General features: G+C 28.9%; 2 protein-coding genes across 2 annotated transcripts; one reads left to right on the plus strand and one right to left on the minus strand.

Moving 5' to 3' along the window:
- Positions 1-18,652: 18,652 nt before the first annotated feature.
- Positions 18,653-22,694, minus strand: LOC112289639 (uncharacterized). The gene is made up of 9 exons (XM_090254657.1): positions 22,393-22,694; positions 21,547-21,743; positions 21,061-21,326; positions 20,634-20,818; positions 20,293-20,338; positions 20,040-20,123; positions 19,745-19,911; positions 19,359-19,461; positions 18,653-19,206 (listed from the first exon to the last, which is right to left on the minus strand). Exons 1-9 carry the CDS (start codon positions 22,630-22,632, stop codon positions 19,103-19,105), a joined length of 1,392 nt encoding a protein of 463 aa, XP_090110783.1. The 5' UTR covers positions 22,633-22,694; the 3' UTR covers positions 18,653-19,102.
- Positions 22,695-22,879: 185 nt separating this feature from the next.
- Positions 22,880-28,037, plus strand: LOC112289638 (citrate synthase 3, peroxisomal). The gene is made up of 15 exons (XM_024535011.3): positions 22,880-23,319; positions 23,477-23,745; positions 23,912-24,092; positions 24,250-24,335; positions 24,642-24,746; positions 25,088-25,150; positions 25,261-25,370; positions 25,700-25,819; positions 25,936-26,011; positions 26,289-26,362; positions 26,647-26,707; positions 26,995-27,054; positions 27,250-27,347; positions 27,478-27,601; positions 27,771-28,037. Exons 2-15 carry the CDS (start codon positions 23,479-23,481, stop codon positions 27,903-27,905), a joined length of 1,560 nt encoding a protein of 519 aa, XP_024390779.1. The 5' UTR covers positions 22,880-23,319; positions 23,477-23,478; the 3' UTR covers positions 27,906-28,037.
- The last annotated feature ends 44,052 nt before the right edge of the window (positions 28,038-72,089 follow it).

The following is a 72,089-nucleotide window of genomic DNA, read 5'->3' on the forward strand; positions in this document are numbered from 1 at the left end:
AAAGTTATTCCGCTCTTGAAGCCACAAGTGATGGTGAAGGAAGAAGATGAAGAATTATTCTACCTTTGAAGTGACAAGTGATGGTGAGGAAAGAAGATAGAGAATTACTTTGCTCTTGAAGCCACAAGTGATGGTGAGGGAAGAAGATAGAGAATCACTTTGCTCTTGAAGCCACAAGTGATGGTGAGGGAAGAAGATGGAGAGCTATTCTACTCTTCAACCATTACTCCCACGACAACAAATCAAGTTGTTTTTCTAGAGAATCTCTTTCAAAGATTAATATGTCTAGATTACTTAATTTTTTTGGAGATGTTTTGGCTAATTAAGTTATTAGGGATTAAAAATCTATGATGATTTTTCATCACCTTATGGCAAATGGATGCCAACTATTGGTCCTTTCTATAAAAGACATTGATTGGAGATTATGGAGGATGTAGGTTGACTTCTTAATGACAAGTTATACTACTTGCATGGATTAGCTAGTAAGAAGGCTCTTAAATTAGTTTTTACTTATAAGGTATCAACAATGGTAATTACCAATAAATGGCTTGAGAGCTTGGGTATATAAGGCCCTCTCAAACCCTTGTTTTCTCTCTCTTATCTTTCATTTGAGTCCTTGGTAAGAGTGGCCCATTGAGGCACCAAAGAGTTGTACTATTTTTATTTGTTATAAACTTATGTTATAAATTATTTGTTTCATACTCTTGCTGGTCTTCTTAGAGATCACTATTAGTGGGATTATTTTCTTATTTAGACATGTCCATTATGTAGGAGAGAGAGAATCAGTAAGGTTAGATAAAAGACTCATCAAATTTGGAATTAAAATAAAAAAGTATGAGGGTTTGAATTTGGGAGGTTTTTTTTGTTATTACTATTGCTCTATCCTGGTGGTGGCTCCTGTTGCTACTGTATCCCTACATTGTTTTCATCTAACTATGCCTATTTTCATCCAATTATATGATTTCTATCCAAAAATATTATTTTCATCCAATTGAGCTATTTCTATTTCAACTGAGCCTATTTTCATCCAATTATGTTGTTTTCTTCCAATTATACCTGTTTTTATCTAACAATACTATTTTCGTCCATTAGTACCTATTTTCATCCAATTACTTATTTTATCCATTTTTTTCATCTAATTACTTATATTTGCTAGTACTTTCTATTTTTTTTTATTTTATTTTTTATCACTTATTTTAAATTAAATGGTAACCATTGCTTAAAAGGCATTATTTATATAATTATAAATTGATTGATTAACTAACCAATCATTACAATAATCTCATAATTAATCTCTACTACCTTTCAAACTTATTGTGAAGTTATTTTTCCTCTTAAAATAAAGTAGAGAGGATTTATAGCTTACAATCTCATATGGACTACCAACCTAACTTTAATTCGAGAAACTTCTAAAAACTTCTTCAAAACGGCTCCAACTACCTATTTCTATGCATCAACAATATAAATACCTCATTACAATGGATTTGGATATTCCAACACTTCAAACTTATTAATGTCTATCATTTTTTTTTCAACTTCTTTATTATTTTGCTATACCTTTATTTCTTGGTCTATAAATACTTCAAGCAAATGCCTTATTAGTTTCCAGAGCATTCTCTTTTTTTTTAGATAAGGAATTTTTCAAACTTCATAAAATTCTTATAGTACAGAAGTCAAAACATGCAAACATAGAATTAAAAAATAATCAATTTTTATCTTTAGATAATATTATTTATGAAATAATATTACTAAAAATATTATTTGAGGTCCATAATAGTAAAATAATATATAATATCATTAGAATCTTATCTAATCCTATTATTTTAGGATATTCATGGTTAAAAAGGTGAAATCTATCTATAAATTGGAGATTTTATAAGATTAAATTTTCTATAGAATTTCTTTGAAAAAATCTATTAAGAAGTTTAAAACAACAAAGTCGTTATTTCTTAGAACCATGGCTTTTACAAAGATAACTCAGAAAGAAATGCCATTTGTTATTTATGCAATTCTAGCTTGTAAAGAAACAAGCTTGTTAATAGCTATCTCAAAGCAATATAATGAGTTTTAAGTTGTTTTTAAAAAGAAGAATATTGACATATTGCTTAAGCATTGATTGTATGATTGTACCATCAATCTTCAAGAGAGGACGTAACTATCATTTTTCCCAATCTACAATCTATCACAAAATGAGGTTTTAGCATTCAAAGATTATATTGACAAAAATCTTGCAAAGAAATTAATTTGGAATTTTAAATTTCCAATACGAGCGTCAATTTTTTTTTGTAAAAAAAAAAAAAAATCTTTGCAAATATGTGTTGACTATTGTGGTTTCAATAAAATAATTATGAAGAATCTTTATTTATTATTTTTGATATTAGGGCTTTTGAAGCAACTCGATCAAGTCAAGATTTACACCAAAATAGATATTTGTAGAATGTACAATTTGGTACATGTTAAAAAAAGAGATGAATGGAAGACAATATTTTGGATAAGGTATAAATATTTTGAATATAATATCATGCCTTTTGGATTGACAAATGTTCCATCTATATTTTAGGATTTGATAAATGATGTTATTTTAAGAATTCCTAAACAAGTTTATTGTTTGCTATCTTGATGATATCTTAATCTATTCCAACTTTTCTAAAGAATATAAAGAACATATCAAATTAGTTTTACAAAAGTTATGAAATATAAGATTATATATCAAATTAGAGAAATATATATTCCATCAACCAAAAGTGGAGTTTTTTAGATATATTATATCTAATAAAGACATATTGATGGATCCAATAAAAATTCAAGTTATTATAGAATAGGCAACTTCAAAGAAAATTTATGATGTATAATATTTTTTAAATTTTCTACTTTTTATTAAATATTTATCAAGAATTATTCCTAAATTATTACTCCTTTCATTTAGTTGACATCCAAAGATAAATTGGAATGAGAATCTCAAGCACAAAGGACTTTTCAAGATTTGAAGGTAATTTTTAATATAGCTCTAATCATAATATATCTAGATTTTACAAAGGCCTATTATTTGAAAAGTAATTAAGAGTTGTACTATTGTGAGCTTTCAATTATGCTTCATTTTTATTTATTTATTTATTTATTTATTATTATTATTATTATTTTTTATTTTCTTATTTTATAATAATTGATCTTATTAGATTAAGATTTATATAAGTAGAATTTAGTTTTATAGAATTTTTAGGATTGTAACTTTTAATGGTATAAAATGTAGACTAATTTCTTAAATAAGGTAAATTAGGAGCAAAGTGATAAGAATTAGAAAATTAAAATAATAACTTAGTTAATTTTAATAATTTAGAGATTGTTAGTTAATACTATGAGAGTTGACTATGAGCTTATGAATTTACCTACAATCATCTCTTATGATTTAGAATGAATTAGAATTATTTTTTTTAAAAGATCTAATGAAGTTTAGTAATGATAATTTTGAGATTTCTTCCAAATTCAAGAAATCCAAGTAGCATGGTGGTTCCTGTAGTTAATGGAAGCCTTTCAAATGCAATAGTGGCACCTAATTCATCATGTGGAGTGAAGAAAATAAGATCAGCACCCTCTCCTTCAAAATATAAGTGGAGCAATGAAATTTCATTTTGAAGAATTTTACAAAAATTGCTAAAATCATTATAGGTAAAATATTTCATAAAAATTTCAAATGAATATGGATTGAGGCATGTGAATAGTCGATTTTAGCATAGAAAGGTATTTTGAACACAATGGTGACGTTAGATTCACCAAAAGTGATTTCTTTAACCACTTACAAGAGCCATCAGCCGTGGTAACGAAATTAGCTCTATGGATGAATGAAGACCATAGGTCTACATTAGGAATCTTAGAGATCAAGTGTGGAGATGTGGCCGCCCTCCCACAAGCCACTACTCAATTATAGAAGAGTGGCTTGGTTCTCCAAGCCCTCTCTCTCTTTCTTTTAATGAAGGACAAAGCCATGCAAAATTTTGGCCTTAAACTCTAATCTTAATTTTACTTTTCATTTTAAATCTCATTGTAAACTTTGTGGATAAATGTGCATGGATTTTAAGTAGTAAATGATGGTCGTTGGATTTTAAAAAATACTACATTGTGGTAGATAGCTTCCTCGGCCTTCCAAGTATTCCAAGGGTTCTAAGAGTCTCGAATTTTCCTCAATCACTCATTCATTTTTTTTAGTTTTAATATTATTATTATTTTTTTATTATAGATTTTGGTATCAGCTTTCCAAAAAATTAAGACTTTCTTGATTCGGAGTAAGGGAAAATTTTTGGAGAAATTTTGAGTGACAAAGATGGCTGCCTTGATAATTTAGATCAACCACCTTTGAAAAGACATTTCTCAGTGCCTCCAAATAAGATTATTGTGAATTTTTGGGAATAAGTGCATCTTTAAGTTGAACCTCTAATAGCAAAAACTTCACTAAATTTAAAGATGAATTGAATTTTTGATGAATTTTCAAGTGGAAGGAGGTTTCTTGCCATAGGAGTCTTGGTCACTCAACTTCGAAGGAGCATTTCTCACGGTTTAGATACTGGATTGAATTGAAAATTATTGGAGCACAAGTGCCTTTATGTTAACCTTGCAAAATCTAAAAATCATTCACTTTGGAGCTAATTACAATTTTTGACAAACTTTGGAGTAGAAGGAGATTTGTTGCCTTCAATTCTTGAGCATTATCAAGGTACCTTTGTTTTTATCTCTTTTCATTTATTTTTAATTTTTACCTTTAACTATTAATTTTAACTTTTAATTTTAACTTATCTTTTAATGTTTTTATTTTTATAATAGACTAATGGTAATAACTTGATCAGTTATTTTTTCCATTAGTTATTTAAAGAATATTAATTTATAAGTATTAATTAATTAATTATTTATTCCAATAAATTATAATTTTATAATTACATAAAATTTAGTAATTATGTAAGGACCATATAAATGATCTTGAACAAACTATTGAAATTTAAATAGAGATCATGCAAGTAGCCTTCAAAGACCATAGTAAATTTTATTAATTTTTTTTATTAATATTGGTAATCATTACTTGGAAGCCTTAAAGTTAATTGAATTGCAAACAACAAGATTTAAATTAACTTAAAAACTATACAATTGGAAGTTCTTCTATTTTATCTCCCAAACTTGTTGTGTAGCATCAATTTCATTGAATGGTGAAATTTAGACTTATAACTATTCTAAATAGGAAATAATAAAAAACTCCATCTAATTGCATTCTATTTTAGAAATTTTTAACTACAAAAATCAATTATAAGATTCACAATAAAGAGCTTTTTGCAATTATAGATTCTTTTTAAGAGTTGCATTACTTGTTGAAAGGTATTATACATTTTGTGATTATGTATACAGATCACATAAACTTTGAATATTTCATATCGATTTGGATTTTAAATCACCACTAAGCTTGTTAAAATATGTCATTATTTCATATTAATTTTGTAATTATATATTAATTAGAGAAGAAGCATAGACTATTCATTACTTCATTTAAAAGTTCATATCTTGCTTCAAAGGCTAAAAAAAATTTGATCAATAATATATTACTCTTTTAAAGATAGAATAATTTTATTTTTATACTATTTCTATGGTTATACCTATTGATTTAAGTTATGAGAAAGAACATAAAAGAATTTTATAGCCATTGCCAATTTCAAATCAACAATGGTCTTCAATATCAATAGATTTTATTACTAATTTGTTTCCATCAGCTTCATTTGATGCCATCTATGTTGTTGTAGATTGACTTGCAAAGATGGTACATTTTGTCCCATATAAGAAGATAATTTTTGGAGAAGAAATAACAAGGATATTTTTTGACAATACATATTAATATTATGGCTTACTTGATGATATCATTTTTAATTGAGGACCTTATTTTATATCAAAGTTCTAAAAATCTCTTTTTTGAAATATTGAAGGTTGATATCAAACTTTCTTGTACCTTCCACCTTTAAATCAATGGCCAAAAAAAATGAGTCAATTAAATTTTGGAGAAATATTTAAGAGGTACTATCAACTATTAGAAATATAATTGGACCTTGTATATACTTTTAGCAAAGTTTGTTATAGTAATATTCTTCATGCTTAAATTCAATAAATACTATTTTTTACCAATTATAGTTAAAATTCAAAGCTTGATTTATTAATTTCATCAAAGAATAAAAATCAATATCTGGAGAGCTTGCAAAAAAATTGTCACAACTCTAAAAAACTTTGAAGTTCTATTTATAAAGAGCTCAATATTCTTACAAAGCATCTTTCGAAAAATTTTTAAAAAAATTCTTTGCTTTTCAAGTTGGATATAAAATATGACTTCTTTGATAAAATATTAAGATCAATTAATCTTACATAAAGTTGAACTATTAAAAATTAAAACCATTTTATATTCAAAAGCAAATCAATCAAATGGCTTATTGGTTGGAACTACCTTTATTTTTGAAAGTATGTCAAATCTTTCATGTTTCTCTCTCAAAGGCTTATTCAAAATCAACTATTCTAGAAAGAATACAATCATCACCGCTATACATTGAAATAGATAATCATGTAGAATATGAGGTGGAAAAGGTCCTTGATTTTTGGCAAAGAAGAGGTAAGAGGGAGTATTTTATTCATTATTATATCTTAGAATTTAGTATTTCTAATTTATGATCTAATATGTCAAATTAGAGAGTATTTAGAGAGTCTTTATATCATAAATTTTAAAGTAGAATTGGAATTGGAGTTTTTTATAATATCACTACCAGATCAACTATTCGAACTCTTGCAACCTTTTCAAGATCATTCTTGAGATGAAGCTAGATCTTCTTGAATGAAAAAACATCTACACCACAATCAACTCAAACAATAAAAATTTAAATATGATGCTCGAGCTTTAGTCATTTTATTGCAAATATAAAATCAATGCTTCTCATAGAACTTAGAGTTAAAAAAAAAGTGATGTTATAGATATCCAACTAGAAGATTCTAAAAAATTCTAAAAATATTTTAATAGGAGATTCTAGAAGATTTTAAAAATATTTAAATAGATTCTAAAAATTTCTAAGAGGATTAAAGAAGTTATTTAAGAAGCTTCTTAGATTTTATTTATTTATTTATTTTTATATCTTTAAGTAATATAAAAACTTCTTGAAAAGTTGTCAAAGACAAGAACACAATAAAGACAAATAAATGAGGGAGACTTCTCTCAAAGAAAGATGACAAAATAGAAATAATTTGATATATATATATATATTAAGAAAGAAACTGGAATGGCTATTGCCAAAAAGCCAAAAAAACTAGAGACCCTTGAAACTAGACTGGAAGCAAAAAAGGAGTTGACAAGAGTGAAGAAGGCTTTACTCTTGTCTCTATATATACTATCTAACTAGGGACTACATGGCGATGTTCTATAGGACCTCCAATATGTGTTGACTTTGTAGGTCACATGCCTTGACTTACAAGGCAAGTTTTTCTACGTGTGGGCCACATAATTAGCTTGGTCTTCAAGCTAACAACATGTGTGGGACATGGCCAACTTGTTGACCACGTTACTAATCCAAAAAGTCAATTAAAGACACTTATAAAGTCAAAGCAGTGTCTATGAAGCTTCTAGGAATCTTTCATATCAAATACTATAGAATTAACTTACTTTTATCTATTTTTACTTACTTCTATCTATTTATACATATAATTATTGGCTTACATGTATATATCCATGACATTACCCCTCCTTCTAGGGATGAGTTCTACGAGGAGCGGTAATCATATGTTGAGGAAATCTATGATGGGACGAATTGTATTCGCCACATACTCTGATCTTTGTTCTCTTCGAAGATGATTGATAGGGCCTCTCAACCATCGGTAGTGTTCTATACCAGGGCACAAAGACCACCCAATTATTTGATCATTGTTGAGGCCTTCATAACTTCCTTCGAATAAAATATTTGGAACACCATCAGGAGTTGTTCTTACTTCTAGTAAAATCACCAAACATCGAGAGTCCCTTCCAAGGTCGTGATACCAAATGCATTGTATCTCACCATCTATTCGAAGAAAAACATGTCATTCTTGAAGATCTTCATCTCAATTGCGTCGTCTTGAAGGTTGTGACAATCATAATGTCTTATCCAGCAAGTCAGCAAATGAAGGCTCTTGAGTCAAATCCGCTGGTTGTTGGTTCTCCATCTCTTGAGCATCTCAACTACAAAGAAGCTACAAACAAGGATTGAAAATAGAATGTTATCTTGCTTAGATCTTATTTTTTTTATAAGGAAGATTTTCATCTTGATTTTGATGGATGTTGTCGATGAAAAGCCTCAACCGCCTTTGCTGCATTTGTAAGATTTTTTACTAGTTCCCATGTGCATTCACTAATATCATATCCATGCCAATGGACAAGATATTCCAATTTATTTTAGTACCGCCTTAAATCTAAGACTTCTTCTACTTCAAACTCTTTATTATTATCTATTTCTATAGGAGGAGGTGGAGCTTGTCTTCTTCTTGGTATGTCCACTGTCTTGTATGGTTCAAGAAGAGATACGTGGAATACTGGATGGATTTTCATTGACTTTGTTAGATGTAAACGATATGCAATTGGATTGATTTGAGCAGAAATAGAAAATAGTCCAAGCCTTTAATAGTCCAACTTCTCACAAGGATGAGTGGTCTTGATATTACGACGAAGTAACCATACCTTATCATCCATGTGGAATGGTGGTTGTTCCTTTTGATAGGCATCCACATTGACCTTTTGTTATTCTTGAGCTTCTTTTAATTGCGCCTTCATCGTTGCATGTAGCTCTGACAAATGAATTGTCAAATCTTTCGCAGCAGGATTATCAACTTTTGAAAAATCAAAAGTATCAAGTCATGGATGATAACCATAATTAGCAAAGAAAAGTGTTTATTTTGTAGAAGAATGTACCGTGTTATTATAAGCAAACTCTGCCAATGGCAAAAGAGTTATACAATCGTCTTGTTGGTAGTTAATGGTACATCTTAAATATTGCTCTAAAACTTGATTAACACGCTCCGTTTGTCCATCAGTTTGAGAATGGAATGCCGAAGATAGTTTTATATCTACTTTTAGAATCTTGAAAAGAGTCCGCCAAAATCTTGATACAAATTGAGTTCTTCTATCTGATATAATATCCTTGGATAATCCATGATAGCAATAGATATTGTCAAGAAAGAGCTTAGTTGTTTCTTCACCTGTGATAGATTTTGTACATAGTACAAAATGTGCCATCTTGGTAAAACAATCTACTATCACAAATATAAAGTCATAAGAACCTCAGATTGGAAGATCCGTGATAAAACCCATAGAAATAGAAGACCATGGTTGTTCTAGAATGAGTAATGGCTAAAGAAGTCTATAAGGTCGATGACGAGGAGTTTTTGATCTTGAGCAAACATCACAAGATTGTATAAAATCTTTGACTGCTTTCCACATTTGTGGCCACCAAAAGTCCCTAGATATTAGTTCCAAAGTTTTATTGTATCCAAAATGTCATGCTGCTGGAAAGTCATGACGAGCTTGAAGAACGTGTAATCGAGCTTCATTTTCTAGAACATATAGGCATCTTTCAAAATAGAGTAGATTGTTCTTGAATTCAAACTTAGAAGTATTATGAGAATTTGAAGGATTTTTCTTAATATCACGAATAAGAGGATCAAAAGACATACTTGACTGAACTTGCTTAATAAAAGTTGAATCAACAGTTAGTATTGATTTCATTGCTCAAAGATGAAGATGCTCTGGCTTCAAGAGAATTGTCTATTGTTGATCAAAAGCAGCATCTCCTTCCTTTGGTGCAAGTTAAGATCATTTAGAGAGTGCATCTGACAAACCTTGTTATTTTCCTGATCGATAAGTGATCTTGAATTCGAATCTTAACAAAGATATATTCCAATGGGCTTGGCAAGGATACAAAATATGTGTTGACATAAAATATTCAAGGTTCTTGTAATCCATATACATTGTGATTGGGCTAGAAGCACCTTCTAGATAATGGCACCATTCTTGAAATGAATCCATGATTGCAAGAAGTTCTTTACGGTGGATCTCGTAGTTGATCTCGATTGCTAAAAATTTTTTGAAATGAAAAGCTATTGGATGAAGTTTATCATCTGTTCCCATTTGTGATAATATGACATCCAAAGCAAAGTTTGATGCGTCTGTTTTCGTAAACAATGGCTTAGAAAAATTGATGCGATATAAGATTGGTGCAAAAATAAATGCTGTCTTCAAAGCTTCAAATGCTACTTCTGCTTCTTGATTCCATTGAAATTTGTCTTTGCAAGTCAAATGTGTAAATGAAGCTGCAACTTGAAAGAAGTCTTTGATGAAGATCCAATAGTAATTGGCAAATTCCAAAAAGCATTGGACATCTCTTATCATTTTTGGAATCTTCCAATCCATAATAGTTTGAACTTTCTTAGGATCCATCATAAGTCCATCATTTGAAATGATGTATCCTAAGAAGTCGACTTGAGTAGTGTGAAATATACACTTTTCTATCTTGGCATAGAGTCCTCTATCTTTTAGTTTTTGTAATACTTAGCAAATATGAAGTTCATGTTCTTCTGGATTCTTAGAATAGATTAAGATGTCGTCTAGATAACAGACAACAAAATCATCTAAAAACTCCCAAAAGACATCATTCATTAGATGTTGGAATACTATTGGTATATTTGTAAGTCCAAAAGGCATGACATTATATTCAAAATGTCCATACCTTGTTCGAAACACAGTCTTCCATTCATCTCCTTCTTTGATGCGTACCTAATTATATGCTTCCCATAGATCTATTTTTATATAGATCTTAGCTTGATTTAATTGATCAAGAAGTCCAGATATCAAAGGTAGCGGGTATCTATTTTTGATAATGATTTTTTTGAGTCTTCAATAATCAACACACATCCGCAATGATCCATCTTTTTTCTTCACAAATAAAATTAGAACTCTTGTTGGAGATTTGAAATAGCATATGAAGTTCTTGGCCAAATTCTCTTCAATATACTCCTTGAGTTCAGCCAACCCATTTTGAGATAAATTGTAGATTGATCCAAATGGTGGTTGTTTACATTTTTGAAGGTCAATTGAGCAGTTATAGGAATGACGTTTTGAAAGAATATCTACATTCTTTTTCTCAAATACATCTTAAAAATCTTGATATTTGCTTGGAATGCCACTTGAAGTCTTTCCTCCATTAGAAACAAGTGTGGCATAAATGACACAAGGTGATCCTTCTTTTGCAGCATGCAAGAAAGTATTTGCACCTACAAATATAGGTTTAATTATACTAGACTTATGACTTTCTACTTGATTAACTACACTCTTAGTTATACTTTTAGAAAAGTCAAGACTACGAGAAGTCCAATCTATTTTAGGATTATATTTCACTAGCCATGATAAACCTAAAATCACTAGATTAGAAGGAGATCTAATGATATTAAATATTATAAAACTACTATGACCATTAGTTGTTATTTCTATAGGAAAGGTTTTATGAGTAACATCTCCTGAAGATAACAGACGACCATCTATGTCTTCTATTTGAACAGGTTTAGTTTTCTTTACTAAAAATATGCTATGTCTTTTAGCAATTTTTTTATCTAAGAAACATGCTGAGGCTCCTGAATTTAATAAAGCAGAGGCTTTGAGATATTTAGGTCCTAGAATAATATTTATCGTAAAACATGGAGAGGATTCTGAAGAGAGGATATGACCTTTACAAGGCGTTGTACAGGTTTCCAGCTGCACGATCCCTACTTTAGCTAGACAAATTTTTTTTCCGACATGCTATCTCCTTTGATTGCTGTACCCCTCATTTTATGGTTGCATCGTTTCTTTGGGCAATGTTGAGCAGTGTGCTTAGGTTCTCCATAATATAAGCACAAACCTTCTTGACGATGACGAGTCTTTTCTTGCTCAGTAAGAGGTTTGAAACGTACTACATCAATTTACATATCCTCTACTTCCAAATGTATGTATTGAAGAAATGTTGGTATTGCTATTGAATTGTAGTTATATTGAGGTCCACTTATACGGTTCTCAGATTGGAATTCAAAAAGATGATTGTCGCACTTCACAACAAAGTCAATTGCTTGACTCAATGTTTGAGGATCAGGTAAGTTGAGCATTAATTTTTTTACCTCATATTGTAATCCATAGAGAAATTGGCTTATGAGTGCAGCATCATCCCACTTAATATCAGTTGCAAGTTGTCAAAATTGTGAAGCATATAACGTTACTGATCGATTGCCTTATCATAAAATATGGATCTTATTGGTTGCAACACAAATTACATTATGTTTTCCATACATAGATCGAAACTCTACCAAAAAAGCCTCTAGATTATTTAATATTGGATCTCGTCGTTCAAGAAAAGATGAAAATTATTATAGTACTGAACCTGAAAGAAGTATACCAATGAATCTAACTTGTAATCTTGGAGTTGGATAGCTTTGGGGTTGAAGTTCAATCATAAGTTGTACTTGATTGATAAATCCTCTAAACTTTGATCTGATGCCATCAAACTTCTCGGATAAGACAATTCTTGGTTCTCTAATATTGGAAGGGCGTTCCATCATAGGAGAAGAGACATGATTTGGTGTAGATGTTGAAGCAGCTTCGAAAGGACAATATCAGTTTAGAAGAGGGTAATCTGCAACTTCTAATATGCTTATATCTTATGAAGAAAAAGGGGTAATCCACTCTTAATCAAGATTAGACAAAGCTCTGATATTGTAAGTATATTCTTGTCAATCCATCAAAGACAAGAATATGATAAAGACAAATAAACGAGTGAGACTTCTCTAAAAGAAAGATGATAAAATAGAAATAACTTGATATATATATTAAGAAAAAAATTGGAATGGTTATTGCCAAAAAGCCAAGAAAACTAGAAACCCTTGAAACTAGACTGGAAGCAAGAAAGGAGTTGACAAGACTGAAGAAGGCTTCACTCTTGTCTCTATATATACTATCTAACTAGGGACTACGTGGCAATGTTCTATAGGACCTCCAATATGTGTTGACTTTGTATGATACATGCCTTGACTTATAAGGCAAATTTTTCTATGTTTGGGCCACATAGTTAGCTTGGTCTTCAAGCTAACAACATGTGTGGCACATGGCCAACTTGTTGACCACGTTTCTAATCCAAAAAGTCAATTAAAGGCACCTATAAAGTCAAAGTAGAATCTATGAAGCTTCTAAGAAGCTTACATATCAAATACTATAGAACTAACTTATTTTTAATTACTTTTACTTACTTCTGCCTATTTATACATGTAATTATTGGCTTACATGTGTATGTCCGTGACAAAAGCTTCTTGAGATTGTTTTGTTTTCAAGCAATATGAGAACTTTTCAGGAAACTTCTTAATATCTAATATATAATAGAGTTGAAGCTAAGAAGATTCTTAGTCTTGATAATATATCTCTTAGAGTTCTAGCTCACCTTTCTTACTATTGATTTTATACTCATTTGATTGAATTAAGATTTTACTAGGTTTCTTCTTCAAACTATTATGTTCAATTTCTTGTTTAGCCTCCTATATAGTGTATCCAAGATAATATAAAGTTTTGATTTTGTATGTAATATCAAAATTTAAAATATGTTAATTATGATTTTAAAAATTAAAATTGAATTAATAAAAAATAATACTTTCAACTAAGTCAAAATTATTTTTTATACCAACTCTATTTTTTTTAAAGATAATATATTATATTAATATTGTAATGACGTTAACAAATGTTCCAAGAAAAGTTGTGCCAATAAAAGCTATTATGATAATTAATAGTGGCACCATAGCAAAAGTAGGATATTAAGTGGTGCTTAGGAAAATTTTAGACACATATAAAGCCATGAGAGGGACTTTAAGGTCTTTCTTTGAATCAAGTGATCAATTTTTTGTATAGTCACATCTTAAGTGCCAATAGTTTTACAAAGTTCTGCAATCTTTTTGAATATATAAATGACTATAGATGAATTTTTAAGAAGAATAAAAGAGTCATTGGTTCTATTGAGATTAGTGTTAACTTAATGCCATTGTGTTTCAATAAAATATCATGCATTTATTCAAAGGTATTATATGGCTTTTTAAATATGTTAATAAACCATTGTGCCAATTTTTATTATCCATAGATGGCTTTTTTACCATTACAACCTACGAACAAAAATATCATAATCTCATACTTAATACTTCATTTGTGATAAAAATTAGTAAAATTCTAAAATAAATATGTGTACATGTATGTATATATATATATATATATATATATAAGTTGTTAAAGACACATCTCAATTTTGTTAAAGCCACACTTCCTTTCCTATTTCATGATTCATTTTACATCCCTTCTTTGTCTCCAAGCCCATTTGTAGCCTCCATCTGTCATTCTTAGTCCAATACCTATATTCACTTCACATTGTCTCTACCTCGTCCCAGCCTCCCACAGTTCCATGCCAACCTAATCTCATTCCCATTGCACTCTATCTCCTCCTCTTCATCTTTAGTTACTTTTATTTAATTAAAATAAATAATTAATTTTAATTTTGAAATTTAAATTCATATTTTTAAATATAATTAATTTTAGATATGAAATAAAAAATCTCATAATCAGGTTTAATTTTTTTGAATTTAGAATAAAAATATTTATTATCATTTGTGGTATTAAATTTTTAATAATCTAATCTTATTATTTAAATTATATTATAATTTTTTTGTAGATGAATAATATTAAAATTACATCAAAATTAAATTAAATCTTAATATTAATTTAAAATTATTAAATTTTGTGATTAATAAATATTTAAAAAATCTAATTATTTTAAAGATTGTTATTCAAATATTTATCATAAAATTCAATTATTTCTTAGCTATAATAAATATTTAAAATTTAATTTTTAAATTCTATATTTAGAAATAATTTGATTTAATGATTTTTTAAAATGATATTAACCAATGAAATGCATTAAATTGATATGTGGTTTTAGATTTGAAATAGGTTGAGTTGCAAAAATCCAAATATAATAAGAATCATAATAAAATAAATCTAATTATTTAAATAGAAGTAAGAATAATTCCAGAAATTTTATCATTATAAACAAATATGATTTATGACCAAAAATTTCTAAAATAATAATGCAAAATTATTTTATGTATTATTTATGCATGTTATTACTTTTATAATTTGTGACTTCAATGAGGTGGGGTCAGAATTGTGTGGAGATGGAATGTGGTGAAGTGGAGACGGAGTAGGATTGAGATTGCATAGGAATAAGACATGGTGGGATTAGAATAAGGTGGAAATGGGGGGAGGGGGGAGTGTTGAGCTAGGAAGGAAAGACATTGGTGGGGAATGGGATTGAGAACAAAAGACAAATACATAATAAATGATGAGGTTGGAAGGAGAGGGTGTGGCTTTAACAGAATATATATATATATATATATATATATACATACATACATATATATACATATATATATATATATATATCTATGCTAATTTATTTTATTGATCTTATTGCTTTAATTAACTAAATACTATTACAAATTGTACTATAAAATTATTTGTTAATCAAATGCACATACAAATTGGATGTAAAAGCTATTAGCGTTGAGGTCTGTAGGATGCTTCTATAAGATCTTTATATAAGCTAATATATACAGAGGCAAAACTAAGACCATTTTCCTTTTGTCAATACCTTTATTGTATTCTATTCTTAATCCCATTCTTGTTGATTTGTTATTTTAAATAAATTTTATTTAAGTTTTTATTAAAGATTTTTTATTCTTAAAGTTAAATTAATAATTTTAATAATTTAATTAACTTTGATTTCACAAATAATCTTTTTAATATAAAGTATGAATATATATATTTAATTAAAATAATTAAATATAATTATTTTCTTGTTAAATACAACATGACTTCTAAAAAAATATTTTGGATATAAAAAAATAGACTGAAATTTTTGATATTTTTTTTTAATATAATATCAATTTTGTAAAATTATTCAACTATTTTAATACTCTTTTGATATCTACTCTTAAGCATAGAACCTATATCATCAACTATATAAATTTTTTTTTACCTTTGTCTACTTTCCAATAATTGTGGTTATTATTTTTTGTATAGTTAATGATAAACAATTTAATCTAAAATTTTAAAATTATATTAATTGATATTGGTTTTTCTAACCAAAATAATATAATTTTTATTATATAAAATACTAATTTTAATAAAAACTACTAACATATATATATATATATATATATATTAATTTATTTAAATTATCAACATTTGATTGATAAATTTTTAACTAAAAATCTTTATTTATATAAAGATTTTTTAAAAAAACTCTTTAATTTATTAGTAGAAAGTATTAAATATTTTAGATTTTTATCCTTCAACAAATAATCAAATCAAAATTTCAAACTACTATTGGAAAGAATAATTTTTGTACAATTATTTATTTTCTAGAATATTTATAATTTGAGAACTTAAATTTTTTAATATTGGAAAATTTGATATCATTAAATTTAAAAATCTAGTAATAATCTTACCTTCTTCAATTGTTTATTTCTTTTATATTTCTTTTGCTTTCCATGTTTTTCTTGCTTTGTTGTGTATGCTCCATCTTATTTATTTAAGTCAATATTATTAATCAATGATTTTACAATCATAGAATAAATTTTATTTAAATATATTTCTAAGTATTTTTAAGCAATTTTTATACTTGGATTTTTTTATAAAATAAAATTTTATGATATTCTTAATTTGAAATAATATTAACATATAAGGATTATTTTCTAAAATATCTAAAACTATATATAATTTGCATCCTTTGTATCAAATTTAGTCTTCATTCAATTTGGTGCTTCTATATTTGCAATGCATTAAAAAGTCTTCAAAATTAAAAGATATGGATATTTTTACTACTTTAAATTTTTTAAAGACTTATTTATACAAAGATATCTATATTTTGCAGATCCACCATTTATTACTGCTTATGATCAAAACTCATACATTAGACATAAACATTTAATATATGCCTGGCTATCCTCACATAAAAAACCATTAGCATACTTTATAATTCCATTTTTTAAAAAATAAAGCACATACTATATGAATTTGACTTATTACACCTTTATTATTTTTAAGAAACATCAAATTATTTGGACATAGATTCACTTCTATTGTCATAGTGCAACATATTAATTTTATATTCTATTTATTTTTCTAAAAATCCCTTAAAATTTTGAAACTTTGTAAAACATGATGTCTTTTATTTGTTTAATATTTAAATATATATATATATATATATATATATATATATATATAGTTTTATTGGTCTACAAACATCATAATGTATAATCTTTGATAATTTGGTTGCAATTATTACTCCACTATTTGAAAATCCTTTTATGCATCCTATATAAAAATACTATTGTATTTAGGTTTAGGTCTTAATTGCTGATATTACTTAAAAGCTTCTTAATGCTCTTTATATTAAGTGGACTAGTATAATAGTGAAAAATTTAAAATTTTTCTTCATTAGATAAAAATTTATAAATTTTTCCTATAAGTGATGTATATAATTAAGTCTTCACCTTTTATCTTGTATGCAAAGAATTTGCAATGTATAAAAATGATATTTGAGATATTGTTGGTTTCATAAATGCTTCAAAGTATCTTTTATGCTTTCATTTGCATATTGCATAGAATTGCATGTGTAAAATTAATATTGTCTAATTTAAAAGAAATCCTAATAATAATATATCTAGAATCTAATGGTTTTTAACTATTATTTTAAGATTTTTATTTGTAGCTAGAAGATCTCTGAAATCATTCACAATGTCCTAAAAGTTTTATACCTCAACAATTCTATATCTATATTTTAGTAATAGAAATTATTACTACAAATTTTTTTTATAATTTTATAATTTTTTTCTATTAAAAATTATTTTTTTCTTAAAAATTTAAGTAAAGATGGTATTGGTTTAAAACAAAATAGTCAAAACCTCCATATCTACCAATATATATAGTTTTAGAACAATTCAATGACATGTTAAGAATAGAGAAACCAGAAATGGATTCAAATGTGTTTTCAGAACTGTACAAAATCTTTTTACAAAAAAAATCAGAACTCTAAAATCCAAGTCAAAGTTGCTATATCTTAAAAATTATTTTCTTCTCATCTTTTTAAAGTTTTTTTTACTTTAGCTCTTAAAAAGATGGGAAGTACCTAAACATTTGTTACAATAAAAGTTGGCGGTTTAACAAGAAATTACTAATGCTCCTCAGTAATTCAACTTTCTTGTGCAACACTAATCCAATTGAGAAAAATTAGAATAATCTAGGAAGATTGATTTTGAAAGACCAATCCAATTGGTGGAAAATAGAACCCTCTGGGAAGATTGCAATGTTAATTACTGTAGGGCTATGCAAGGATGCCTTGCTTGGATTTGTAGGAAAGAACTACATACGTGTTTGTGGTTTGACTACACAAGTATGAAGAAGAAACTAGGTCAATGCTCGCTAAAACTCGTGCCTAGCATTGCAGAAGCCTGACAGACGGAGCGGCGGCATTCTCGTCAAGGTCAACAGATGCTACTCTTGCAGTCAAGTTCCAAAGTTTGTTTAGAAGAAGCTGATTGTACCATACGTTGAGCACTCAGGTCTGGTTTACATGGCAAGCAGCTCATAATGATGTTTCCTTTCCTTTCCCAACGATACAAAACTAGTTCTTCCAAAAAAAACATTGCACCAATCATGTATATCTAGCACATGCCAAGTGAGAAAAACAACTGCTGCAGTTCAACGCATCTATGGCAGACTGCTCATCTATGACGAAAGCACAAAAAATATGCGTTTCTTTACATATTTCTCAGTAATCGCGACCTTGAACACTCTCGACGTGATACAACACTGCTTACAATCACTTCTATACGTGGTCAACACCTAACCAGAGTGGTTGATGATTGCACATATATGGACAACTGTAAGCTGCAATGTCCTTTTGTTGTCCCTTAAAGAGAACATGGGGTGGAGGATGCCGCTGAAAAAGCCATGTTACATCCGGAAAAACCTGTCAGTTTGATACGACTTCAGCACCTCTTCTTCCAGATACAATGTTGCTGCCTTGATGTCATCTCCAATCCTCTCCACCAATGCATCTGGAATGGGTTACGGTATCAAATAATCAATTATTCTGAACCAAAATCAGGATAACCTTTGAAGGAAGAAACAAACAATAAGAGAATTACCATAGAAACACAAGAAGAAGGCAAGCCCATGGCAGGAAGAGGAGAACAGAAGAAATCACAACCTAAGGAACTGAACTTCATTTCAGGTCGAATGAAACCCAGCACTGCAATGCCTACATCCTGGCCATAGAAGTCAATTTTATAGTCGTGTAGAATATGCACTTCCTGCAAGAGACCAAGCAGAGCAGTCTCAGACAATTTCCAAGCTCAAAATAACAAGCAAGGATTTTGTTCGCCTTATTTAGCCTAGAACATCGATGCCCATTAGTTTACGGAAGGGAGCCAGCATTTATACGAGATTCTACCGAATGAGAGTCTGTAGGCACAATTTCGATGACATATCTGCAACAATGAGACCAGAAAATATAGTCAATCCGGCTACAACTCAAGATGCGAAATAAAGGGGATTGCTTCCTTATAAACGCTTGCCAGGAAATTATCCACTTACAATGGTAACTGCATCACTGTCAGCGAAAGTGGGGCGATTCCCAACGTTCATAACCATCTTCTGAACTCCAGCGTCTAAGCCTTCTCCCTTCACTTGCACCCATCCGAAGTAGACGCCCTTGGGGAGGTCTAATATTTCCTTTGGCAGTTCTTCGGGGTTGAGGTTTGCTGGCTCAAGAAGCCACGTATGTGAGTCTTAGAGCACAGAGTAATACTGTTGACGTTCAAATGCAGAACTTCAATACATTGCAAACACCAAATCCCAAAAAAAAAGAGGCCAGCAATATTGTGCACACCTGTGGGAATGCCCATTTGCTTGCTTCCACGACCGAACCCATGCACCACCTTGGCTGAGGCATACAGCGGAAAGTCGCTAATATCTGCACTTGTAAGGGCGGGTTACAACTAAAACCAAGCAGGCATGCTGAAAGTTCACTAACTATCCTACAAGCCGCTTGTTATAGCCACTCGCCTTTCATCAAAGTTGGGTAGAGATGTCAAAGCCCTTGTGACTTAATTTGAACAGATGATGTGACAAATTGGAAGTACCTTTGTTGTCGATGTCTTTTTCTGTTTTGTTGGGCGATTCGTTGACCTGTGAGGAAGACGATTGTCACTACTTACGTTGGAAACATACATGGACAGCACACTCAGTACGCACCTCTATTAATTAGGAAAACATCTAATTAAGAAGAAAAATAAATAAATAAAACAGTATTCTGAGAGTCCTAGAGTGAAAAAATTATCAGTAACACTGTCCTTCACTTCAGCGGTAATCAAGTTCACTCTACGTTTTGAGAAGAGCCCCTTACTACATAACCAAGTAGTAAGATACACTAAGAACAGCCAAACAGTGACAACTGCAAAACAGCAGATTGAGGAACAATTACCTCAAGAGCAACCAAATACGCCGAAGAATCACTTTGGAAGCTAACGAATTCCAGTGGTAAACCATTTATCATGCTTTGCAGCTCCTCGGGTTCAGGAAGATCACGCAGGAGAATATGCGGGTACATTTCTCTGTATGGTGCTAAGAAGCTTTTCCCACAACTTTGATTTATCACCACCCTTGCTCCTGCAGAACTTGTAGACGTGATTCCTTTAAGGAGATTTCAGAACTCAACTGGGTTTACATTACAGAGAACCTGGTCCTCCGTCTAACAAAGGTGCATGAGTGAAATTTTCTCCCATACCCATGTAGAAGAGACTATACAGTGTAAATGTAAAGTGAATAGATGCTAAATCAATGCATACTCTTGTAACTTGATCGAAAAAGCAGTTCGAAGTGTGAACTTGACATATGAAAGTGTAACTTACCCGTGCGACAGCGGCTGATGACAGACTCGAATAACGTGGAAGCTGAGAAGGCCATTGCAGGTGAGTGTCCAAGAAACACAGCATCGAATGGGCCCCATGAGTGAGGTAGCTTCTCGACGTTCCCGTGCCAGCAGCGAATTTCATCGTCAACTGCCTTGACGCTTGCCAACTCTAGTAAAGACCAGTGTGCCACCACAGTGTTCACCTCTAAACTCCTCAAGAGTGGTACCAGTGATATACTTCCTGGCCCCACCAAAACACTGGATCTGAGAGGGGATTATACTCACATCCTTGCGAAAAGACATCAAACATCCGAACAGAAAATACATTCCAAAAATTGTATATTGAATTATTCCTAGAGGACTTTAAAGTGACATTGTATATAATACTGTTGAGGATAAGCGTGTTGAGATCATAGATAGTGATGAAATAAATTCAGGGGCAGGATTGAGTTGAATTGGACTAGAAAAAAAGTCGTCAGTTTACCCTTTCTCTACTAAGCCTGCTGCGACGACCTTTTTGATCCACTCAGGTTGCTCGTTCTTAGTTTCAAAAAACTCTCCAGTATCGTCAAAAAAACTCTCCAGAGTCTGGCTATGCTCTAGCTGGCCTGCTTCTGAGGCCGCAGATACGGAAGCTGAGAAGCTACGGACAACCACAAGCTTCAGTCTCTTAGTTCGCTTCTGAAAATACATAGTGCGTGCAACAGGAGGACAGATCAGCATCTAAAAAGATCACATCTCTAGAAAAAAAAATAAAATGAAAGTAGGAAATGGTCGGAAATGCCAAAACGAATGCAAATACTATGACAAATCTGATACGGGAGGACGAACTAAGACGAAGTACAAGATAGAAAAAGGTGATTGCCTCTTTTGTTAAATTTTAACCTAATTTTAATCTTCAACACGCTTTGTCTTGTATGTAAATGCGTATGTTCCTTTTGAAAAATTTCTGCAGAGTTTGCTGTTTCATTACGAGTCAAATCCTGGTTATTAGTTGCTTAGCTATCCTTTGATATGGCACTCACAGCACCTTAGGGTCTCAAATTTTCATACCTAAGAGAATTGAACTGCAGGATCCCACAATTTCTGTGATATTAGCTACTTGTAAGAATTTTATTTGCGTCCAATTCATTTCAGCTCTTCTTAAACAGAAATAATTATCAGGAAGACTTGGCATTCGCAGATGATGTGATTTTCTACAATACCCAGAGATAATTTTCCAAGTACTATCACACCCTTGAGAACAAAGAGACCCCAAATTTCTTTGAAATGTTACTCCAAACCTAAGAAACGAACTCCCACAAGTTCAATTCTCCCTTGAAACCCAAACCTCTTGCTCTTGTGACAGAGCGCTTCCACTCGCTGAAGACACCCACCCATCAGACGCACGCTCCCTAGGCCCGCGCAACCTCACGCCACAATCGCTCCACCATCTCCCTCTTCGCAGCTTCACAAGCGAAGCTTTCGACACCCGTTTCTGACTGAGACGAGGCCTGCTATCCACGTTGACACTCAAAGATGTTGAAGGCGAAGATGGCGTAAGAAGCATCATTCTGGAAGCCATTGCCATGAACACACCCTCATCAGAATGGAAGTAAATGCGTGTTGGGCATTGAAGCTCGCAAGCTCTGTGAAGAAGGATGGTGGCCAGTTCGAAAGACTGGTCTGCCCTTCACCTCCATCATAGCTTTTTTCCTTTGCCTTTTTCACGACCCCTTCATCTTTTTCTCCGCTCTCATATGGATTGTGACTATTTTATTACCTTCTTTTGATCTTGTTATCGCGGGCACGGCAAATATAGTTTGTTAAATAAAAAATGATGCGGAAGTGATGGTGAGGTGCCACATCTTGGTTTTTCGTGTAGATTGGAAAGCATCGCAATGTCGTCATATTCTCTACCTTCTGTGTGATTCTAGAAACATGTATATTGTATGCCGTGTGTGGATCAAGTCTGATTTTGATCGAAGAAAAATTGATATTCCAATTTAATCGGAAGTTCCGCTGAAAACGTTGTTAGGAGATTAGTCTAGGTTCAGTTGGCTAACTGTGATAGTACTTTTTAGTTGCTTGACGTCATTGGAAGTACGAAAACGACGCCATAGGTTTTCGTGAAGACCTTGCAGTTTGGATGCAGGCAAATCGCATATCATCGAGGTACAAGCAACCGGCTTGTAGGTGTGACAGTAATTTGTCTGCAATCGATCTGCTTGTGCCGCGAATTTGAAGGTTTCCAGCTTCGTCCTCTTTCGATTTACAGGTGATTAATCGATTGGCCGTGGCGAGGTTTGTTGTTTCCTGTTGGTGATTGTGCTCCGGGGTGATTACAGTTTGGTTATTGTGTAATTTTTTGCCCGTTGGGTACACTTTACAGGCGTTTGGAATGATAATTTGAGGGCTTGTGCTGTGAGTTGCAGCTATGGAAGCTAGATTAAGCTGCGACGAAGACATTGGTCTTCGTTTGTCAACATCGAGTTCGAGGAGGGTAGCCATTCTGCGAAATCACCTAGAATCGGGGAACACTTCTTCTTCACACTCTCTGGAAACTCTTGCTGTCTCGGCTGAGATCGCTCCAAAATTTTCAGGAGGTTCGGGAACCCTAACTGTGGTGGACAACAGGACAGGGAAAAAGTATGAGTTCGAGATCAGCGAAGGCGGGACATTGAAAGCCACGGACTTCCAGAAGGTTATATGGTGCTCTTATTGGGAATTCATTTTATTAATGAACTACATCTGTAATTGGTGATGGACGTAGCGCATGGTGTTTGCCACATTATGTTCCTTGTTTGATATTTCTATATACGTAACTCTAAACTAAACTAAAATCGAGTGGTTGTGTAAGGAAATTGCAGATAGTTGCTGGTGGAGATGGACAGGGCCTCAGAGTATTTGATCCTGGATATCTAAATACAGCTCCAGTTCGATCAACCATATCATACATTGATGGTGACAAAGGGATTTTGCGATACCGGGGTTACCCTATTGAGGAGCTTGCTGAGAAGAGCAGCTTTCTTGAGGTGGCTTACTTGTTGAGTGAGTATCTATTGAAGAACCAGATTATTTCATCTGCAAAACTTTTTATGGCCACATCACGTAGACGTTGGCTACACAAGTCTTCTGAATTTCGGAAACCTTGGTTCGATAAAGGTGGGTTTGTATACTCTCTTGGAACTAATTGTTGATTTTCCAGTGTATGGCAATCTGCCATCGAAAACCCAGTTGGTTGGATGGGAGCGTGCAGTTGCTCAACATTCGGCTGTCCCTCAAACAGTCCTGGTACGCAACAGACCAAGTTTCGTGGACGACCTACTTGCCTTTGAGTCAAATGAATACAAGGGTCTTTTTTGATTGTCTTGATTATTTTTCCGTCACAGTGTAGCTTTGTGTCCTTTGCACTCAAAGAAACTTTTAGCGCGGACTTTCCGTGATTACGATGATTTGTGTTTGCACATTCGTGCATGGCTGATTGTTTGAGGAGCTTGATACATTGTCTCCATGATCAATGTAGTAAAAACAATCCTGGGTTAAGTAGCCAAGGTTTCAAAAGTATTGACTTTCGATTAAATTGTGGATGTGAACCAGTCGGTTATTGCTGCGCTTCCTCATGATGCCCATCCGATGGGCACATTAGTTGCATCCATCTGCGCTCTTTCTTCTTGCCATCCAGATGCCAATCCTGCTCTACAGGTGCTGAATTTTACCATGTATTCCTTTGAAAGCTGTCGCTGATTTTTGTGTGGCATTTTATGTTCTTCATGCGTTCAGTACCAAATGTTGCTATATTTTTCCTATGACACTGTCGAGACAACATGAAGAAATTGTTTTTCAGAACACCTCTTCATGTATTTTATTTTTATAAAGCGGTAAGAAACAGTATTGTAGAGGATTTAGTGGGCACCCACCAATTAAGACTCAAGTTTGTGCGTAATTCCTATTTGCACGATGATCAAATGGCGTTTATTTTCGAATTATGCGTAATCGTGTGTGGTCAGGGACGTCTTTTAACACAAGGATCTTATTTGTTTCAGGGTCAAGACTTGTACAAGTCGAAAGCCGTAAGAGACAAGCAAATTGTTCGTGTGTTAGGGAAGGTCAGTGAAATAGATATCCACTTGCTTGATTTATATATTGACTTTCCTTCCATCCACACTCTTGGGATTTTTCCCTGACGATACTCAGAGCCTCGTCTATTTTGTATCAGGTACCGACCTTAGCCGCAGCTGCATATCTGCGAATGGCTGGAAGACCACCAGTGATGCCTTCCAATCAACTCTCATACTCTGAAAATTTCCTCTACATGTTGGACTCTTTGTACGTCTCGCTCACGTTGATTCTTTGTTGTCCACTTGTGTCGCACTTACAAAATGTACCAGTTGCATCGAATCGTACATGTTAAACTACCCTTTGACCTTACACAATGTGTATCAAGTACAGGAGTTATGTATCAATAATACAAGTTTACTGTAGTTTATGCAGACATTTTCTTTAGAACTTTAGGTTATACAACTTTTTAAAATATTCCAGAATTGCCTTTTTCATGTAGTTGTATGTACATCTTAACATTGCCAGTGGTTCAAAACCGTGCTCACTGCCAGTAAACTTAAAACCATAATAGGGTGCTTATGGTATTGGTTGAGCAGGGGTGACAGAAATTACAAGCCACACCCCCGGCTAGCCAGAGTGCTCGACATACTTTTCATTTTGCATGCGGAGCATGAGATGAATTGCTCTACTGCTGCTGCCCGCCACCTTGCTTCAAGGTACTGCCCGGCCAACTGTACCTTTTGGTTACATCTGTAACACCTTACAGTTACGTAAGAAATTGAATTCAGAGGCTTGAGTATTAATGATGGTTTTTGATTGTGCTGTGTTTCAGTGGTGTGGATGTGTATACGGCTTTGGCTGGAGCTACAGGAGCCCTTTATGGCCCATTGCATGGTGGTGCAAACGAGGTCTAAGTATCTCATTTCATCTAAATCAGTTTCATTTATTGTCGAACACAGCCTGTATCTAATTTCGTCTTTCCCTTTAATTACCATTTTTGTGTAGTGCTGAAAAGTGGTTCATTCGTACATTCATATGTACTAAGTACACCATTGGTCGTTTTAAGTTTTAGCGTACGGTCCCCAAGCCACGTCGCGGACCTTTTGGATTGCTTGCACAATTCTTTGTGGCAAACATAGCGAATGTTGACCGTTGTTTCTCACCACATGCTTTGTCATCATGCAGGCTGTTTTGAAGATGTTGAAAGAAATTGGCAGTGTTGAGAAGATCCCCGAGTTTTTGGAAGATGTGAAAAACAGGTCTATTTATAGAACTGGCGTTACACTCTAACGAGGATTTTAGTTTTGCTTGTATGTCTGCTTGTAGTTATCTTTGATCTTTCAATTGAGAATATGAAGAACAAGTTGACTTACCATGGGGTATGGTTATCATTGGTTATATGGTACTAGGCGTGATCAAACATTTTCATGAGCGAAATAAATTGAAACAAGAGAACTTTTCTTGCTTCATTCTTCTGCTATTTTGTGAAGAGATTTTGAGGAATACAGGATTCTATTTTTGATAATCGGTCTTCCCTGAGCAGGAAAAGGAAGATGTCTGGATTCGGCCACCGTGTTTACAAGAATTACGATCCTCGTGCTAAGGTTTTCCAATTTTCATCCTTTCAAACCACCTCGTACTGAAAGACTTTCTGTTGCAAGTCATCATTGTGTGCCACATCATAGTTATAACTTCAAGTTTACAATCTATATCAGTGTGAAAATTTGAGAAAGTACTTAGAGCAAGTTCGTACTATGTGTAACGGGTATAAAGTTTCTCCCAGCATGGCTGCAGGTTCTTGGTAGAACATTGATATTTGTGGATTGTGTTTTACATTATAGGTATACTACGTTTCTCTAAAATCGTGGTCCCTTTTCGACTGGCAAAATAGGTGGTTCGAACTCTGGCGGATGAAGTGTTCGCCATCGTAGGTCGTGACCCACTCATTGAGGTATAAGAATCCTGCAATTTATGATAAAGCTTTTTCAAGTTTATTAGGTTTATCTTGAGTCCTCATTAATTCCCAAACAGCGTAACTGCACCTCCTTTCTCACTTATTCAACCCATATGAAAGGCACCCGCCCTTGTGTCAAATTCTGATTCAAAAAAGATGTCTTAATCGCATGGGGCTTGGACTTGAGTGAAGGTAGCCGTTGCTCTGGAAAAGGCGGCCCTTTCTGATGAGTACTTCGTGAAGAGGAAACTTTATCCTAATGTTGACTTCTATTCTGGTTTAATTTACAGGTGAGCATTTCTACTCTTAGTAATTAGCATACCACATCATCCACCGCTTAGAACGTAAACATTATCCAAGTGGAAAGAAAGAAATGAGTGCATCTGTTTACTTTTCTAATTCTTATTTTTGTTACTACAGGGCAATGGGATTCCCAACAGAATTTTTCCCAGTATTGTTTGCTGTTCCACGTATGGCTGGATATCTTGCACATTGGAAGGAATCCCTTGATGACACCGACACAAAGATTATGCGCCCCCAACAGGTCAGTGATTGACGAAGAGAGGCACTTTATTATAACAAAACCAAGAAGTCGAAATTGACCCACTCATTTGAGATAAACAGGACGCCGTTTTGGACATTTCACATCAATAACTGTTTCGTATCAGTAGTTCTTGTTGCAAATTCTGAACTTGGGTGTGGATTTTACGCAGTGGTACCAAGGGGAATGGTTACGCCACTATACTCCTGAAAGTAGCCGCGGCACAGCAGGAAAGTCTGAGACCTTGGCGAACATCGCTGTCTCAAATGCATCCAAGCGCAGATTAGCTGGAGCTAGTAAAATGTAACAGTTGGACTCATTTGAACATGCCCGATTGTGTACAAGAATGTTGACCTGAGCGGGGAAACATGACATGGTCAGAAGGTTTTACCTGGACATAATCTTTTTGTGAATATATTCTTCCAATTTGAAAAACTAATAGCATCTTACTCCACATACCAGTGAACAAGAAATCTTGCTTTCTAGTTCCATGGTTCTTGACCGAAGCTTGTCGTAAAACTAAACCACAGGATACGATTCTTCTAGATACGTGCCGACGCATTTCAGAATGGTGGTCATGTTGTTGGGGCGTCCACTCGTCTCCCTTCCCATTAGAAACCTCATCTGCATTAGCAAAAGTTGCAGCTCTAATTCTTTGTCTGTAGGAATGTGCATTGCAATTCTGTCCTGAGATTGAAGTTGGTTTCATCGAACTCTCAAAGACATGTCGTTATGCCCGTAATTCTAAACAGTGACAAAATAAAAGATAAAATAAAAATTGGTAATGCAGAAACGAATATTTTTAACAGAGAAAATATTACAAGACAGTTCAAAAGAAGTACCAAACCACATTAATGTTGACACTATCAACATTTGTCATGTAAACTAAGAACTTGGCTATGTATCTACCTTACATTTATTACAACATAGTAGCTAAGTCCTCTAAGCTATCCAGTGGCTTCTATTACTCCCATCTGCTGTTGCTGCTCACCGATACAGAAGACTGTTTTTGTATTAACCTAATAGTTCAATAAAGCAGTATTTTGTGTTAAGTTCATCATGGTATCAGATCAAAATAATATTCTTGGAGAGTGAGAACGATAATGGATCATTTAGTGTAGTCAAGTGAGATATGCAAGAAAACATTGAGAGTATTCTCTCAGTCAGATCTAGAATAATGGGTACCTTAGATATTGTCAGTTTGAGGGACAAGATGCTGGCATCACTAGCAAATTACAGACTGTGCAAGACCACAATGGAGCACGTATTTGAGAAAGAAGATTTGTGGAACTGCATCAAATCCATTGATGACAAAAGAATTGAAGCAATGAGCGGTTCAACTACAACAACATGTGGATCAAGATTTGCAACAATGACAAGCAAGAGACTTGACAATCCCACACCAATACCTTAATAGTTGGATCTTTAGTGTAAAAGGAGGAAAAGAGCTTTTGATATTATGAAGCTTTCATATGCAAAAGGACCATAAGATTTTATCTTTGATTTAAAGGACCCAAGGCATCGTGGTTGAAGCTTCAAGAATTATATCAAATATATACTTTGGCGGACATTATGGTCATGCAAAACAAATGGTTAGTACCTTGTATGATAGATAATATGAATGTATAGGCATTCATGCAACTAATCTATGGGTTAGTAAAAGAACTACAAGCTATAAGCCAACAAACTGACAATGCCACAATAGTTTACAAATTTTCACTTACTTGCCATCTTGTTTCAATCAATTTGTACATATTGTTTAAAATAAGAAAGTAACTCCTATTTCTGAATTGTTTAGCAAATTACACTTAGAAGAAACTAACTTGAAACTTTGGCAAGGATTATTGCAAGAAGAAGTTCTAGTCATGAGGATTTGAATTGTCATTCAAAGTGATTAACTTTCATACTATGATTAAGGAGCAAATAGCAACTTCTAAAGAAGGGACAATTTTTTTTGTCTTGTCCTAACTACGCATAAGCAAATCAACTCACTTTTAATTAATATGGTGAACTAGGTCACTTTACAAAGATATGTACTATTTTGATATTTCTTCCATCAAATTTTCAGAAGCCATATAGATATTATACAAGGAGATCTATAGAAGTTCATATAATTGATGAGTTTTTCAAGGATAGCTCTCTGCTTCTTACTAATGAAGGCATTGAAGAAGCTCTTGTTGCTCCCTCAATAGACATCGTCTTTGATCATGACTAGGTACTTGATCCAAAGACATCTTGCCACTTTGTTAATAATTCCAACATGTTTTCTACCTTAGAATAGAATAATTCATAGGAAGTGGTGACATCAATTTTGAGATAAGACCATGTGATCAATACCAAAGGAAGTATTGAGCTCCCAATGCCAAATGGTGAAATAAAAATAATCAAAGATGGTTGTTATGTTCCATGGCTCAATAGAAATTTGATTTCCATAGGCCAAATAATCCATTCAAAAAATCTTATGTTATTTATGGAGAGTCAATATTTAGTCTTAATATTGTAGCAACCATACAAAACTATTGTAAAAGATAATAGAGATGTGAAGTCTAGTTTTTATAATTTATAATCATTGATTAGAAGCCTTGAAGCATATATTATAGAATCCTTGGTTTTTTCTTAAAAGAGATCTCTATTTGAATCCTTGATACATGTCAAAGTCAACTTTACTATCTCTAGTCTTCGAATAGCTCCAATATCTAGACTAGAACAATTTTACAAAAACAAAATCTAGGAAGACTTTAGCATGTATGATTAAGACATCTAATGCATGGTAGTCTTTTACAAGTGAGTAAACAAGCCATTGATATTTTAGAGTTGCCAGCCTTGAATAAAATTTGTAAAGTATGTCAATTAGTTAAGAATATTCAAATAATCTTCTAGAAACAAGTAGAACATTGAGCCTCAAAACTTTTGGAAATCATTTACTTTCACTTATACAATTTGCTGATTATATATTCTATTGGTGGTGCTAAGTAATTTTTAATTTTTATTAATGATTATATCTATAAAATATGGATTTAAATTTTAGACATAAAAGCCAAAGGTTTAATTTTTTTTGCATCTTTAAGAGCCATTAAGAAAATTAAATAGATTCTCAAATTTTTACTCTCAAATCTAATAGTAGTAGAGAGTATAAATCATTAGAATATTTTAGATTTTGTGATCTTCATGGTATCAACAAGTAAGTATCCATATTTCATACACCTCAACAAAATAGAGTATCAAAGTGAAAGAACAAAATAATCTTAGATAAGGTGCAAAATATGCCTTTTTGAAAAAATATTCTAATCAATCTATTGGCAGAGACAACAATGACAACAATCTATAAGCGTCATCAAATTAAATCACTAGTTATTTTAGGATAAAAAGATACATTTAGAGTGCTTAAAATTAGATCATATGGTGAATAGTGTAGAAATATTTAGACAAATAGAAAATTAGAATGTTGCTTGTAAAAATAGTCTTAGTAAGTCTTCGAGGCAATCATCTTAATTATTTTAGTATTTTTTACTAATTATTGAGTATTAAGGATTATTTATTAGGTTGAATATTTATATTAATATTCTATCTATATGTGTTATTTATAAAAAACTATAAATATTAGTTAATAATTAGAAGAAGCATGAAAAAGAACTTCATGTCTTTTTAGTTATTTATATAGAAAGTACGATTTGTAGTAGATTTAAATTATTTTTATTATTATAAAAAATCACTATGATAGGAAATTAAAGCCTTAAATTGATATTAGTATTTTAGAACTATTAAAGGAATTTTTAGAAATTATTTAGAAATATTTTTAGAATTTATTTAAAATTTATTTAAAATTTTTAAGGAATTTTCAGAGCAATTTCGAAGACTTTGATAAAAATAAGTTTTACCACTGTTGGAGCCATTATGAAAAAATGGAATAAGTTTTGAAGACCTTGCAAGGTTTCTAGCATAGTTGGATGTTTTTACATATCATCGTGAAGTCAAAAATGCAAAAATATTGGTTTTACTAGTAGAAAATAAGAAGACCAATAACTAGTTTAGTTCTTGTAAGAAAGGAGGTACATAAGTTCCGTATGGATTGTAGCACCTTGAAGGTAGTTAGGAGGATAAGTCTAATGCCTCGTGGCCTCTCTTAGACACCTTTATATACTACATGTGAGCCTTGGTGAGGTTTGAACCTTTGATTTATAAGCAAGTTATCTTTGAAGTGAAATTTTTACTTAACTTTTCATTTATTTATTTATTATTTTTAATCCTTATTACAAGAAACTCTTAATTATTACAAGTAACTCTTAATTGAGACCATCTTGAAACTTAGGTTGAAGAATGAATTTTACACTCATAGTCTACCTTCTCAACAAATCAAAAATAAGAACCAACTTGGGAGCATCACCAACTAAGGCATTTTTTCAAGTTTAGCCTAACTTATTTTATCTTTGTATGCTCAATTATCTAACTTATGTCCATCTCAAAAAACCTAATCATGTTAATCTGGAAAGTATTATAATATATAAAAATAATATAAAATATTATGAAAATTTGATTTGCAATTAAAAAAAAAAAAGGAAAAAAGAAAAAAAAATTAATTATAGATATAAGTCAAGATAAGTTGGTATAAGCTTGAAATAGAATGGAATGGTACTAAAGTAAAGAAATATAGGCTAAAGTAGAGTAATATAGGTTGGTGTTGACTTTTGGACCATTCTTCCCTTCTCTTTTGCTTGAATTCTCTCTCTTAAGAAATAACTATATATCTTCAAGGTTTTTCTGTAGAAGTTTTTTTATAGTATGTTTTGAATTTGGATTTGGAATTTTGAGAAGTTATTTTTTTCTTTATAAGCTTTTTAGGATGCTTTATTTCACTTCAAGAAGAATTAGAATGAATTTGTAGTACCTTTTTGAATAAAAAAAAAAAAACAACCATTTTTTAGGATTTTTCTTTGGAGATTTTTTTATAGTATATTTTTAATTTGAATTTGAAATTTTGAAGAGTTTTTTTTATAAGTTTATCAAAAAGCTTTCAATTGCTTCAAAAAAAGTTAGTATGAATTAGCGGTGCTTTTTTGAATAAAAAAAGAGCCATTTACTTTTTAAGATTATTTTTTGAAGGTTTTTTCATAGTGTATTTTGAATTTGGATTTAAAATTTTAAGAATTTTTTTCTTTCTTTATAAGCTTTTAAAAATGCTCTTATTTAATTCAAGAAGAAATGATATGAAATTGTGGTGCCATTTGTTTTTCATAAAAGAGACTTATTTATCTTATGTTAATATAATTTGTAACTTTATTTTCTTATAAAATATATTAAAGCTAATTTTAGGAAGTGAAATTTAGTATGTGTATATATGAAATGAGTAGCACTCCAAAAAGCCATCACATACTAAAATCTAATGAAATATAAGACTATAGTATTTATTTGAGTGAAGAAAGGTTTATGAGAAGGTCAAATGGTCAATTGATACTAAGCATGAATGGATGTTGAGAGTTGTCAACAACAAAAGACGTGGCTTTTATATATGCTGAAAAAAAGAGGTCAACTTTTGCTATATATGCCACACTTATTCTCAATAGAAAAATACTAAGATTATCAAGACTTTTTTGAAAAAAAAAAATATAAATATTCTTTTATAGCATCATCTTTATATCTTTAAAAAGCTGAACTACCATTTGGATCCATCTATAATCTATCACAACACAAATTGGATGCACTCCAAGAATAAATTGACGAGAAATTGACTAAAAACTTTATTTTTTTATTCTAAATCTTTAACAAAGGCTCCCATCTAATTTGTGAAGAAAAAAAATAGATCTTTGTAGATGTATGTGGACTATTGAGGATTCAATAAGATCATTATCAATAATAGGTATCATCTACCTTTGATTTTAGGACTAATTCAATTAAGCAAAGATCTATACAAAAATATATCTACAAAGAACATACAATCTAGTATATATTAAAAAAAGAGATAAATAAAAATATATATTACGTACAAGGTATGGTCATTTTGAATATAATACCATGCTATTCAGACTTATGAATGTACCAATTACTTTTAACATCTAATGAATGATGTCTTTTATGATTTTTTTAATGATTTTATTATGTATTATTTAGATAATATTTTAATTTATTCTAAGAACATTGAAGATTGTAAACTTTATGTTTGTTATATGTGAGTGTAAAATTCATTCCTCAACCCAAATTATACGATAGCCTCAATTAAGAGTTGCTTGTAATTGGTGGTGTGAAGTAGAAGTAGCAAGAACAAGGACGAAAGGAAAAAAATACAAAAAAAAAGTGAAATAAGTGTAATTAAGCAATTGTATACTACAAAACTAGTCATAGTTTTTTCACTGAGTTTTTATCCAATAAAAAGTAAAAAATAAAAATAAAAAATATATTTTTAGAAAGATTTTTTTTAAATCTTTTCAATGGTATATGAAACATATAAATCTGAATTACTATGAGTAAGTTATGAAGGTTTAAAAATAACAAGTAAATAAATGAAAAGTTAAGAAAATAATTTTACCTCAAGGATAATTTGCTTAAGAGATTAAGAATTCGAGCCTCACCAAGGCTCACAAATAGTGTATATGGATTTCCAAGAGAGGCCACAAGCTCTTAGTCTTATCTTTCTAACTACCTTCAAGGTGCTATAAGCCATATGAGACTTGTGCATCTTTCTTCTTACAAAGAATATACTAGCTCTTGGTCCTCCTATTTTCTACTAGTAAAATCCATAACTTTATATTTTTGACTTTATCATGGTGTTTAAAAACATCCAATTAGCTTAAGAATCTATTCTAAATAAAATTTAAATAAATTCTAAAAATTCTTATAATGGTTCTATAATACTATTATCAACTGAAGGCTATTTTTTCTACTTTGATGATTTTTATAGTAATAAAATCAATTTAAATCTACTATAAATCCTACTTTCTACATAACTAACTAAAAAGATATGAGGTTCTTTTTCATGCTTCTTTTAACTATTAACTAATATTTATAGTTTTTCTTATAAATAATATGTATAGATAGAAGGCCAATATAAATATTGGTATTCATAAATATCTCTCAATATTCAATAATAAGTAAAATAATATTAAACCAACTAAGATAATTGCCTCCAAGACTTACTAAGACTCCAATACTACAACTAACACTCTAATTTTTTGTTTGTCAAAAAATTTCTATATTATTTACCATATATTGCGGTTCTAAGCACTCTAAATGCATATTTTTATTCTAAAACTACTAATGAATTAATTTGATGATTCATATTGTATCTTACAAAAACTTAAAGATATAAGATTATATGCGAAGATGAGAAAGTATGTATTTCACACTATTCAAGCTCATTTTTTAGGATACATTCTTTGAAATGATAGCTTTATGATGGATCCTTAGAAGGTTCCAAATTATCATAGATTAAAAGTTTTTAAAACTAGTGAAGGATGTATAGTGCTCTTTGGAAGGCAAAAAAGGTGTTACATAGACCAAAAGGTATGACTAAAAAAATGAAAGTACTTCAAGGAGTGATAAAGGTTATTTTGTGGCAATCTTCTAGGACTATAGCAATATGATTATAATCCCAAATATCTATCTACAAACGTGTAGGTTTTGTGACATGTTACTTCATTTAAAGAAATATTAATAAAATAAAAAATGGTCTTTTTGGATGTACTTATTGAATTTTTTATAATTTATATAAATTATTAATTCACCATTTTTCTTCTTTATAAAGACCATAGAAAAGATCCAATCTATTATTTCTATTGATTTAATAAAAAAAAATTGTAATAATATTTTAAACTCTCTTTTAACAATTAATTGTAGTTAAGGGTTTATATGTCCTTCTTTTTGTCTAATTGCTTTGGCACCAAGAATAAAGAGAATATAGTATTAAGCCACCTGAGGTAGTATATCCTTCAAATATTTATAAGACTATACTAAAACATCTCAATATTTCATGATCAAATCACAATATTTAGATATTTTTACTTGATTTTAATTATGCTCACACCCTTGATTTGAAAGAAGTTATGAATACTTTAAAAATAATCAAATAACAAGGTGGTCTTCCTGCCTAGATATGGACACTATTGATGGTTAAGAGGACCTATCAATCATCTTTGAAGAGAACAAAGATCAAAATATGTGACAAACACAATTCATTATATCTTAAATTGTCTCAACATATGATGACTACTCCTCATAGAACTTGTCCCTAGAAAAGGAAGTTAATGTTACAAATATATATATATATATTTATCTTAATATTTATTTATATGATTAAATAAAAGTAGATTTATTTTAGTATATTTTTTCGAAAAGCTTCTTGGATTTTATATGTGTTTGTAGTTGATTGATGGATTAGGAACTTGATCAATAAATTAACCACATATTGATAGTTTATAGAATAAGCTAACTATAATTTGCCTTATAAGTTAAGAGCATATATGGAGGTAAGAGTAAAGCCTTTTTTACTCTTATCAATGCTTTTTTAGTCTTTAGTCTTGTTTCAAAACTTCTAATCTTCTTATCTTTGGTAATAGCTATTCTAGTTTAATACTACATTGTCTTTGAATGATTTTTTAGTCTTTTTGAATATTACAATAGAATATTGAAATTTTAGTTCTTTGAAGTTCATATCCTTAACATTCATATTTCATATCAATTACCACAATCACTTCATGTAAAGATCCTTGAATATAAGATTTATTTTCGAGCCACGGTCAATCAAAGCTTATAAATGAATTTCTTTAAATTATATTTTCAAAAGATATTTTCAAAAAAATAAATAAAAATAAAATCATAATTAAGTAGAGACTGAATTACTCTTGGATTTTCATCAATCAATTTTTATGTACTACTTATCTTACTATAAAACTTTGTAAGATAATATATATTATTGTTAACTTTTTAAAAAGCTATCATATATTTGAATTGAACAAAAATTGAAGTTTTAGTAAATTTTTGATTAAAAAAAAAGTCCACTACCTTTGTAATTTTATGTACTTTATGTTTAAAAAGGTATTTTTTAGTACATGTTGATACTTTTAAATTAAATCACTTTATAGTAGAAGCAATTCAAGGATAGCCTTGGAATGGTATAATTTTCTTTGAAATTATATCAATCTTCAATTTTTAGCTATTTTTGGAATAAAAAAGAAGTTTAAAAGTTCTAAGGATTCATCATCAAAGGTGGAGCTTGTCTTCAAGGATCTTCACTATCCTTCTTTGTAATTTTTTTAGTTGAGGGCCCTTCTTTAGTAGTAGGAAGATTTAATCACTCCTTCCACTCCTTATATTCCTTCTATTTATAAGAAGTAATATAGTAGGAGCTTAATACGAACCTCAAGAAAATTCTTCATCAACAAGGGAAGAAAAAACCAATAAGTTCAAGTCATAAATCTAAGATAAATATTCTTTTTAATAACTTTTATTTAATTTTAATTAATTTTATTAACACAAATTGTGGTTTGAAGAAAAGAAGCTCAAGAAGAAAGAAATGTAATATCAATAGATTATAAGCAAATAAGTCGTTGAACCTTTGTTAATTATTTTTTTTTGAAATTTTAGCTAATTGCTTGAACACAAGAAGCAGGAGCTAGGAATTTGAGGATAGAATCTAAGAAGAAGATGTAAGAAGAGGTCACCTTCTAAAATCTTCTTATAGATTTTTTCATATGAAATCAATAAAGCCTTAGAATCCTTCACTATTTCAATCCAAAAATAATTTTTTAAACCATTTAGTTCAAATTGGATAAGAAGAAACCAGATTGAAAATTCTTTAATTGGTGCTAGGTTGGCTGAAAATGCAACTAGATGAGTCCTTCTTCAATATAGTGTGATTATCTTGCAAATAATAATTATTTTTTATTAAAAAAAAAATATTGTTAACTGTTGTAGTAGGGCATTTTTTAATAATCTTGTTATAAAAAAAGAAGAAAAAAAGAGCTTGGGCTTTTAGTTGTCTCAGTATGGAATTATTTTTTACAATTAAAATAACTTAGGATTACTTCTATACATAATAGTTTAATATAATAATTAAAATAAAAAATAGTCTTGCTTAGAATAATACTGAAGCAAGCATTCTTCTTTTAATTGTTTCTATTTTGTTTTCTTTACATGTCAAAAGGTGCTTTAAGTAGATTAGAGGTGGAAGAGCTAAAAATTAAATTATTATGGATTGATAAATAAAATTACATTATATTGAACAATAGATTGATAGTTGTATAGATGCATTGTTCTACTAGATCTAAATAATCCAACCTATCACTAATCATAGAAAACCTAGAATCAACTATTAAGAAAAATAAATCAAAGATCAAATAAGGAAAGACTCAAAATAAATAATCCTCATCTCTAATGTTAAAAGATATTTTTGTCTTAAATTCAATTGAAGCAAATCTAGATGACGGAGTAGGAAGAAAATGATTGAAATCTAATTCATCTAACTTATTAGTATGGGTAAATTAAGAGAGAGAAGGGTCAATATTTCTTTCTCTTCCAATAGAACAAAATATAGAAAATAATTTTAATCCTATATCCATCAACTCTTTTATTTAATCCATAGATTTATCAATTATAATTCTTAAGGAATGTTTAACAACCTCTTTATATTTAAAAGAACTACAGATGATGATTCATTGATACATATAGAGATATTTATAGAACTTCTCACAACATGTTTAATTACCAACTCAAGTTATTACTTTGTGTGGTTTTCAAGTACTCTAAAAGACAAGACTTACAAATGGTATAGAAACTATCTCCCTTCGCTTTCATCTTTCTCTTCTCTCAAATCTTTAAAAATTGTAATATATTCATGACTCCATTTCTAAACAATTCAAACTAGAAATAAGGCAAAGTAATATCCTCAAGGCCCTCTCTTCTTTGAAATCAGAAAAAAGAAAAGAAATTATTGAATATATTTGGTGATTTGAACTAGTAGTAACTTAATTTGTGGTAACTCTTTACATTGATGAAACCTTCATCTACTTTTTTATTCAAGGATTTAATAATGAAAAAAATATTTAGAAGATTCTAAAAGTCAAGCGAGATAATTTAGAAGAGGCTAAAAGAATTGCTTAGATAGTCAAAGACATTGACAAGCAACAAGACCAAATGTGGAAAAAAGAAGACCATAGAATTCTTAGTTTCATTCCTATACATGCTCAAAATATAAGAAACACTTAAGGATACTTGTAAGAGGCTAAGAAAACTCAATTTCAATCCATAAACTACTATCCAACATCCTTAGAAGTTAGACCACCTTTCAATCTTTCTGAATTGACATATCCAAAATATAAGAATTGATGGAAGAAGGATTTTAAGAATGAAGTCTTTAAAAGCTAAATAAGGTTCAAAAATGAACTTTCTCAGAAAATAAAGGCTATGGAAGAATAGATGACTTTTTAAATTGAAAATTAATATCCAAATCAAGTTCTACCTTTTATAAAATCTAGTGGGCACACTTCATGACTTTAATATATTAAGTACAATCAATAAAGGCATATCAGTCAATTTTTCTTAAATTAGCAAAATTACCATCAAAATAAAAAAAAAAAAGTGGCAATTGTATGTTCTATCTTATAGGAACTAAGATATAGTTGATTCTAATTTCGAATTCCAACTTTAAAAAAATACTATCTAAGGCTTTAAAAATTAGTAATGATAATGACAAGAAGTGCATCATCTTTACAAAAAAAGCCATCTACTAAATAATTTTTGGATAGAAAATAGAGTGGTATGTGGAAATTGTAAGAGATACTATCCTATAGACATGTATAAACAACCTAACAAGATATTTTTCTTAAAATTCCTACCAAGAAATTATCAACAATAAGTCTAAAGTGATTTGAAAGAAGAAAGAATCTTGAATTTAAAAAATACCTTAAGATCTTTTAATTTATTTTATGATTATAATAATAATCATCAAATTCAATATCCTTCCTTAGGTTTAAATACACAAAGAGCATTTATTCCATTAAGCATTGGCCAATCTCAATATGGCCAATAAAATAAAAGTTAAAATTCTTAAAATATAAGGTATTTGGAAATAATAACCAAGAAACAAGGTTATCAATCTATTCAAGATTAATCATTGTCTTTTCACACATATTAAATCTTTCATGAAGAAGTTCCTTATAAGGTTAAAAGGCTTCCTAATATGCTAGCATTGGCAGTTATGACCAGATCTAGATATATTAGCCTTCTTCTTTTGACTTTAATAGAGATTGAAAATAATTTTTAAGATTCTTTTTACTATTTTGATTTAAACAAAGTCACAAAAGAAGCAATGGATAATATGAAGAAATCAAGATAAATGCCCTATGATTTAAAATCCACTATCACTCCAAAAACCAAGATAATAAAGAAAAACATTCTTGTAGAAGAATTCTCCTCTACATAAGAGTGAAAAGGTCTTAAGATTTTAGAATCAAAATGTAATATCATGATATCCTTAAAAAAAGATAGTCGAATAAAGTCTTGGGATTTATGAGAAGAATATATTGAATTATAGTATGCCAACTTTGTTAATGGTAAAAAAATTGTTCAATCATCTTGGTGATAATTGATGGTACACCTTAAGATTTAATCCAAAATTTAATTCATCCATTCTATTTGCCCATCAATTTATGAATAAAAAGCAAAAGAGAACTTTATATCCACTTTTAAAATTTTAAAAATAATTCTCTAAAATCTTGATATAAATTGTGTCTTTTTATTCAATATAATATCTTAAAGATATTGGTGATAGTAACAGATGTTGTTAAAAAAAAGTCTAGATATTTCTTCACCTGTGATAGATTTTGTATATAATACAAAATATACCATCTTAGTAAAATGATCTACTACCACAAATATAAAATCATACAAATATAAGATTAAAAGATCCATGATAAAATCTATAGAAATAAAAGTCCATTATTATTCTAGAATGGTAATGGCTTAAGAAGTCCATAAGGACAATGGCGAGGAGTTTTAGATCTTGAACTAATACCATATATTTTTACAAAGTCTTTGATTACCTTTCACATTTGAGTTCACCAAAAATCTCTAGATATTAGCTCCAAATTCTTATTGTATCTAAAATGTCTAGCTCGTAGAAAGTCATAACAAGTTTGAAGAATATGTAATTGTGCTCCATCTTTTGGAATATATAATTATCCCTCAAAATAAAATAGGTTTTTTTTAATTCAAAATTGAAAGTATCATGAAACTTGAAAGAATTATTCTTGATATCATAGATAAGAAGATCAGAGGTTATACTTAATTGAATTTTCTTGACAAAAAATGAATCAACAGCCAATGTTGATTTTATTGCTCAAAGGTGAAAATACTTCGACTTCAAGAAAAATATTTTTTATTGATCAAAAGATGCATCTCTTTCTTTTTGTAAAAGATAAGAATATCTAAAAAGTATATTTGACAAATCTTGTTATTTTTTGGATTGATAAGTAATCTTGAAATCAAATCTTAATAAAAACATGCTCCAATAAGCTTAGCAATAATTGAAAACACGTGCTAAGGTTCTTGTGATTTGTATACATGGTGATTAGATTCAAGGCACTTTTAAGATAATAATGCCATTCTTGAAATGAATCTATGATTTGCAAAGAGCTCTTTGTTGTAGATCTCATAATTAATCTCGATTGCTAAAAAAATTCTAAAATAAAAAGCTACAAGATGGAATTTGTCATTTTCTTCCATTTGTGATAATATTATATTCAATGCAAAGTCTAATGCATCTATTTCTACAAAAAATTCCTAGAAGAAGTCATCACAATATTGAAACATCTTAAATTTTGAAAAATAGCTCATACATTCATGAGTCTAAAAGGCATGACATTATATTCAAAATACCCATACTTGGTTCGTAACATAATTTTTTATTCATCTCCTTCTTTAATGTGTATCAAATTATATGCTCCTTATAGATCTATTTTTGTATAAATCTTTATTTGATTAAATTAATGAAGAAGTCATGAAATTAAAGATAGAAGCTACCTATTCTTGATATTGATCTTATTGAGTCCTTGATAGTTCATATATAATCACAAAGATTTGTCTTTTTTCTTCACAAATAAGATAAGAGCTCTAATTGGAGATTTAGAATAAAGTATGAAATTTTTATTCAAATTTTTATCAATATATTCTTTAAGTGCAGCCAATTTATTTTGTGATAGGCTATAAATTGGTCCAAATGAAGATTGAGTTCCTTCGTGAAGATGGATGGAACAATCATAAGGACAATGCTCTAGAAAAATATTTGCATTCTTCTTTTCAAGAAAATCCTGAAAAGCTTGATACTAGTTAGGAATACTACTTGATGATTTTTCACCATAAAAAAATAGACATGGCATATGTAACAAAAGATAACCTTTTTATTGCAGTATTTATGAAAGATCTTGTACCTATTAGTAAGAATTTGAATGCACTAGACTTATGTATTTCTACTTGACTAATGGAATTTTGGATTAAACTATCAAAAAAATTAAGACTACAAGAAATCCAATCTATTTGAGGATTATATTTTTTTAGTTAAGATAATCCTAAAATAATCAAATTAGATAGAGATCTTATTATATTAAATATTACTATGCTATTATGATCTTTAATTGCTACATCTAAACAAATAATCTCATATATAATATCTTCAAAAGATAGCAATTGACCATCTAAGACTTCTATATGTACAAGTTTAATTTTTTTGACTAATAATATCTCTTATTTTTTGATAAAATCTTTATCTATAAAATAAGCTGAGGCTCTTGAATCTAACAAAGCTAAGACTTTGTGATTTTTTTGTCCTAAATAAATTTCTATTATTAAATAAGATGAAGGATCTAAAGAGAGAATAAAATCTTTACTAGGAATTACACAAGATTCTAGTCGCATGGTCCCTATTGTAGCTAGAGAAATTCATTTTTTGACACATTGTCTTTTTTGTCAATCATAATTCTCATTTTATGATTGCGTTGTTTCTTTAGAAAATATTAAGCAGTATGTTTGGCTTCTTCACAATATAAGCGCAAATCTTCTTGATGTTGTTGAATCTTTTCCTGCTTTGTGAGGAATTTAAAACATATTGTATCAATTTGCATTAGTTTTGGCTTTGATGAATAAATTTTTAAAAACTTAGAAGTTGCTATTATTATTTGACTTATTTTTCTTTAGAAAAGTCTTTATTTTTAGCATCTTTTAAATAATCAATAGTCACATATAAAGACTTGAGTAATAAATTATTTTAAAGATTCTATATTTGATATTATCAATAATAAATCTTTAATATTATCTTTCAATCCATATCAAAATTGATTGATAAGGGCTTTGTCATTCTAATTTATATTGCAAGCAAGGTTTTGAAATTTAGCAACATATATGGTCACTGACCATGATCCTTGCTGTTAAAATAAGACCTTGGTCTTTGCTATTCTTTTTCAATCATTTTTTTCAAATATAGCCATAAAAACTTGTAAGAACAAATTCAAATTATAAAGGATTTGTTTATCTTTTTTCATTAAAGATGCAAATCAAGAAAGAACACTTTTTGATAGAAGTGTGACTATAAATCTGACTTGAATAAATCCATCAGGGTATTGAAAGAAATATAATCCTAGATAGAGCTTGACTTATTATAGAAATCCTTGAAATTTTTATTTTGTTCTATCAAACTTCTTAAGCATACTCATTCTTGTCCTTGCTATACTTGTAGAAGCAAAACTCTCTAGATTTGGTTGTGAGGTTATTCTACTTGCTTCTTTCAATTGCACAACTTTTCATTGCAAAGTCTAAACTTCTTCCATAGACGTAGGGATAGTACATCCATGATTCATATTAGAAATATGTGAGATTTCTACTCTTAGAATGTTGATAAGCTCATGAAGATCTACAATAGTTGTAAATCTATTCTCACTTCTATTAAAAGTAGCATCCATAATCTTTTCTTCTATAAATAACTCAAATAAGTTTAAAAATTAAATTAGAAGAAGATAATTTATAACTTCTAATATCAAATAAAAAATTCTATAAAAAATAATAATTTATTCTCTTTTAAGAAATAATCAATGTTAAAAAACAAGTTTATTTGTTTAAAGGTAGATACTTCACAATCTTCAAAACACAACAATAGAAGTGAAATAATCCACTCACTTTTAAAACAAGATAGAAATAGTAAATTAGCACTCTTATCAAAGTATCAAAGACATGAATCTTAATAAAAGAAACCTTCAATACACTCTTATGTCACTGAAAAGAATTAGAAAATCATTCAAAGATAATATAATATTAAATAAAAATGGCTATTACCAAAAATAAGAAGATTAGAAAGTCTAAAAATAAGACTAATGACTAAAAAGGCATTGAAAAGAATAAAAAAGGCTTCACTCTTGCCTCTTTATATACTCTTTTTTCTTTATATACTCTTAACTAGGAGCTACATGTCTTATAGAACTTAAATTATGAAGTCAATTCTTCTATCACTTTATTCAAGAAATATTTTTTTCTATCATTAATCAAGATTTTTAGACATCTAAATCTAGTGATAATTTGCTCATATAGGAATTTGACAGCTTGCTTGGCATCATTGGCTTTAATTGATTTTGCCTCAACTCACTTAAACAAATATTTTGTGGCTATTATTATGTATTTTATACCACTAATAGAATTTGGATGAACCTCTCCAATTTAATCAATTCTCCATTTCTCAAAAGGGACTAAAATTTAAGACACATGGAGAAGGAGATTCATCCTTAAGTCATTCCTAACATACTATTAGTATGTATCACATACTTTTATATATCTATGGATATTTTGAAATAATATGGGCTAATAATAGTTATTTTTTTTGATTAATTAAAGTTTCCAAAAAATACCCCTTGTATATACTATCATGACATGTTGATAGAATAGTAGGAATTTCTTCATCCATTATACACTTTTTTAACATCCTCTTAATTCTACATCTATATAATTTGCCTTCAATTATAGTAAAGTATCTACTATTGATTCTTACCTTTTTATCCTCTATTTTAGAAAGATAAGAAAGAACAACCTGGATTGTCAGAAACTTAGTAATTAATTCATACAAAGTGAAAGTGGTTGAAATAACAAACAAGCTTTCATCTATGAAGGTATTGTCAATTGAGGCTTCACCATGTGGTCTACAAAAAATACAACCTCATTTAAGAGAAGTTAGTATCTAAAAATTTTGATAGTAAAAACCATAGTCAGGCATTTCTGTTCCATGGTAGTATAATTTTTTTTGCCAAATTCAATTGCCTATTTACAAAGTCTATAAGATAATCTTTGCCTTTCTTTCTACTTGCTTGATACAAGATGCTTCTTATTACAACCAACAAAGTGTTACAAAGTATATGGAAGGATACTGACCAATTGAAGGGTCTTAAAATTTGAAGGTACTAAGTTTTTTTTTTAGAGTATCAATTCTATCTTAGCATTTTTTCCTCCACTCAAAATTCACCTCTTTCTATATTACTCAAGTTATCTGCATGGAAAGTATACATAGTCTTTTATGACTTCTCCAATACTATCTAATGTGTCTTAAGATTCTTTGCACTTCCTTAACTATTGAAAAAAAATTTAATTCATCAATTACCTTGATTTTCTCTGGATCAAGTTTTCTATCCTTTTTTGATACTATATATTTTAATAGGATCATTTTTCTAATTACTAAGAATACTTTGTTAAAATTTAATACTATTATAACTTTTTTACACCTTTGAAGATTAGCTTTTATACAATCATGATGTATCTTTCTAGAAGACTAGGTGCTAAAACCATCAATGAAAATTGTCATTGATTTATATAATAGATCTAAGAAAGCATACATTATTACTCTTTGAAATGTTGCAAGAGCATTGCAAAGTCCAAAAGGTATGATCACATAGATGAATGTGCTCCAACATGTAATAAAAAAATTTTATGGTGGTCCTTTTGGACTATGGATATTTTAGTGTATCTTGAATATTTTTCCATAAATGTATAAAGTTCATGATGTGCTACTTCTTCTTAAATGGTATTTATAAATGGCAAAGAAAAATGATCCTTCTGAGTATACTTATTAAGTTTTTTATAATTTATGAACACTTAAAGTTTTTCGTTCTTTTTTTTTTTATTAACACCATAAGTGAAATCCAATCTATAATTTCCATAGATTGAATAAACCTGATTTAGAGGAATTTTTTTAATTTTTCTTTAATAACTAATTGAAGATTGGAATTTTTTTTTTTTTTTTTTTTTTTTTTTTTGCTTTATAGGAATTGAATTGAGAAGGAAAGGGATTATATATTGGACTACTTTTGGAAATAATTTCTTAAGATCTTTGTAGGACCATAAAAATATATCTCTATAATCCATGATTAATAATTTGTAACTTATCAATTCATCTTCCATCAATTGACTTCTCACTTTGATGAAATTTGGTTCCTCATTTTTCAAAGATACATCCATTAATTTGTAATTAAGGTTGTATACATGAGCTTATTTTGTGGGACATCTATACCAATTATTTGAAATTTATGAATAGATAGCTACATCAATTTCAACTATAAGACCATTAGAAATTTGTTTAAATTATAAAAGAAAATTAAAATCAATGTCTTCAATTATGTCCTATAATTCTTGACCTTGAGTACCATCAAAGTTCACCTCAAAGATGACTTCAATCTTTATGTCATCTACTAATGTTCTTAACTCTATGTCTATTTCATTTTTTTAGTTAAGTAGCAAAATCTTCTATAAAATTGATAGTCATTACTTTATTTTTATTTAAAATAGGATGTTTTGCTAATCATTGGATAAATTCTCTATTATCCTCTCAATTTTATAATCCAAGGTCTATACAATTGAAAGCAATAGGTTTGACTATTTTGGATTTTCTCCCAAATTAGCTAATCTTATTTTTTTCTTTTAATTCTTCCTTAGATTGATGAGTGTGAGTTTCATCATCATCAAAACTAATAGAAACTCTTCCTAGTGGTAATCCTTGGAGTTAAATGAAGATCCTTGTAAGAATTTTTGGTAGACCATAAATGATATGGAATTTTTTTCTATCTCAATCAATTTTTATTTCAGTTGCCTTCAACCAAAGTCTATTTAATAGAAATGGATGAAAATTCCTACTTAGATGCATATGAATAACATGAAAAGTGAAGAAATATTTTTTATCACTTTTTATCAGCTTGTAGCCACTAATCTAGCCTAAAAAGATATCTTTGCTTTGATTAGCCATATTAATTATATAGAAAGAAGGGTCAATTATACTAAGACATAAATTTTCTATTGTTTGTATGGACATTATATTTAATCTACTATCTCCATCTACGATTGTATAGGAAATGATTTTGTCAACTATTGAGATTTTTAGTTCAATTGCTTTGACTTCTTATATCTTTTGAATTATTCTTACATCGACTTAGATTTTTTTTAGATCTTTTATGTCTTTTAATAGGTATATTTATTTTAAAAATTATTCTCATTTTTGGAGATATCTTCAATAATTAAGCAATGATTATATTTACATTGATTTTTTTCAAGTCTTTTTACAAATCGTAAAACTTTCTTTAATCATCTTTTTTTAAAGATATTAAAATACCATATTCTTATTTTAAAACATTATGATCTTTTCACTCTTTCATAGAAGAGAATTCTTCTATAAGGATTTTTTTCTTTATTATCTTGGTTTTTGGAGTGGTAGTGGTTTCTAAATCATAGAAAACTTATCTTAATTTCCTTAAGTTATCCATTGCCTCTTTTATAGCTTTGTTTAAATCAAAGAAGTAGAGAGAATCTTCTAAATTACTTTTATTCTCAATTAAAGTCAAAAGAGGATGGCTAGTATATCTAAACCTAGTCATAATTGTCAATACTTACATATTAAGAAGTCCTTTAACCTTATTAGGAACTTCTTCATCAAAGATATAATATATATATAAAAAGATAATGATTGATCTTGAATGGATTCATAATCTTATTTTTTGATTGTTATTTCCAAATAGCTTACATCTCATGAATTTTGTCTTTTTTTTGTCAGCCATATTGAGGTTGACTAATGCTTAGTAAAATAAACCTTCCTTCTATATTTAAATCTGAGTGAAGATGTTGGATCTAATGATTATTATTATAATCATAAAATAAATTAAAAGGTCTTAAGATATTATCCAAATTTGAGATTCTTGCTTTCTTTAAATCATCTTAGGCTTACTTTTGATAATTTCTTTGTAGAAATTTTAAAAGAACTACCTTCTAAGGTTGTCTACACATATTTGTAGGATGGTGTCTTCTACAATTTTCACATACTACTCCATCTTCTATTCAACAATTATTTGATAGATGGCTTTTTCTACAAAAATAGTATACTTCTTATCATTGTTGTTACTAGTTTTTAAAGCCTTAGGTAGTATTTTTTTGAAGTTGAAATTCAAAATTGGATCCCATCATATCTTCATTTCTATAAGGTGGAACATGTGATTGCTGCCTTCCTTGATTTTGATGGTGATTTTGCTGGTTTGAATAAAATTAATTAATATGCCTTGATTGACTATATTTAATGAACAAAAATATTAAAATATTCCTATTTTATTCTATAGGAGGTAGAGCTTGATTTGAATTTTGACTCTTAATTAAAAGAGTCATTTACACTTACAAAACTTTCATTTGCTAAGAAAGTTAATTTTTGAATTTTTATTGACTTTGAAGGACTTCATTCTTAAAATCCTCCTTCCATTTATTCTCAGATGCAAGGTATGTCAATTCAAAAATAATGGAAGGTGGTCTTATCTCTAAAGATGCTAGATAGTGGTTTATGAATTGAAATTGAATTTTTACAGCTTTATACAAATAACTTTATGAATTTGCTATATTTTGAGCATGTATAGGAATAAAATTAACGATTCTATATTCTTCTTTTTTCCACATTTGTTCTTGCTGCTTGTTAATATCTTCAAATATTTGAGTAATTATTTTGGCCTCTTTTAAATTATTTGGCTTATATTTTATAATCTTCTAAATTATTATTTTACTATTAAATCCTTAAATAAAAAAGTAATTATGGATATCATTTGTGAAAAGAGTTCCTACAAACTAAATTTCTACTAGTTCAAATTGCCAAATACATTTAGTAATTTTTTTTCCCTTATTTCAAAGAAAAGAAGGCCGTGAGGGTGTTATTTTGCTTTACTTTTGATCTAAATTTTTCTAAAAATACTCTTATGAATATATTTTAATTTTTAAAGATTTAGGAGAAATGAAGGTGGTTTCTATATTATTCATAAGTCCCATCTTTTAAAGTACTCAAAAACCTTACTAGGTAATAATTTGGATTGGTAATTAAATATGTAGTGACAGTTCTATGAACCTCTATACATGTATCCATGAGTCATCATTCCTAATTCTTTTAAATATATGGAAGTTTTAATGCATAGGGACTGCTTCTAAATCTTTAAGAATTATAATTGATAAATTCCTTGATTAAACCAAGGAATTGATGAGTATAGGATTGAGATTAATTTCTCTATCACATTCCATTGGAGGAGATGGAGGTATTGACCCTTCTCTCTCTTGATTTACTTCTACAAATAAGTTTGATGAATTGAATTCCAATCCTTCTCTTCCTACTCTATTGTCTAGATTTGCTTCAATTGGATTTAAGACAAAAATGTCATCTAACATTAGAGGTGTAGGTTATTTACTTTGAATCTCTTCTTGTTTGATCTTTGATTTTTCTTTCTTTCTTTCTTTCTTTGATAGCTGATTTGGAGATTTTTTTGATTGGTGATAGATTAGATTGCCTACATCTAATAGAATGATGCATCTACATGACTATCAATCTACCATTCAATTCAATGCAATTTCATCTACCAATCTATAATAATTTATTTTTTGGCTAATCTACTTGCAACCCACTTAAAATACCTTCCGACAAAAAAAGAAAACAAAAAAAAAAAACTAAAGGAAGAATGTTTGCTTGGATATCATCTTAAGCAAGACTATTTCTAACTTTAATTGCTATATGGTGTCATGTTGTGGTTTGGCTATTATGTAAAAATAATGCACATAAATATTTAATATATAATTTATTATATAATATGATAATAGCCATATTATTAATTTTTAATTAATCAAAAAATATGATTAAATTACTACTTTGAAGTAATTAATTTAAAAAGGCTATCATTGAGGTTGATTTTATATTGATAATAGTTTTTATATATTTAGAGCCACCTTTATCAGACATTGGTGGCTTTCAAAATCTTATTCTATTTCTTTTATTTAATAATTAGGACATATATTATGAAAATCTTATTAAAAAAAGAGTTGGAGAGGAAGTTTGGTAGCAAAAAGTATAATTAAGGCATCCATATGGACAAATGGAGATAGATGGTAAAAATCTCTATTATTATTGGCCAAATGGCATGCCTAATAGGCTTTAGGGAGGTTGCTTGAGACCTTATTAGGAATTAGGATTATTCTTTGGAGTTCATTTGAACTTGAGAGACTAAAGTCAAAGAGTTTAGATTTTTGGCTATGATTTTGGTAAAAAATTGTGTGATTTAGAGTTTTTATAAAAGAGATATAGGCATTCAATGATAAGGTATTGATTTTGTACCTATTGCCTCTCTTTTGGACATAATTCAAGCATACAAAATGCAATGAAGGATCGTCAATTGGAATTAGAAAGAATACTTTTTTATTATATTTTTTATATATTGCTTGATGAATTCTATGTTGAGATGAAGGAGTTATAGGAAGTTGAAGTTAATAATTGTAATTTAAAGGTAGTAAATAACCTGATTTACTAATGGTTGTATTTTGAACTATATCTTAAGTAATTTGACAAGATTTTAGCTAAAAATTTCTAAAAATGTAAGTTATCATGTTATTAAACTTTATATATAAATTTTATGGCATTTCAAATTTGGATTTTTGAGATATGAAAAAAAATAGTATTTTAGTGCTTGTAAGTTAGGATTTAAAGTACTTGCTAGGATTTCTAAGATGCTTGACGATCCGTAGTAGATTAAAATTTTATTTTTTTATGATAAAGATTAAAGAAAAATTCTACTTAAATTAGAAATTTAAAAAATATTGAATGATTGGATTAAGAGATATAAATTTCTAAAGTTTGGAGAAAAAAAAAATCTTTTATATGAAAAAAATATTTTGAAAGAATTTTGCTACAATTTGGATATTTTATACAAAGTAAAGGGATTTTCGAGAGCCATGACTTTTATATATATATATATATATATATATATATATATATATATATTAAAGTTGGAGATATAGAACTATAAAAAAATTATGATATAAAGATGGATTTTTGTAAGAGAATTATAGATTTTCTTTGAGCTTATAGAAAATCAAACTTGCTAACAAACATTTAATTATGATTTGATATAGCAAAGGATGTTAGGACATTTTTATAGGCTTTAAAAAGCCTTATATATAAAGCTTCTTAAATATAAAAAGATTTTATCAATAGAAATCTTTTTATATTATTATTTTTCTTTAGCTTTTATTATAAGAATATATCACTTATTAGAACTTATTCAATAAGTTAAAACTAAATTCTCTACAACTAGATATTTGATGTATTTCTAGATAGAAAATTATGCCATACAAAAATTAAATTACTATATTTAAGAATAATCCTAAGCAATCTTAATCGTAAAAAGAAATTCTATACCAGAACAATAAGAAGCTCAAGTTCTTTCTTTTTTCTTGCCTTTTTATAACAAGAATATTAAAAAATTCCTTACTACAAAAGTTAACAATAATTTTTTATTGGATAAAAATTATTCTTTGCAAGAAAATCAAATCACATTAAAGAAAGACTTGCATAGTTGCATTTCCAGCCAACTTGGTACTAGTTAAAGAATTTCAAACATGATTTCTTTCTATCTAATTTGAACTAAACGGTTTGAAAAATTATTTTAGAATTGAGATAATAAAAGATTCTAAGGCTTTATTGATCTCATATGAAAAAATCTATAAGAAGGTTTAGAAGATTACCTCTTAAAGCATCTTCTATTGATAATTCTTATAAAGTCATTTTACAAGTCTTATCTCCTTAAATTTGTCTCTTGGAAGTACTTTCTTTTCTTATGTCTTTAGAATCTCGCCTCTTCTTCTCTTCTATTAAAGCTTCATATTAATTTTTAGTAATATAGGCATACAATAACAAAGCTTTTATAAGATTCTTCTAACATGTAGCTCCACAAATGATAGTAGCAATTCTCAATAATACTTTCTATAGAATCTTCTTTTTTTGTATTGTAGAAATAATAGAAGACCAAAGTCTACTTGATATAATATTTCAAAAAAATTCTTATTTATCATCATCATTCAAGTTACCATTGTAACTTGTAGCTTCTAAATGGTGCAACCTCATATGTACCTAAATAATCTTTAATCAATACTTTCATATCTTCATTACGAAAGTTAGTTTAAAGAAGATTACATATATCCTTTAATGCCACTTTTTCATCTTTTCAAAAAATAATACCTTGTTGCATATTTTGTTGAATTTATCACAATCTTTTTTAAAATAAAAATCATCATTACACTAAATACATCTTTGCATATATCCTTACTTAAAAATAGTCTTTAAATTTATTGTAGAAGTCTTTTCTTTAAGCCTTGCAAGTTTGATTTAAAGATCTCACATACCATATATAATCTCTTCAAATTCTATATCTTTTTTCTTTGATGTAGTCTTTAGAAGTTGGACAATAGGTGTTGTCGATTGTAAAGTAGGTACTTAAATTTTACGTACTTGAATTTTAGGTATTTATCAAACTCCTTGAATTTCAACCCTATCCTTTCTCCTTTCTCTCTTTGCAAGTAATTCCACAACATCTTCAATTTCTTTCTATTTTGTTGTTAATCTTTCATCTTCTTCTTTATTTTCAAAAAGAATTTCTAAATTTTCTTGCAATTCTCTATGAAGTACTCAAAGAAACAATTCAACCTTGTTTGGCTCTATAATTAATTTTTCAATTTTTGATAATCAAAAATATTATCTTTCGAATTCTTTTAAATACTATGTAGCTTGTAAATTCTTATTAGGCTGCTCAATCCATTCCAAAAATGATTTCTTGGTAATTAAATCAGTATCTTCTAAAACTTATTTGTCCTTTAATGCATATAAAAATATCTCCCATAAATCTCCAAAATGCTTCATAGTTGATTTAACATATTTTCTTATTTCTAATATTATAGTAAATTTAAATAGTTCAATCATCTTATTTTTGAAAATCCAATTTAATTCCATTTTCCATCTATAACATCTCATATACTTTAAAATATTCCTTCCATCAAATTAATTAATATTGTTAACCACTACTTGCGATGCTTTAGTTACCAAAACTTCTTTATAATCATTACTCTATTGTTGTTGTATGAATAATGTAAATGCTTCAATCATATTTATAGTGTTTGGATCAAAGTACATACTATATCCACCATTAAAAAAAATCTATTTAAAGCTCCACTTGAAGTTCCACTTAAAACTCCACCTAAAGCTCCATTAAAAACTCCAAATTCAACCTTCTTATATGTTTGAGCCATCAATTCCAAATAACCACAAATACAATCCAACACCTCTTATTCCAAACTTTTACATTGAATTCACCACTTATGTTGTTGAATGTATTATATTATTTGAAAATACATTGATATTGTATAGCATGATTTCTATTTGAAAATACACCAGATATTTAGTTATAGAGACTTTAGTTTTAACTTATTGAACAAGTTCAAATAAGTGATGTATTGTATCAATTTGGGGTTTTAAATATATTAAAAAAGGGGTTTAAAATATATTGTATCAATTTACATAGGCTCTAATCTAGACAAGTGTGAGTTGCTAAATTGACTCATTTAGATATTTAGTATAAAAAATGCACTCATTGTGCTTAAAATCATAAATTTTGTAAATTAGTTGTATATGAGTCTAAAATCCACCACTCTATGGAATAAGTACTACACAACAAGCTCAAGAGGTAGAATGGAAGAACTTCCAATTGTAAAATTATTAAGTTAAATAAAATGCAAGTGTTTGTAGTTCAATTAAAATTAATGCCTTCCAAGGAATAGTTACTAATATTAAATTAAAATATTAAATAAAATTTACTATACAAAAATGATTAAAAAAATCATTAATTAAATTATTACTATTAACTCTTAGTAAGAATAAAAACTTCAGTTAAAATTAAAATTTTAAATTTTAGATTAAGAAGATTAAAATTTAAAAATTTAAAAATTAAAGATAAAAGATAAAGTTAAAAATTAAAAATTAAAAAATAAAGTTAAAAGTTAAAGTGAGCATATTAAAGGTCAAAACTTAAAACTTAAAATTTAATAGCTAAAAGTCAAAATGTAGAGATTATGAGTCACTCTAAAGATAAAAATAAAAATAAAATAAGAGAGGTAAAAGTAAAGGTACCTTGACAATGTCCAAGGATTGAAAGCAGCAATTTCATTCTATTCCAAAATTTGCCAAAAATTGTAAATAATTTCAAATTGAATGGTTCTTAATTTGTTGCAAGGTCAACTTAAAGGCGCTCTTGTTCTAATAAATCTTATTGCAATCTAGTATTCCAATCATAAAAATTACTCCTTTCAAGTTGAGTGATCCAAACTACCTTAGCTACCAATCTTCTTTATTTAGAAATTCACTAAAAATCCAAATTATCTTCAAATCCAGCAAAACTTTTTTCTTTCAAAGCTTATCTTAAAAAGCTCAATTCTCCCAAATTTCAATAGAATCCAATTATAAGGCACTCAAAAATACCTTCTCAAACTCGATTAATCTAAACTCCGAAGGCAGTCGACTACCTCGCACTCAAAATTTCACCAAAAATTCAATTCAGCTCCAAATTAAGAAAACTTTTTTTTTTTTTATAAAGCTACAAAAAAGCTAAAATAATAAGAAATTTCACATTGAAACTAAAAAAAACTAGGTGATTGATTGAGGGAAATCCGAGGCTCTTGAAATCCTCGGAGTACTTAGGAGGCCAAAGGAGCTATCTACCAGAATGAAACATGTTTTAAAACCCAATGACTATCATTCACAACTGAAAATCCATGCACATCCATCAACAAAGTTCACAATGAGATTTAATCATCTAAATGAAATTAAGACTAAGGTTTTTGTGCCAAATTTTGGCATGGCTTTGCCATTTACCAAAAGAGGAGAGAAAAAGGGCTTGGAAACCAAGTCTCTCTTATACAATTGATTGGAGGATCATAAAAGGGTGGCTGCATCTCTACCTTTGATTTCTAAGATCCCTAATCTAAATCTAGCGCCTTCATTCATCCAAAAGCTAATTCCGTTGTCAAGACTGATGGCTATTGTAAGTAGTCAAAAAAGCAATTTTTAGTAATTCTAACTTCACCATTGTGTTCAAAACATCTTTTTATGCTAAGATTGACTACACATATGCCTCCATCTATGTTTATTTGCAATTTTTATGAAAGTTTTTACCTATAAAGATTTTAGTAATTATTGTAAAATCCTTCAAAAATGAAAATTTCAATGCTCCTGTTTTATGTTGGAAGAGAAGGTACTGATCTTTTCTTCACTCCATGAGATGAATCCAATGCCACCATCACATTTGAAAGCCTCCATTAATTGAAAAAACTACTTTGCTGCTTGGATTTATTGAAGTTAACGAAAATGCTTCAAAACCGTCAGTACTAAACTTCACTAAATCTTTTAGAAAGTTCTAATTCTAATTCACTCTAAATCATATGAGATGATTGTAGATGAACTCATATGCTCACAATCAACCCTTATAGCAATGACTAACAACCTCTAATTTATTAAAATTAACCAAATTACTATTCTAATTTTCTAATTCCTATCGTTTTTGTCTTAATTAATCTAATTCAAGGAATCAGGCTAGGATTTATACCATCAAAGGTTACAACCCTAGTAATTTAATAAAACCAGATTCTACTTATATAAATCCTAATTTACATGCTCAATTATCATAAAATAAGAAAAAAATAAAAAAAATAAAATTTTGGAATATAAATGTGAGCTCACATATTAGAAATTTTAGGAAATTTTTTTAAAAAATAGATTGTAATTAATGGATATGTAGCCTAAGAGAAAATTTAATTATAAATAAGTTTTTTGTAGTTAACATTAGATGAATTTCTCATGATCAAAAGAAAAGAATTTTTTTATTTTTTATAGTTCTTAAAACATGTCTATGTATATGTTATGAGAAAAATAAAATAAAAATAAAATAAAATAAAATAAAATAAAAATAGAATAAGAATAAAAATCAAATAAAAAAATCAAATTAAATAAAAAGAAGAATAAAGAAGAAAAAAAAGAGGAAAAGAAACAAAAAAACAAGAAAAAATAAAAGAAAAATAATTAAAAATAAAATAATAATAAAAAATAAAAAATAAAAAATTGAAAGATGATCAAAAAAGTTGCTCCTAAATGGCAGCAACCTCTTCATAAATAGGAATCTGGGCTACCTCAAATTTCTCTTCTCTTTTTTTCTTTCAATTTTTTTCGTTGTTGAAGGGAAGTACTCTGGAATATTTTTTTATTTTTCCTATATAATGCAGCAATTTTTTTGTTCCTTCAATTATTTTTAATTTTTTGTAATCTTTGGAACTCTGCAAGTTGCAATAAGTAGATTGCATTTTCTTTTCCTTCTCTCAACAACCAGAAGGAATTTTGGTACTATCATTGTTCTCATCCTGGTCTTAGTTTGGTTTTGAAATAGACTAGTTTTTTGTAAGGTTGTTGTGCTACTATAAAAACTTGGTAGCTGTACTATGTTTATCATCAAGCTTTCTTTCTACTGCAAATCTCTATTATAACCAGAAGCTGTTGATTCCTATTTCATTCTATTTTTTATTATCCTACTGTTTCTGAGTAATGCAGTTGTTACTCCAACCTTGCTTATTGGTCGGTGTGGCTGGTAATAATCTTCATTCTCTTTTTTTGCAAAGTTTTATTTTTTAAGTGTATTCTTCAAGATCAGGCCCTTTTCTTCTAGTGCCATCTTATTATTAGCTAGTTTTGTGCACCTATGCGCACTTGCTTTTTACTTTGAGTATCAATCATGTTGTGAATTAATCTTTCAAAGGATTTGCAAAGGGTTGTTGCAAACTAATCTTGCTTCTAGCTAGGTACAAGAATGTTGATGTCAAAATATGGATGTTAATAGTGAAAAATAGTGGCAATTATTGGCACAAAATATTCAAGTTGTTTGAAAAAAAAATTGATAGGATTGGTGGAGTAGAGCAAATGATAAGAATTGTGGTTGTATTGTAAGAAAAACTAACAATAGATGCTTGGATTGCAAGTGCATAGAGCAATATCTAAGTATATGAAGATAAGCATGGATTAAATTTCAATCAGCAAACTAAGAAAATTACTATAATTTCACTTGTATTCAACAAAGCATCAAGCATCTCTATTAGCTAGTACAATAATAAAAATATCAAAATGATTTTATAACCAAATGTAATAGACTTAGTCAATCTTCTATCGCACAATAGTCAACAACCTATTTGAGGATCTTAGATTAATAAATTAGTAGTAGAAGAGAAGTGCATTTAGCTAGTCTAGAATACTCATATGTGATTGAACTCCGATTCATTGACTTATTGTTTCTAGTAGAATAAACTCCACATTACTTAGTAATCCATTGATATCATGTGATAATACAACTATATGGTAAAAAATAAAATAAAGGTGTTATAATTGAAGAGCCTAGCATAAAGATGTTACAGAAAAATAAAAATAAAAGATAGAAAGATAGTAAAAGATTTGGTTTTAATACTAACTTTTTATAGAAGAAACTTCTATTTACTTTATAGAGGCCTAAGTAAGCCAAATCAAAGTAAATAAATTAAGAAATTGATAAAGGCTTATTTAAAAAATAATTAATAATTGAATAAAATAAAATTTACTTCAAATTATTAAAAATTGATACCTAGAAAGAACCAATTGTCAAATTGGATCAAAATCAGATCCTAAGGTATAAAACCACACCTATGTGGCGATTTTAGGATTCTTTGATAGATTGGAGAGTAGGATATATAAAAAAAGAACTTAATAAGAGGTTTTTAGGCATTAAATTTATTTCAATTGAATCAATATTGAAATTTTGAGGGATTTTCAAAGTTAATAATGTTCTTAGTTGATTTAGATTTTGAGAAATAAAAAGATGTTTATAAATTTGAAGATTTCTTAGGTTTTGTAGTGTATATACAAGTGAATTTTGGATAATGTCTTGGTATGCTAGTTGTAAATGTGTATGCAAATTTTGAGGTTAATCAAACCATTAGATCAAAGTGTGAAGGTTTTTATAGGATGAGGTCTCAAAAATTAGAAATTGAAGGTCAATGAGTGTTTCTAAGATTTTTAGTAATTTATCAATTGGATTGAAGTGAATTTTTTTTATGTAGATATTAGATGCAATTTTCAATATTTAAGTAAAATTTTTAAGCAATTTAATAATTCAAGAAGGAGGTATTGGTACTAGAAGTTTAGCATTCATGTTAGAATAAGAAGCCGCTCAATACCTGATTAGATTATCTTACATTTCTCTCAATTGGTATGTATAATCAATTTCATCTTTCTTATACTTGTTTCTAAGCAAGCTATTAAAAAGTGTTCAAATTTTGAATTGATATCAACAATTTGATTATTAGTTGTTGATGTTCCATTTTACTATAGGATTTGGTTTAAGGTTTGTCTACAGTTTTATTAGAGTTTAGGATTTGGACTTGGATTTGATTAAGATTTGTTTAGGATTTGATTTTAAATTTGATCAAAGATTAATTAGGATATATCTAAGATTTAGGATTTTATTAGGATTTGATCTAGGATTTAGTTAAGATTCAATTAGTATTTCAATTAGGATTTATTCTAAAAATTGATGAAGGTTCAATTAAGATTTCTATTTTTAGTATTTTAAAGAATTATTTATTATTTTTTTAAAGATTTTTATTTCTAATATATCTTTAAGATTATTTTTATTTCTTTAAATATTTATTTTTATATTTTTTTAAATATTTCTTTTTATTTTATTTTGGGATTAGTTAAGGACTTCTTTGTATTTCTTTTATAACTTCTTTTAAATTTATTTTGAATTGATTAAAGTTTGATTATGATTATTAAGGATTTACTTAAAGTTTATTTAAAATACTATTACACTTAGTAGGATTATTATTACATTTCTACTTACCTTCTATAGCTAGGTACCAAGGCATTCTTAAGCAAGAATGCACAAAATACAATACCGACAAAAGAGATTCTACATCAATGGATTGTATGACAAATAAACAAAAGATCTTCCTATAAAACAAGGCAAGTCCAAATAAAGCACTTCATGAAGATCATTACATGAGTAGATATTAGAATTCTAAAGAATCAAGATCGACATTGAAACTAGAGTTTTAAAGCAACAAGATTCAATACTGAAGCTTAAGTGTTTGAGCTTAAAAAGACGTCTCTATTGTGCTCCAACTTACTGTTAATCAATTGTGAAGTGTAAAAACTTCAAAAAAATTATTATATAACAATCTTTTATAATCAAATGTATGTTATAATGAAATTAAATTATGGATAAATTTAGGATTTATAGATGAAAAGTTATTTATAGATAAAAAGTTATTTATAGATGAAAATTCATTCATAGATGAAATTTTATTTTAAATTAATTTTAAATTTTTATCTAATAATATTTATATTTAAATATAATGAAGTATTTATCTATTTTTTTTAAATTTATAATTTATATTTTGTAATCAAATATATAAATTATAGGATTTATTAAAAATAATTTTAAAAGGACTTTGGAATCAAAAGTATAATATTTTGACTTTTAAACCATCTCATGTGGATAGATAAGATAAGTAATATATGATTTCATTTCTATTGATTGGAAGTCATGTCCAATAAGCTTCAAGATATTAACTGGGACTACACTAGAATTTGAGACCACTTTAAGGCGATCCATTTGATGCAAGGTGGACCATTTAAGAAAGGACAATCCATTTGAAGTTTGGAGGTTGGATTCAAAAAATTTGTATTTTGGGCTAAAATTTGGATAAAAGAAATAGATGATTTGGAGTTGTAAGGAGGGAATTATGATTGTTTTAAGTTAGGGTGTGATTTTAGGTATCTACTACTACTCTTTTGAGCATATAGAGAGTTATAGAAAAACTTTGATGAATTGAGAAGTGTAATTTAAAAGCTGACCTAAAGAACTACATTTCATTTTAAAAAAATAATATATTTTATTCTAAAATAAAGACAAAAGAGCTATTAGAAGTTAGTATTCTAAACTAAAATTTGTAAGTAAGTTTCTTAATGGAGGTTTTGGTTTTTGCCATATCTTGAGTTTTTAGACGAATTTTCAATTCAAAATTTTTATAAATGTAGATGACTATGTTAAAAAGTTGTATATAAAAAATTTATATATTTAAATATAGAATTTTTGAGATATAAAAGAATTATTACATGGATACCTAAAAATTGATATGTTTAGCAACTGCTAGAGATTAGAAAATATTCAAAGACTTGTAATGAATTTATGGTTGGATTTTTGTATAGAGATAGTCAAAGATATAAATTAACTTGTAGAAAATTTTAAATCCAATTGAACAACTATATTAGAAGTTATTGAATGATACATATATTGAAGGAATTTCTACATGAATAGAAGTGAATTTAGAATATCTAATCACATCTTGGGTACTCTTATACATCCTAGACGTATATATTTGATTTATTTTTCTTCTTAAAGAAAATATATAAATAATATTTTTATTTTATAATCTTGTAACTTATTTGAGCAATTACTCGCAGCTAAAAACTCAATGCTTTCTTGAGGCAACTCTTTCTACTACGACACGACTATATCTCTTTTATTCATAAGTGTAGTATAGAAAGATTTATTTAGTAATATTTTAAGAATTTCTTCATCAATAATTCAAAAAATATTTATTTAGAAAAAAAATAAAGTAGATAAGACTTAAAAGTGAAAAAAAAAATCAAGTTCAAAGTGTATATTTTAAAAATAAATCTTCTTATAATAATCAATGAAGCTTTTAAATTCTTATTAAATTAATATAGGTTTCGGAATGAAAAGCAAGGAATTAAATAAAAAAATTGGTATTAAAAAAAAAAAATAAATAAATAAATTTTAAGTAAGTTATTAGCATTTGTGAATAATTTCAATTATTTGAAATTTTAGCACATACATGTAGAGCAAGAAGCAAAGAATCGGAAGATAGAACCTAAGAAGAAGAATCAAAAGAAGAGAAAGAGAAGAACCACCATCTATACCAATTAATCTCTTGGTTCAAGCAAGGAATTTAAATATTCAAATTTAAGAGGGATTTAATATTGCTCCTATGCCTCCTAATCTTCCTATCTTCAAAGATATAAGAAATAAAGATCCTTTGGCCCAAATAGAGTATTTTATAAATTTCTATTATTTATGTATTTGATAACAAATGGTATTTTTTATTTAGTATGATTTTAAATCATATTAAAAAAAAAAAGCATACAAGTGGTATTGCAATTAATCTTCTAACACCTTCTTAAGTTGAGACATGATCCAATATGCTTTTTTAGAACAATTTCGGCCTAAAATAGGACAAAGAATGGTTCTAACTACTTTATCTTCTTTTAGACAAAGAAAAGATGAAGACATTACATTGTATATTTGACGTTTTGAATTAGTCGTAATAAGGTTTGTAGGAACCTTACTCACTAATAACACCTTGAAGTATTTTGTTTTTAAGGATTTTCTTTAAAAAAACAATTAAAAAAATCTTCCATGTTCATCTTATAGACCTTACAACAGCTAAATATGTAGCAAAAGAAGTAGAAAAAAATAACCAAGAGCATGAAAGGCTATGATATAAAAAAGACTACAATATCTATTACTTTATACTCATATATGCTAAGAATCTTTATGCATCAAGCTCCTAAATGTATGAACAATTATCATTAGTTCTTACAAACCTAAAAACATATCCAATACCTTTAAACATTAAATTTCTATCTCTTTTATTAGCTTTGATCTATCCTATTGAGGATAATATGTAAAAAAAAGATTTATAAAAAAAATGTAGGTATTTTAATTAGAATTTCAAACCCAAATCTCTCATCAAATAAAAATGATGATGGAACAATTAGTTGGACAAGCTAGAAATTCCAACTCTAATCCTCTTCCACCTCTGTGAGTTCCACAAATTAATCTTAATTAGTGGATTAATTAAAAATATGGTTTTAAGTCATTTAATTATACAAATATTAAGATTAGAGAGTCTTTTTGACTATCTAAGTATTTATCATAATTTAGAAGTATTTAAAAGTTACAAAAGTCTTATTAGAAGAAAAATTATAAAAATAGAATCTTAGTAAGTCTTAGAAGTAATTATCTTAGTTAGTTTAGTATTATTCTTATTGTTAAGTATTAAGAGTTAATTATTGAGACCAATGTCTTTATTCGCTTCCTATCTACATGTATTATTTATAAAATCCTATTAATGAGTAGTTAAAGGTTAGAAGAAGCATGAAAAAGAACTTCATGTCTTTTTAATTAATTATATAAAAAAATAAGATTTTTAATAGATTTAATTGATTTTATCACTACAAAAAATCACCAAGATAGAAAAATACAATCTTATGTAGTTATTAGTATTATAGAAATATTATAGGATTTTTTAGAATTTAGTTAGAATTTTTTATGATTTTTTAGAGAAAACTTTAAGACTTTGGAAAAATTGAATTTTATCACCTTGAGAGCTATTATAAAGAAATGAAGGAAAATTTTAAAGTTATACAAGATTTTTAGGCTAACTGGGTATTTTTGAAGACCATGGTGAAGTCAAAAATGCAAAAAAAGAAGTATGTCCAAAGCTTCAATTCTTCTCCCTATAAGCTTGTTGTCTAAATTTTTTTTCATGGACATACATATTTATTTTAATATTTAATTATATGATTAAATAGAAGTAGGTAAAACTATATTTCTTTTAGTATATTTTCTAGAAAAGCTTCTTAGAAGGTACATAGATGTTGCTTTGACTTTACATGTGTTTGTAGTTGATTGGTAGATTAGAAATTTGGTCAAAAAATTAATTATATGTTGGCAACTTGTGTAACAAGCTAATTATGTGGTATATATATAGAAAACTTGCCTTACAAGTTAAGATATAAGTCTTATAAAGTCAACACGTTTTGGAGATCCTATAAGATATTGTCACATAAGATTAGTATTTCTATGGTTGGCACTTGTGATGCATGAAATTTCCACCCTAAGAGTGTTAACAAATTTGTGAAGATCAATAATAGTTAAAAATATATTTTTAATTTTGCCAAATATAGGCATATATACTATTAAATTTCAAAACCTTGCTTGTAATGTAGATTAGAATAAAAAAGTCTTTATTAATTAATTTAAGTATGGATTGAATGATAATGTCAAAGATTTGTTATTGATGATGTAAAAGAAAAAAATTTAGGATAACTTATTATTTAAATTATTACACACAATAATTGATTATTTAAAAGATGTCAAGGATAAAGACTTGGCTTCAAAGGAATAAGTTAAGTAATGATGATAGCTCTCAAGGTTTTAGAAATTTATTCATCAAAGCTAAAACCAATGCAAATTGATATGGTATATTTTAAATTTCTCACAAAGCTCAAAAAGACTCAACAACATTAAGAAGATTTATGTTTATATTGTGGAGAAATTAAACATACTACATAACATTATTCAAAGAAATAATGCAATCACAAAATAAAGAATATGGTTGCCAAAGAAGATGATGTGTCAAAAAAACGAGCTTCTTTAATTATAATAGGAACTATGTAGCTAAAATCTTATATAACTCCAAGTAAAGATCTTATTCTATCTTCAAATCCTTCATCTTATTTTATTTATAAATAAAAAAATTAAAAAGTCTTAGCTTTATTAGATTCAAGAGCTTCATCTTGTTTTATACACAAAAACTTTATCTAAAAACAAAAAATATTGTTAGTCAAAAAAACTAAATCTGTACATGTAAAAATCATAGATGGTCATTTTTTGTCTTTTGGAGATAATATCTATGAGATTATTCTTTTAGATGTAGCAAATAAAAATCATAATGGTATAGTAATATTTAATGTAATAAGATTTCTATCCAATCTGGTTATTTTATAATTATCTTAGTTATAAAAGTATAATTTTCAAATAGATTGGATTTTTCATAATTTTAATTTTTTTTGTGCTTTTATCCAAAATTTTATTAGTCAAGTAGAAATATATAAGTCTAGTATATCCAAATCCTTAGTGATAGGAGTGAAAGCTTTCATGCATGCTACAAATGAACGGTCATCTTTTGCTATATATGCCATGCCTATTTTTGATAGTAAGAAGATATCAAGTGGTATTTTTAGCTAATATTAATATTTTTAAGAAATTTTTATAAAAAAATATAAATATTCTTCTAAAGCATTGATCTTATGATTGTTCAATTGATCTACAAGAAAGAACTCAACTGCCATTTGAACTAATCTATAGCTTATCACAAAATGAATTGGCTACATCAAAAGAATACATTAATGAAAATTTGACTAAAGACTTTATATGCTATTAAAAATCTCCAATAAGAGCACTTATCTTATTTGTGAAGAAAAAAGATGGATCTTTATAAATATGCATAGATTATTAAGGACTTAATAAAATCACTATTAAAAAGAAGTATCATCTATCTTTGATTTCAAGACTTTTTGATCAATTAAATCAAGCAAAAATATATATAAAAATAGATCTACAAAGAGCTTATAATTTGATATGCATTAAAAAAAGAGATGAATGGAAAATTGTATCTTAAATTAAGTATAGATATTTCAAATATTATGTAATGTCTTTTGGACTCACAAATGTACCAATTGCTTTTCAACATCTAATAAGTGATGTTTTTTGTGAATTTCTTAATAATTTTTTCATTTTTTATTTGGATGACATCTTAATCTATTCTAATAACATAGAAGTGCATGAAGTTCATGTTTGTCATGTATTATAAAAACTTTAAAATACAGGATTATATACCAAGTTAAAAAAGTGTGTATTCTATACTATTCAAGTTGACTTCTTAGGATACATTATTTCTAACAAAGGACTAATGATGGATCTAAAGAAAGTCTAGACTATCATAGATTGAAAGATTTTAAGAACAATGAAAGTTGTGCAATATTTTTTAAGATTTACCAATTACTACCAGATCTTTAGCAAGAATTTTTTTCAATTTGCAATCTTGCTTATAGATTTGATTTATAAAAACAAACTTGAGTAGAAAAATAAAATCAAAGCATTATTTGATGTGCTAAAGAAGGAATTCATTTTTGTACCAATCGTATATTATGTTGACTTTTTCAAGTTACTTTTTTATAGAAATAGATGCATCAAACTTTGCCTTAAGTATAATATTATCACAAATAGAAGTAGATGATAAACTCCATCTAATAGCCTTTTATTCCAAGAAATTTTTAGCAACCAAGATTAATTATGAAATCTAGAATAAAAACCTCCTTACAATTCTGAATTCATTTTTAAAATGACTTTATTATCTTAAAAGCACCTTAAATTGAGTCATCGTACATGCATATTACAAAAACCTTAAATACTTCATATCAGCACGTGTTTTGAATCATTGCAAAGCTTATTGGAGCATATTTTTATTAAGATTTGATTTAAGGATCACTAATTAATTCGAAAAATAAAAACGTTTGTTCAATGCCCTTTTTAAATATTCTTATCTTGCACCAAAAGAAGTAAATACAAATTTTGATTAAGTGTCATGGACATACAATTGAAGAAGGTTCCAGAAGGTTTTAGAAGATTTTAGAAGGTACGAGTAGGTTTTAAGAAGTCTCTTGAAGGTTCTAGGAGGTTCCAAAAGATTTTGAAAGGTTTCAATAGATTCTAAAAAAGTTCTAGAAGGTCATAGGAGGTCCTAAAAGATTCCAAGAAGCTTTAGATGATTTAAAAAGTTACCGAAGAAGGATCTTAGGCTTGTTTTGTTTTCAAGCCTCATAAAAACTACTCAAGAAGCTTCCTAGGACCTAGTATATATAGGAGTCGAGGCTAAGGGGATCCTCAGTCTTGACAACTCACTTCTTGTGGTCTAGCTAGGACCTTCTTGCCTTGTATCTAGTTATTGTTTTAATGTTGAGTTAATTCCATTCTTTGGTCTTGAATCTTTATCTTATATATGGTTCTTAATAGTTTATCTAGACTGCCATAAAATAATATTAGGAGCTTTGTCTTTCTTCTTAAAGAATGGATTATCGATCTTCCTGGAAGTACTATAGCATTCTAGAGGTTGCAGATTATCCTCTCCTAGATTAATATTATTTTTTTCTTAATATTCTTTTGGTTTCTTTTCTTTATATCATAGATCAGGTTTTTTTTTTGAAGGTGTATATTTCTCTAATTTTCTATAGAAAAAGATAGAAAAATCAATATGACAGACTCAAAAGAGATCAAGTTAGATTCTATTATTAATACTCTTGAAGCATTAAAGATTAGAATAGAGACTTTATTAAAATAGAATGAAGAAATATATATGACCATGTATAATGGTCAAGAAGCCGGAGTGCATCAACCACTACATCAAATCACAACAGAGGTTTCAAATTCTCAAACGACTATATCTACATCAAACATAGGAAGTGCATCCATTCAACGCAATGACTTAACAACAATAAAAACAAAAGAATCAATGATCAGTCTTCTAGAAAAGTTTAATCGCACCTTCTTAAAATTTTGTGGCTTTATAAACTAAGTATAACTAATCACCTTGCTTCAACCTCAACAATATTCTATTGAAGCCTCTCGTGTTGGTTTCTTTGGAACCTTGTTCTTGGGTCAAGCTTTATCCTAGTTTGCTCCGTTGTTTGAAAAGAATTCTCTTATATTGCATAATTTTGAAGCATTTGGTGAACATGATAAGGTTCATTTTTTAACAACTAAAATTCGAAGCCTTTGACAAGAAACCTGCTCTGCCTCAACATATGCCTTAGATTTTTGACAATTAGCATGTGATATAAATTGGGGAGAAGATGCATTGATGAGTCAATTTCATTGGAGATTAAGAGAAAATATCAAGGACTAATTGTTGTCTATGCTAGATCCTTTAATACTCAATGAAGCTATTAGTCAAGCTGTGAAGTGCAATAACCATTTATTTCAATGACAACAAGATAAACATTCTTTAATTATACTATATATATATATATATATATATACATATCAATTATTCTGCAACTTCTTCACCACCAATTCTAATGAACAATTGGAAGTAGAAGACATGCAGATTGATGCAGTTTGCTTCAAACTTCTTTCTAAGCAAGAAAAAAAGCATCAAAGGGAACTTTGCCTATGCTTATATTATGGAAAATGATGCCATAAGGTTAATAATTATTCAGAGAAATGCCAGTGTACATATCAAATGAGAAGTGCAATCACATCATCAAAAGCATTGCAAGAAAATGACAATGTTCAGCTACAATAGGAACCATGTGGCTGGATTCTTTACTATCACAAATAAAAAAAGATCATATATTCTCTGCTAGCCCTTCTTGTTGTTTTACTATAATTGTACGATTAGGAGTCACAAAACTAGATTGTCATACATTACTTGATTCAGAAGCATCTACATATTTTATTGATGAAGATTTTTTTAGATTTTACAAAATCTGTATAGTCAAAAAATCCAAAGTTGTATATATAGTACTAATAGATGGTCGACCTTTATTCTCTAGAGATGTCACTTATGAAACAATTCCATTAGAAATAACCTTTAACAACCATAGTAGTTAAGTAGTATTCAACGTCATTAGATCACCATCAAGTCTAGTCATTTTAGGACTCTCATTTCTTGAAAAATACAATCCACAGATGGATTGGATATTACAAAAGTTAGAATTTTTTCTAGTAGATCATAGAACCTCTAGATCTATGAAAAATCTTGTAACACCCAACAAGCCAAAACTTAAACAACACTTATTTATTGAAGCTAGACCATTTGTTAGGATAGCCAAACAAGGTACTACGTTTGTTGTCTATGCAAATCTACAATCAAAACTTATAGTTGCTACAACAATAATTCTAGAGGCATATAAGGATTTTACAAATATATTTGAAAAGAAAAATATAGATATCCTGCCAAGGCATCATCCTTACAATTGTGCAATTGACTTTTAAGAAGGTACTCAACTACCGTTTGGACCCATCTACAATTTATTCTAGAATGAGCTTCTGACTTTAAAAGCATACAATGAAGAAAATCTAGCTGAGAATTTTATTTGACATTCCAAGTCACCAGTTGGTGCTCCAATATTATTTGTGAAGAAGAAAGTTAGATCCTTATAAATATGTATCGATTATTATAGTCTTAATAAAATCACTATAGATAATCAATATCCATTGTCATTGATATCCGGACTTTTTAATCAACTTAGCTAAGCAAAGACCTTTACAAAGATTGATCTACAAGGTGCGCATAACTTGATACGCATTAAAGAGGGAGATAAATGGAAGATAGTATTTTGCATCAAGTATGGGCATTTTGAATACAATGCCATGTCTTTTCGACTTATCAATGCTCCAATCATATTCCAATATTTAATAAATGACATATTTCACAAGTATCTTGATAACTTTGTTGTGATTTATTAGGATGATATTTTCATCTTTTTCAAGAATCCGGAAGACCACAAAAAATATATTCGCCTTGTGTTGAAAAAGCTACAAAGTACTATGCTATATGCAAAACTAAAGAAGTGTATATTTCATACACCTCAAGTCGAATTTTTTTGGATATATTATTTTTGACAAAGGCCTTTTTATGGATCCAAAGAAGGTATAAGCAATCATCGATTGGGCAAAGCCAAAAATTGTATGTGATGTCTAATGCTTTCTTAGATTTGTAAACTTCTATAGGATTTTTATTAAGAATTATTCCAAGATTATTGTTCCACTTATGTGGTTGATATGCAAAGACAAATTAGACTGGGGCCTCAAAACAAAGAAAGTTTTCAAAGCTTAAAAGATGCTTTTATAACAACTCTAATTTTAATACATCCAGATTTCATTAAATCCTATTTTATGGAGAACGATGCCTCAGACTTTGCATTAGCAGTAGTTTTGTTATAATATAGAGAAGATAGCAAACTTCATCTAATTGCATTCCATTCTAAAAAATTCTTAGCAACAAAAATTAACTACAAAATCTATGATAAAGAACTACTTACTATGATAGATTCTTTCTAATAATGGTGCCACTTTCTTAAAGGTATTTTTTATTAGGTGATTGTATATACAGATCACAAGAATCTTGAACATTTCATGTCAGCTCGAGTATTGAATTTTTTTCAAGCACATTGGAATATATCTTTATTACAATTTGATTTTTGCATCACATATCAATCTGAGAGCCAATAAAGATTATCAGATGCATTATCAAGACGTTCCTACCTTCAATCAAAAGAAGTTGAGGCAACATATGATCAATAACGGACAACTTTGTTAAAACCTTAGCAATTTCATCTTCAAGCAACCAATGTATTAATGCTTGTGGATTTATTATTTCTTCATTAGGTTTGTAAAGCCTCAAACACAAATCTTCTTATTCTTAATGTCAAACGTCTTGCCAACAACCTTCCTGAAGAATCTTCTAAATTCAAGTATGAAAACAATCTCTTATTATTTGAAGAATGTTTGTTCATTATAAGGGACCAACTTGCCTATGCATTCTTTGAACAAACCATGACTTCTCTACAGTCGGATATTTTAGATTCAACAAGACTTTGGAACTTCTATCTAGAGACTTTTAGTGGCCTAAAATGTGAAAAGATGTTAAGGAATTTGTACTATCATGTGATACTTATTCAAGGTCAAAGAATCCTTGACATCGGCTATATGGACTTCTTCAATTTCTTCCTATTTCAAAACAACCATGGTCATTTATTTCTATAGATTTCATTAAAGATCTTCCACCATCAAACTCATTTGACACTATCTTTATAGTTATTGATTGATTGACTAAGATGGTACATTTTATACCTTGTAAGAAGTCAATTACTGATAAAGAGATGGCAAGACTCTTTATTGATAATGTCTAACATTACCATGGGTTGCCATACGACATTGTGTCAAATTGTAGGCCACAATTTATATGAAGGTTTTAGAAGATACTTTTCAAGATTCTTAAGGCTGACATCAACCTTTCCTACTACCTACTTATTATTGGTAAAATTTATATATAACAACATAATTCATATATCTATGCAGCAAATGCCATTCTATTCAAACTGCGATTATCATCCAAAGTTGGATATGATAGAGTATTTAAAGTAGGCAAATCCAGCAGCAAAGGAGTTTGCTATAAAGATGGCCAAACTTCAAGGAACCATGAAGACTTACCTAAAAAGAGCTCAACAATGTTATAAGCTACTAGCAAATGAATTGAGGAAGGAATATCCTCTATTTGAAATTAGTGACAAAATATGGCTTCTTTGGTGCAATATAAAAACTAACAGGCCATGTGATAAGTTGAATTACCAAAGGCTAGGACCATTTGTGATTCAGAAATAAATTAATTAAATAAATTATCGCTTGGAATTACCTTCATCCATAAATATTCATCCAATCTTTCATATTTCACTTTTAGAAAGGTATAAAGAATCGAACATACCAAGTCAAAGACAACTACTACCTCCAATGCTTGAAATCAATGATCATATTGAATTTGAGGTAGAAGAAGTATTAGATTCAAGGATAAGACATGGAAGGCTTGAATATTTGGTCCATTGGCATGGATATGATATCAACAATTGCACATGGGAACCAACTGGCAACCTTATAAATGCAGAAATGAAGGTTCAAAGGTTCCATCAACAACATCCATCTAAATCAAAAGCAGCAAAATAAAAAACAATAGATTAGTAAGATGGCTTTACTATGAAGATTCTTAATTCTTGGCCTCATAAAAAAGAGGAAGATGCAATCTCTAAAGAAACAATTATTGCCAAATGTTTAGAATAATATAAGTCAGTAGTTTGAGTTCACGACCATAGCTTATTTATATTCTTTTGATCTTATCTATTTTATATGATATAGATAGTTAAGAGATAGATGCCTTGCCGATCATACCATCTCAATCAAGTAGCTCACGGAGATGACTCTGAGATGAAGAGCCACCTGAACCACAAAGACATCAAAAAATACCTAGTAATAGATCACTGGTAATTATGTTTACGGTAGAACATGCCTATGAAGGACATCCAGAAGGAGTGTTTGCAGGACAATTCCATAATGAAGATACCAAAGTTCATGCTTGGTCACAAGTAGAAGGCTTGGAATACTATCGATGGCTACAAGGACCTATTAATCATTTACCTCACAAAAAATAACTGAAATATATAGTAGACACCATGCAATGTCGTATTGTAAATGCTTACAGTACTTAAAAATTAGTTATAATATATAATATGTTCATAAGTCTTGTTGTGTGTTACAATGGTTAATAGATTAATTTAAAGAAAGTGGATTTAAGAAACTTTATTTTGAATTTTATCTTTTTTGATTATAGCATTTAAAAAAATTGTAAGACCTAAATATTTAATATAAAGCCTTGAGAGGAGATTAGAGCCTAAAGAAGAAAGTCCAAACTATTAAGAGGCTTATTAGGAGGGATGAAAGCAAGGCATGGTTGGATGAAGGCAAGGAATGGAAAACTTCATTTCTATTGGTCAAAGGCCATACCCATTGGACTTCAAGGAGGCTGCCCGAGGCCTTATTAGGGATTAGTGTTTTTCTTTTGAAGGTATTCAAGCTTTGGAGGCTAAGGTTAGTAAGTTCAAATTTTTGGATATAATTTGGATGAAGATTTTGTGTGATTTTAAGTTTTTGTGAAGGAGATATAGGTGTTCAAAGTTAAGGTGTCAAATTTGTACCTACTCTCATTCTTTGAAGCATAACATATGCGTACGGAGAGCAATAAAAGATCAGCAACTAGAATTAAAGAGAACACTTTCTTGGCTACACTTTATATATATTTTTTGATGAATTTCAAGTCTAGATGAAGGAATTATAGGGCATTGAAGACAACATATGTAATTCAAAGATAGTATGTGAGTCATTTTGTTGATAGTAATAGTTGGAGCCATATCTTGAGTTTCTAGACGAATTTTTGGCTCAAAATTTTTGTAAGTGTAAATTATTAAGTTAAAAATATATAAATCAAAGTTTCATGGTATTTGAGTACTTATTTTTTGAGATATAAAGAAATTACCTTCCTCTAATTTAATAACAAAATCTAGGCAAGATAATATTCTACTTTCTATCTTTATTATAACTTCTTTGTATTTGTTATACTAAAGAGATGGAAAACCAATAACTAATAGATTTGACTCAAGAGCCTT

Source organism: Physcomitrium patens, chromosome 12 (assembly GCF_059467195.1).
Source record: "Physcomitrium patens ecotype Gransden chromosome 12, ASM5946719v1, whole genome shotgun sequence".
Classification (NCBI taxonomy): Eukaryota; Viridiplantae; Streptophyta; class Bryopsida; order Funariales; family Funariaceae; genus Physcomitrium; species Physcomitrium patens.

Bases quoted from the DNA above. Each gene is read 5' to 3' on its own strand.
- LOC112289639 (XM_090254657.1), bottom strand. From the start codon at position 22,632: ATGGCAATGGCTTCCAGAATGATGCTTCTTACGCCATCTTCGCCTTCA. The intron at 20,819-21,060 runs GTAAGTTACACT...CAAGTTCTGCAG, and splicing joins CATCAGCCGCTGTCGCACGG to GAGCAAGGGTGGTGATAAAT. The intron at 20,339-20,633 runs GTAATTGTTCCT...TCTTCCTCACAG, and splicing joins CGTATTTGGTTGCTCTTGAG to GTCAACGAATCGCCCAACAA.
- LOC112289638 (XM_024535011.3), top strand. From the start codon at position 23,479: ATGGAAGCTAGATTAAGCTGCGACGAAGACATTGGTCTTCGTTTGTCA. The intron at 24,093-24,249 runs GTGAGTATCTAT...TTGATTTTCCAG, and splicing joins TGAGGTGGCTTACTTGTTGA to TGTATGGCAATCTGCCATCG. The intron at 27,055-27,249 runs GTATAAGAATCC...ACTTGAGTGAAG, and splicing joins GTCGTGACCCACTCATTGAG to GTAGCCGTTGCTCTGGAAAA.